The 72,089-nt window shown below is 33.4% G+C and overlaps 1 long non-coding RNA gene across 1 annotated transcript; it reads left to right on the top strand.

The window, feature by feature from the left end:
- The first annotated feature begins 9,522 nt into the window (after positions 1-9,522).
- On the top strand, positions 9,523-34,714 carry LOC111090325. The gene is made up of 3 exons (XR_005371573.1): positions 9,523-10,243; positions 33,536-33,612; positions 34,385-34,714. It is a non-coding gene; the product is annotated as an uncharacterized LOC111090325 (long non-coding RNA).
- The last annotated feature ends 37,375 nt before the right edge of the window (positions 34,715-72,089 follow it).

The following is a 72,089-nucleotide window of genomic DNA, read 5'->3' on the forward strand; positions in this document are numbered from 1 at the left end:
AGAATGAGTAAAATTTTGAAGAAATTTTTTTCTGTAATCCAAGCCAATTAGAAACTGATATGTTTCTAAAGGAGTTGAATTGGTGATTTTTTGTTTTAGGTAAAATATTGTTATGAAAAACAGAAACATTTAAACATCATTCCTTTAATGTTACCATATGCTCAAAGCACTGTGTGTGTGTGTGTGTGTGTGTGTTGTGTGTGTGTGTAGAACATTTTAATAAGTCAAGGACTTTCAATATTTTTCCCGTTTACTCTTAGTTTCATCATGGGTTAAGGTAAAGATACAAATGCCACAAGAGAATAGGAGCAATTCCTTTTATTGTTCCCCAGTCTTCACTGCTGAGCAAAGAAGTGACTCATAAAGTATTTTAGATACTGGGAAGCTAAAGAAAATTATGATGTAGTTCATAAGTAAAAATCCTATAAAGCTAGATTCAAAATATTCCTTTAGAATAGTAAAAGCAGGCAGTGATCTTCCTAAACAGGAGAATCATAGATTGGACAATGATTGAAAACTATAATATGTGCTTGTTCATTACATATCGATAGCTAAAGCTTAATAAAGCTTACTGGACATTTGCTATTTGCCAAGCACTAGGAGAGGAATCCTTTTAAACAATATTTGATTTAGTATTTATTGAAATTTCACAATTCTATTTGGTAGTTATTATCATTTACATTTAACAAAAGAGATAACCAGGACTCACAGAGACTAACTAACCTGCTTATGGTTACATTTGATTTGTTGGGAAAACAAAATTTGGACTCAGGTCTGTTTCTTACAGGCCCAGATTCTAAAGCTGACAAAACATCTGGTGAAAGTACAAAATGCCGTAAAAAAGATATCTTGGCCAAACTACTATATCAGAGAAACCAAAAGTGTTCATATTCATCATCTAAATGTCATGAGAATGTATATGGTGAAGACTGGATAATTTCAGCTCATAGGTTGTAAGGAAGACTATCTAGCATTCATTACTCTAAAGCTCTTCCTTCTTGGGCCTTTGGTTACTAGCTTTTTTTTGAATCTCCCATTTTATAACAAAATGCTGTACAATGTAGCTTTACTCACTGCTTATCTGCTTACTAGAATTAGAAAAAAAAAACATTTAGAAAAAAAGAGAAGAGAATAGAAAAGCTGACTTTAAGCAGAAGATTTTTCATTCATTCAACAAACACTTATTCAAGCTTCTACTATAACCAGTCTAAATTAAATAATTTTAGGCTTTCAAATCCACTGATTATAAAAAATTAATGTCATTTGTTTCACACACTTGATAAAGAATGGAATATATATTTATAATAAAAAACAAAACCCATATAACCATGAAGCAAAAAGATGTACAAACACTTACAAAATGTGATTATACACAAAATATTTTTGAGATGATCTGCATATAATATGGAAGTTAAAAACTTCTAGTCATTAAAAAAAAACTTCTAGTCATTTGCTACTTATTGTAAATTAGTATATTAAAAATGATATTCTCTCTTTGTTTTAAATGACTTTTAAGTCGATTTTTATCACAGTAATATTGATTATTAATTTGTCATCAAAGTTTGCTCTCCCTAAACTAACCTTTAGATAGTTCAATCTAATTATAAGTTAAGGAGTATAAAAAACAATTGGAAACACATGGATATATATTATATTAATAGCTTTTGTTATAAAAATACCTAATAATTATAGCCATAATACTTTCAAACCTATAATAATACAGTTTTTATTTAATTTGTGAACTGTTAACCATCTGATTTAGTCATTAGTCATTCTAAAACTAGAATGCACAGATACAGATTAAACCAAAAAGGTAATAACTATACATTGATTCTAGATTTCCCTAGAAAACTAGGGAACAGCAGTGTGACAGTAAAAATTATTTTATTGTATTGCTATTTTCTGAAAATTAAAAAAAAATTGTAAGGATGGAATAAAATCTAATAAATGTACCTGGGAAAATAGCTTTTGGGCAGTTATTAGCATTCAGTACCGTGTGGTTAAGAACAGTCTTTTAATATATGTAAGCAAAAATATCTTTAACCCCAAATGCACAGCAAAATTGGAGCGGTTAAATAAACCAAGCCCTAGTACAATTCTATAATAAATCATGAGACACAGGGTATGGCCCATTACAGATTTGCCCAATGACTGAATACTAGGAAAATTTTCAACAAGCAAGAAATAGTCAAATTTCAAAAGCTCCCCTTAATTTAATACCAAAAATAACAAACATATTTTTTAAAGGACATTAAACAGTTTTCCAATGTTCCAGAATACACTCACACTGCATGAATGCAGCACCTTAACAACAGCAACAACAAATACCCTGAAGTGTCTGACAACCCTATTAATTGTTTGGCCCAATGATACATTTCTAGAATGGTCCTTCGAAAATAGTCTGGAACAAAATTTATATAAGAACCAGAAAATGTTAACAGAATGCTAAGCCAGTGGTTTTGTTTTGTTTTTTTTTTTTTTTTTTGAATCTGAACCCATTTCCTGCATTAATAATTTATTTTTTTAACTGATCGATCACTCTGTCAGGAACTGAATTATGCTGTATTGTGTCTTATAGATTGCAATTAACCTACGGGTAAAAACAGGGAACATTCAAACATTAGAAACCAAATTGAAGTTAAGCCAATCCCAGATAAACTAGAAAAAAAAAAAAAAAAGACAGGAAATACCACAAAAATCCTCAGCATTCCAGGATGGCTTTGGTTTTTGTTCTTACCACATTGTACTGACACTATTTCTGATCATGGGACCTGCTCTCTTAACCTCCTCATGGGTGGGAATGATCTTATTCATTTTGATATTCTTTTGACCTAACCTTGTATCTTACACAGAGTGAACCTGCAATAAATATTTATGAAGAGGCGAACAATTTTATAACAGAACACTTGAGATCTAGCCCCATTACTCAGTGAAGGATTACATATATTTAAAACGTTATTATTGTTGTTCTTGTACCTCAGATCTGACTCTTTAATTAAATCTATTGGGATTTTTTTTATATTGGTGCACATATGTGTGTGCACTTTATCACAGCTTAATGTACAAAAGCAATCATTCAAAATACTAGGCAAAATATTTTTAAAACTTTACTTCAAATGTAAAAAGTTCCAAGGTTTTATGTATTTTTAAAATATTGAAAACTTGATATTTTATTAGATAGCTATACTTTATCAATCTGCATGGATGTTCTACTAATGATGTATATGAGAATTATGAGCAATATCACATTCATAAATTATGGTTTTTGTAATTATTGAGAAATTGGGTAATGTATAGAAATATCTGCTAATATAAAATTTAAAATACCCCTATCTTTTTAGAATTAATTGGAAATACAATATTTTAAAATTATAATTATAAATGTATTGACCTTTCCTACAATACATAAAAGTAGCCAGATATTAATTTTATACACTCTTGTATGTAAATTAGTGTTTACGTCCATTCTTGAGAAGTATAAAAAAAAATCTTCGAAAAATTATTTGCAAATTTATTTCTGGCTAAGGAGGCACTAATACAATCTATACCAATAAGAAAAATGGTGGAGTCTATAAAGCTTAAATAATTAGTTTGCCAGCAAGACAATTATTCTTCCTACCCTCCATGAAGATAATGTAGATACATATGTGTACAGATTTTTTAAAGCCAGAATATTTGAGTTTACCATGTATTCTAAACATATGCTATTGCTAAACATACAAAGTGGCTTTAGAAAAAGGTAATGGCTTTTCAGAAAAGGTTAATTATCAATCTAAGAACCAAGTTGTATTTTACTTATAGCTTTTTCTTTTTTCCCCAGAACATATAATCATATATGTTATATAAGACATTACATATGTAATATTAGAGGCACTTCCTTTTGTTTGGGTGAAAGCCTGGACTTCAATTTACTGATCCCAAATGTCTTCACTGCAGTGAAGCCCTTCTGATTCCTACTCCTTTTTGCATTTGCCTCTAGCCACTTAATACCAATGGTACTTTTTGTCATTCCAACTTACATGAAAGGAAACTAATATTCAGAAAGTTTTAGTATCTTGTCAAATATCTGAGAAATGTCAAGGCCAGTTAACGAACTCAGGGCATCTGACTCCAAAGCTGGTGCTTTTAACCAGTTGGCAGTACTGCCCACAAAAATTTCTTAGCTTCCAAGATTCACAAATTACTTGATTGAGCATATTAATTTATCGGAAGGAGTGAGTCGATCAGAAACCACTATGCCCTGCTATGGAAATGCAGAGAAAAGAAAACCCAGAGGTAAATTTTGGCAGTTTGTATCCATTTGGGGGAACGTTAGTCTGGTCAGCAAATGTTTCAGATAATTTCATCCTGATGACTTAAACAGTGAATTAATTTTACTCTCCTAGTTCTAATCCTATGGTCATTATACATTTTGAGTATTATCTGTATACTTGCCTACTGAGAGAAACTGCAGTAGACACCGAATCTTCTGGTACTGAAGACAGTTATATTTGTCATCTGTTAATAAGTGTGCATTTTGAGTTTAAGCATCAAGGTCATAAGATAATGTGAATTTAATACTGAGTAATGGATTCCCTCTAGGTGTTATAATAAAGTCAGGTTTCTTAGCTTGCAAGGCTGAAGCCCATACCTTGGACTAAGGTAAATTCATTCATGAAATCCAAATAGTATTTTGTGAGAAAACTAGAGAGGCACTCAATCATTTTTTTTACCCTAAGTAGGTACAACATACACAGACATGCACTAGCACATCAAACATGGAAAGAATATAAGGAGGTTTGGGGTTTTTTTCTATGTAAATTTTTTAATTGTAGCAATTTACAAAGCCTAGGGCCTTGGTATCTGGTCTATAATCAATGTTAATAATCAAATGTCTGTTTGCAGAATGATCCAAATAACAAAAGACATACTGTTGCTATTAATTATTTAAATTCTTTTCAAAGCCTCTAAATTAATTATCTTAACATGAAAATATATATTAGTCTTTTACTTTTAGCTGGGAAAATCAGATTTCTAGTGAAAAGTGATTTAAATGTAATGTTATTATGTTTGATAAGTCTATACAGTTTGCCAACAAGGCATAGTTGAAAGCAAGTTTAATTTCTTGTTAGTGTTATCAATAAGCAGCTGACAGTGCTCCTCATCACTCTCAATACGTTATTGGGGCAGAAGTTTTTAATCACCGACCATTATATTTAAGATCAGAAAAACTGATTTTCTTAACAAAATAAGAAAAAAAAAAGAGTCTGAATTCAAGTTGAACAGGACCCAGGACCCATTGAAGATTACCTTAAGCAAAGAAACATTTAGCAAAATTGCCTTCATAATTTTAGGGCATTTTGTAAAGCTTTCTAGTTCCATTTACTCCTAGGCTTCAAAATTTTAAAGTAGGTTATAATTAGAAAATTTATGCATTAAATTGCCTTTCCAGTTAAATATAATCATTACTAATTACTTCCCTACTCTGCTCCTTTATTTTATTTTATTATTTTATTTTATTTTATTTTATTTATTTATTTAAATTTTATATTTTGGACCTTCAGTTCATGTTTTCTATATTGACAGCTTTTGATTATGTGGCACTTTGACTATATGGGTTATACATCAAATTTGGACTACTTGCACATTTGAAGCTTCTTTATTTTTTTGAATAAACTCTGTGGTTTATTAGATCTATAAAACCTAGAAAAAATTATTTAAGTACAGAAAAGATATTGAAATTTCAGCTTATGAAAGTGAATATATCTAAAGAAAAATCCTAGAATCTGCAATGTTAAACACTGAAAAAATGTCTAGTTATTTAATTTGAAACTTCATGTGTTTTCCACATTTTTAAAAAATAATTATTTATTTACTTATTTACTTGAGAGAGAGAGCATGCACCCATGGGTAGAAAAGGTGGGAGTGGGAGGGTGGGAGAAGGTAGAGATGAGGAAGGAGAGAGAGAGAATATGTACTGAGTATGGAGCCCAACATGGAGCTTGATCCCAACACCAGATCATAACCTGAGCCAGAACCAAGACTCAGAGGCTTAACCCATGAGCCATCCACCTGCCCCTCCACCAACAATTTGAAAGAAGTATCTTTTCCCTCCCACCTATAAGTAGCCTAGTGATATATAATGTCAAACCACTTATATATTGAGTAGCTTTTAGTAAACTATGTCTAAGCAGAACTAATTCACAGCTGCTCAACTTTTCTATAGAAATCTAAGTGTAGGCATGGTGATACTTTCCCTATGCATCCAAAGAATCTGGTTTTTGTTTTTGTTGTTGTTGTTGTTCTTGTTCTTATTGTTATTTTAATAATGATTCAGAAAAATGTGCTGGTACCTTTTATTTCCCTCACAGTGTATCTCACTCAAATTAATATACTTTATCAACTTATTTGATTCAATAGGCAGTCAGAGCTCATATGCCAGTCTATAAACTGATAATTTACTAGTTGATTAAATATAAATGTTATTGTTGTTTTATGTAAAGAACTAGCACAAAACTCTTATCTCTGCTTTTGGGGCTTTTATTTTTTGAATTTTGGTTTATGAATTTCAGAGACAGCCATTTCTCTCCATTTACATTTATACAAATTGTGTGTTGTTGGCATAAGGTGTGTTAAGCTAGAAAAAAATGAAAGGAGCCCAAGAGAGTATGGGGAATGTCCCATCCTTTTATCTTCACAACAAATCCCTTTACAACTAATAGTTTTGTGAAACTGTAGAATAGGCTAGCTTATATATTTTTTTAAATTGCAATTTTAAAACATCTAGTTAAATATGTATTGAAAGGATTGAAAGGAATAAAAATCATGGATAAATGATAAATGGACAATGCATGTTGTGTGTCTGCATGCATGTGTGTGTGCATGAAATAGAAGAAAAAATAGAGAAAGATTGAAAAGAAGATGTTTTTTGAAAGAATAGAATATTACAGATAATAATAACAATATTATAAATGAAGAGAAAAAATGTGAAGGTAGAATATATCCTTGTTTAGGGTCTAATTATTCAAATATTCTGGATATGGAGTAGAGAAAGAAACCAACTCACATTTCATATTTTCAAATTTTGCTTGAATCTCATTAAAAGAATAATTTTTAGTGTTATAGGATAAAAGTGTAGCCATTAAAATATAGATACGAAAAATATTTTTTCTCTGTTTCCATTACTGATTTAAACTTCTTCATGAGTGCCAGTTTCTACTACTGGAGTTAAGATAGAAGAGAGTGAGGAAAGGTGAAGAACCTATGCTTTAAATTAAAGTTATTTCAGTTTTCTAGGTTAACAGACTTCTATGAGATCAGGAATATTCAGCTCATTCACAATCCAACTTCATATCAAAGCTATTTCTTGTGATGGTGTGTGGGCTCCATCAAGGGGAGCTTAAGTGGCCATATAGAGTTTAAGATAGAGGGCTTGTTATGTACATGTTGATCTTTATTGTATCCTTTTGCTCCTTTCTGGCCCACTGTGATTATGCGAGTGCTTTGCTTTCTTTGTGCATGTCATATTGGCAATGAAATACCATACTTCACTCTTCATGAATTGTAAATTGTGATTTCAGCACAGCCAGGCAGTGCAATTACACATGCTACTGACACACACCCAACATGGCTCTCACAGATCTTTGGAGTCCCAGATAATATTCCTGATCCACCTAAGGATGTCCTACACAGCAAGCTCTGTGATAGGGTTATCTCATGTGGGGCATCAGAAGTCCAGTGGAAGCTATGTACAGTCTCATCTTACTAATTTCTATTCTTGTGGGTACCTACAAAAACTGGATTTCTTCAAGATTACACAGTTGTTCAGTGGGATTGAGAATGGAATCTTTATACTTTCCTGTCTAAACATGTCAATAACATTTCTAATATGTTTTGGCAACCCATACCAATCAGAGGGGCTCTCTGCAAGGCATTTTGCTACCAAAGATCCAAAAAAGAGATAGGAAAAGTATTACTGGTTTTCAGCTGTTTCCTCAATATAGATGGGATTTCAATAGTCTTTCTTCCTCTTCCAGTTCTGACCCCAAGATGAAAATCAAGGAAAAAAAAAAAAACAACACTTTTTGTGGGATCAAGTTCTAAATTTTATTTATCTAACACTTAGAAATATAGTTAACATATAGGCAAAAGAAAATGCTTGGTTTTGGCCAGGCTAGTTGAGTTAGTACATATAGTCATGCACTACTAAAGAGGAGGTCGTTAAATAATATGAATCTGTGGGCATTTTAAAACTCAAGCCATTTGGTCTTTTTTTTTTTAAGGATTAAAAATGTCACTTTAAGAGAATTAAGAGATTTTATCCACAATTTCCCAATGAATATAGATAAAAAGTAAGATATCCATTAGACCAAATGGGACGCTTTCTTGTCATTCTATATGTGCATAGCCTTTGACCATAACTTCTTAGTTAGTAATCTGTAAGATGTGTGAGGTTTCCTCTTTGGTAATTAGGTCACTGACCTGATTACATAATGCAGATAGAATCACTCTTAATATAAAATGTGTTGGAATTTGATGAAATAAAGCTCTGAATTTAAGAAATATATATGTTTTATTTTTTATTTTTAAGATATGTAGAAATTAATATATATATTATTTTAATTTCTAAGAACCTTAGCATCTGATTTTCTCTTGCTAACTTTTCTTACACTCTTGAGCCCTCCTCCCAGAACTGGTAGAAGTCTTTACCTTTTTTCTGTTCCCCAGAAATTTGTTACACTTCTTTTCACCATACATTATCATTGAAAAAACAGTTAATAGGGGACAATACATATCAATTATTTCAAATGAGAAATCAAACATTAATTTGAACATGTTCAACTGTGTCACTGAATAGTTCCACCACATAGGGTTTGTCCAGAGAGTTTAGTGACATAAGAAAAAACAGTTATGAATTCTAAAACGCTGTTAAATTTTCTGTGGAGGAGAGTAAATAAGGAAACTAAGCTATATTTCTTTTCAGGAGGAAAGAACATGTAGAAACGAGCAGATAAAATTATAGAGAGAACGTGCTTACAAATCCAACCGTTAATTTTTTTCCATCATAGCCATTGTGAGGTGAGCCATAAGTCTGCCTCCTGTATTTCTCTCCATTCTAAATGGTTCATAGGGATACCCATAAAAGTAATCATGTCCTTCATTGTAAGAGACAACTTTAAAATACATGTCTAGATGTTCCATATTTGTATAGATCTTCAAATATGAATTTTATTTTGTTTTAATTATTAAAACATCAGCTTATCTCCTTTCCTATCTTTGCATCTAGTGTTTTTATTTACTTATAACTATGTTTCTATCTGATTTCAATATGCAGTTGAAGTAAAAAAGATTTATTATGCAGAATTTTTATGTGAAACTGTTTAAACAGGCTTTGCCTTCAGGAACTTCATACTATAGTGGGAGAGAACAAGTATTAATAGGTACATTCTATATAACAATATAAATGGAACAAGAGTGGAACATTCTAGATGAGTAGAAAATTCTAGATTCCATAAGAGTATCAAGAAAAGCATTTAACCCAATCTGTGGAAGTGAAGAATATAGTCCAAAGGGCTGGTGTTAGAGCAGAGTTTAGAAGGGTGGTTAACATTTTCCCCTTACATATAACTCAGAAAGACCTTCCAGGAGGAGGGAATACTAAAAGTAAAAGCATTTATCTTTGGCAGCCCATTACTAGAGCATGAAGGATTGGATATTCAGTGGTCTGTGGAAGGCAGGACAGTTATGCACGATCAATTAGGTTATAAAAGATTTTGTATGGCACGTAAAAGAGCCACTTGGACTTCCTCTATTAGGCAATGAGGAGGAATCTTTGACATATTTTAAGACCAACCATGTGTTTAAATGTTTTTCTCTGATTACAGTAGGAAGGGTAGATTTGAAATGGATCAATCAAGGAATTGTCTGAAGTACACAATTATTGATTTCGTGTGTCAACTTGGCTAGGTCACAATATCCAGATATTTAGTCAAACATTGTTCTGAATGTTGTTGAAGATTTTTTTTAGATGAGTTTGCTATTTAAATTGGTAGGCTTTACATAAAGCAGATTACTCTTCATAGTGGTGGTGGGCCTCATCCAGTCATTTAAAGGCCTTGAGGGAAAAATAGACCAATTTCCCCAAAGTAGAGGGAATTCTGTCAGAGACAGCCTTCGGACTTGGGCTGCAACACCAAGTCCTCCTGAAGTGTCTAGCCTGGTGGCTACCTGGAAGATTTTGTACCTGCCCTGCCTCCACAATTAGGTGAGCCAGGTCCTCTCTCTTTCTATACATATACATTGTATTGGTTCTCTTCCTCTGGAGACTCTGACAAATAAAAAGTAGTATAAATGAGACCATTGTAAATATCCTCCATAAAATTAGGAGATTGACAGGATTCTGTAAGCAATTAGTGAGTCTATCCAGCAGTTGTCATTTTATATTAATCTGGAACTCAGAGGTGTCAGGTAGAGGTCCTTTGTTGTTGTTGTTTTTGTTGCTTTGATTTCAGAACAGAGGTGAACTCATTGATGAGATCACCCAGGAAAAACATGTAGAATGAGAGAGTGGAAAGGTGAACATAGAACCCTGAGACAAAATTCAGGAAGCCTGACAGGAAGGGGGACTATGAAGTAAATTATAAAGAACACAGAATACAATGAAAGAAAACCGGAAGGAAATGTTACAGGTGTAATGCACAATGCTTTTCTTTTCATTAAAAAAAAAAAGATTGTATTTATTTATTAGAGAGAGGGAGAGAGAGAGAGAGAGAGAGAGAGAGCACAAGCAAGGGGGGAGAGGGACAAGCAGACTCCCGACTAGGCAGAGAGCCTGAAATGGGGCTGGATCCCAGGATCCTGAGATCACAACTTGACCCCAAATCAGAGGCTTAACTGACTGAGCCACCCAGGCACTCATGTACAATGCTTTTCATTCAAAGCCTGGCAACTAGAACTGTGACATACTTTAACATAGGAAAATTTTAAATGACTAAACGTTTTTTATTGCTAGTAAAATAACTTTTTCCCCTCTGCTGAAATTCTTGCAATTTTATTTTTTCTTTAACTTTTTCCCCTCTGCTGAAATTCTTGCAATTTTATTTTTTCTTTAAATTTGTAAATTGTTATCAGACTGTGTCTTAATGTTGATTTCCTTTCATGAGACCACCACTACTATGAAAAATCTTCATAGCTGACTATTATCAACCTGCTATAAACTTCTATCTGCCTTTTATCTCTTTACCCTGCTTCTTACTTGAAAACTGTATTATTTGTAGGCTGGGTATCAGTTACATTATGTCTTATCCCTTTCATCTTTATCATCTTTATATATATATTCCCCATTACCTCTTGGATATTTGGAGTTCTTTACATGTTTGTTCTCTGTCTCATTGATTTCATTTTTCTACCAATATATATATCTATATTATCTTGATATTTCCAATGTGCCTATATGTTCTTTTTTTTATGTTCTTTTTTAATTCAATTACTGATCTTATTCTTATTCATCTTATTTGTTAGAAACTTCCTTTTGATTTTTTGAGAATAGTAACAATGTGTAATATATCTGTCTGTTTTATAACATAATTATATTATTTCATTAAAAGAATTCCTATCCTAACAGGTAGGAAAATATTCTTCCCTTGTAAAATAGGATTTTGCCTACCACATGTTGAGCTTCTGGGTTCCTCTTATCCATGAACAAAGAGGTATCTAGAGATGTCTAGCCTGCTCTTGGTTGCCTTTTGTGCTCGTTTAGTTACCATTAACTTCATGTGTCCTCAGTGATGCCAAAACACTAAGTACTGTCAATGTCTTCTGCTAGATATTGGAGATATGCTTGCTCTTCTTCCTAGCACTATAGCCCTCATGTATATACATCGTGTAATGTAGAGATTATTTTGCCTCTCCATTTGGTCCTCACCAGGAAACAGAGCATTACTGGAAAAATTCAGTAGTCTATAGCAAGGAAAAAAGATAAAACAGTTTTATTTATTAATACCTTTTTAGGATATAATGGCACAAAAACAAATTAAAATTTTGTAGATATACTTTAACTCCAAAATTGTCTATCCTGCATCAATATTTGGCCTTAAAAGTATAAAGGTGAATTGCCTATCCTGTTAGAGTAATGTGGCTGTTTATAAATAGGTTCTGTTTCCTGAGTTAGGACAAATAGGAAGTAGAATGAAGATTCTAATAAACCTACTTGGTATTTCTGGCACATAGTTGTAAAATCTCTTTCATTATCTTTATTAATTAAGAAAATTACAGAAACTTTTCCAGGGTTTTTGTTATGTGATTTATTTACCTTCTTATTGGCTGTTACTTTGGATTCTTTATTTGATAATTTTCATGAGGTTTTTTTTTTTTTTTTTTTTTTTTAAGAAAATCTGTTCATTGTTTCTTCTCTGTGCTAAGGCTGTTTTTCTCATTTAATCAACAAAACATCCAAAGAGTTATCTATTAATATCCTTATTTTACAAATAAAGAAAATGATACTGACACACAGAGGTTAAGTAACTTGTTCAAAATCTTTCAACTAGAAAAGGGAAGAACCAGTGTTTTAAAACAAAACTTAAATCTAAGAATTGAGTTCCTATACATTATGCTGACTGGTTTTGCTTTAACATGTCTATTCTGCTTGTAGATTTTATCTTAAAACATTTGATATATGCATTACAATCATTCTAGATATGATTAAAACAAAATTATAATTTAAGAAAGCTTTCATTTCTTGCTCCCAATCCTATATTCACTTTGATTAATCACTGATTTCAGACTTGCTATATTCAAATTCCTGGAAATTTAATCCAATATTCCTTCTCATCTTTTATTTGACTATCAAAATTGGTATACATATAATTGCAGTCTGGACATTCATAGCACTCTTCCTATCTCAGCTGAATTCTTAAAACATACTGTACCCTTTACTAAAGCAATTGCTTAACAATGGGGTCAACATGGAGTCTAGGTCATTATCTTATAAATATAATTAAAAATAGATAGCTAATATGCCAGCTACAAAGTATTGTGTAGTTAGACCGAATCTGCATTTCTAGTTATTTTGATGTCAATTAACATTAATTTCCCAAGGACATATTAAGGTTTGATCATGGCACATACTCATTAGCAAAAACTGAGAAATCACAGAATATATTTATCCATTTTAAGTACGAATATACTTAGCTAAGTTGCAAAGCCAAAATAATGTATAAAAATATGCAAGTATGGCAAATATTTTTCTAATCAGTTATTTTTTTAATATATATTAGAAATCAGTACTTAAAATGGTATCAATCCCCAACTTTTTCTTGTGATTAACCCTTATTTATATACTTCCATTTTTCTACAAAATTCCATGTCCCCAAATATTTCCCAATATACTTTTGTTTTAAAAATATTTTGTTTGTTTATTTATTTATTTAGAAAGATTGCATGCAGGGGGTGAGGCAGAAGGAGAAGGATAGAGAGAATCCCAAGTGGACTCCATGCTGAGGATGGAGCCTCAATGAGGCTCAATCCCAAGACCCTGAGATCATGACCTGAGCCAAAATCAAGAGTCAGGTGCTTAATCAACTGAGCCACCCATGCGCCCCCCTTAACATACTTTTTGAGTAATTTGTTACTAATCTTCTCCAAAATCTCTGGTCTCAAAGTATTCCCTGTTTTTATGTCATGTGCATTTTTCTTTCCCTGCTTTTCAGGGAATGCTTTTCAGCCAGTCTGAGAGGTTACTTCGCCTATTCCCAGATGTACTTATTTGGCAAATAGGAGTTCTGTTTATCTCTAATGAAAACTGTCCATTTATGTTCAGTCTTCAAATGTTATATTAACCATAAATAGATATATATCCAATCTAAGTAAATATATTTATATTGTTTTCCACCTATACATCATAATGATAATTTTGATATATTCATCACTAAGCTTATTAAAAATTTGAACTAGACAAATTCTCTATTATGTTTCTAGAGAACTATATCCTTCAGCAATTTCTTTAGGATTTTAAAAGTATGATTCTTTATAAGAAGTGAATGTTGCACTCCTGTAAGCAAGGTTAAATTGTTCAAGCACACTATCTTAAGGAAAAACATATTGTAAGTAGAAATAAATCCTTAGCTTAATCACTGAGATGAAAATAATAAAGTCTGAGTCAAGTAGAATTTTCCAGAATATTTTTGTGGGAAATAAGAATGTTCTTACATCAAAAATAATGTGTAGTGTCAATTAATAAATTAAGCTATAAATTAATTAGACAAAGAAAAAGGATATTTCATATTTGATTTTCAAAACGTCTTACATTTCAAATGTAATTTCATGAGGTCTAGGAAATATGGTAGTGTCATCATAAATTCAACTTTTCCATTAATTTTACAGATTTATTTTAGAAAACATCTCATAAATAATTTTAATGTGGTTCTTCTAAAGAAAAATTTGAAAATTATTAATGAATATTTTAGATTTATGAAATCTCCAGTTAAGATAGTTGGTTATTAATATTTTATACCAAAAAGTTCACTTTCTATAATATTGTTTCAATTGATTTCAAGTGAATTTCCCAGACTCTTATTCACTGGATTCATTTTTGCTATACATTATAGATTTACTGAAGTAAATCTGATGTAGGAATGAGTTAGGGGCAGACAGGGCTAGGCAGGGAAAGATAAGGGAAAGGCCCAGAATCAGGCTACCAGGAATTCGTGGGCTCCTGTAAACCCCAAGGACACTGAAAGGCCCCAGGGTCAGATTCCTACCCATACCAAGAAAACAGAGATAAGACAGTGAAAACAGAAAAAAATAAACCTGGATCCCTAGCTCCAAAATGTTAGGGAGTATCCTCCTTTAATGGCTACTAAATAATCACAGAAATATGTCATTAAGGGGTTATCAATAGTCCCTGCTCAAACCAAGATGCCACAAGAATATCAAGGACATGGGCTACCTGACTAGGGTCACAGAAATCTCAGATATAGAGAAATATTATGGAGGAGATATTAACCAGAGAGAAAGAAACACCTTGTTTGGGCTCATTATATTCATAAAAACATCTGGTTTGTTACTATGATAGTTACAAGTCCACTATGTTTGTTCTAAATATAGACATATTTACAAATCCACTCTGATATTGACAAGAAATTTACTAAGTTCCCTGGTCAGTTTTCTGTAAAAGATAGACCATAAAAGCCCTCAGTGGCAACCCTGTCCAGTACCCTCTCACTTCTGAGAGCTTTCTCTGTATCTCTGCTTAATAAACTTCTATTGCTTTGCTCACTCTCTGTTGTCTGTAAGATTCATTCTTCAAATGCATGAGGCAAGAACCAAGCTCTCCCATATCATATCCATGGATAGGCATGTACTAAAATGAAAGTGAATTTCAAAAATAGAATTGTATGAAGCTAGAAGCTACAGAAAGTAAACAGCTTTAAAAATTAACCATATCAAAAATAATAATGAGTACTTTCTATTCCCAATTTTGCTAATTTAATGAGATTTTTTACATTCAAAATTTATTTGACTCAATTTATTAACACTCAACTTTAACTGAGGGTTAAATTCTATTCAAGTTCTAGTTTGCATAAAATAAGCATAAAATGCAATGAAATTCAAAAAACATTGAAGGCACCTAGAATTTAGACTATACACATTATATACTGCCCTTCCCTTCCTTTGTCCCAAGCACAAATACTGGCCATTTAGTCCCTGTGTTTTATTTGAGAAACTAAATAAGAATAAAAGGTCAGGAGAGGTCCTGATGGCTGACAGTGTTAAATTCTGCTTGCAGTTTCAGAATTTAGACTTAGGTCACTGGTTAGAAAACAGCAAGATTGCTTAAAATACTTGATTTAACAATAAATTAAAATTAAGATTTTTTTTTCTATTGTGTATGTGTTTGTTTACATATGTGAATGTGACTGTGAGCACACACTGCTTTTGTACTACCAAAGGCTCTCACAATTGTGCTGGAATTCAAGGCTAAATGAGTTGCAATTAGAAATTTATAATTTTCTACCCAAATTATAAATTTTCTACCCAATACAAAACCATCAGAGTTCTCGTGAGTGTTCTGAAAAATAACATCCCCAATACCTTAAAGAAGTGATGCAAAGAGTCATAGATATAAATTTTAGATTGAAAATTTCTATATCTGTTCATGATTTTTTATAAAATATGTTTTATAAAACAAAGCTTATGAACAAATATTTATAAAATGAATTAAAAAAAAGAATTAAGGCAACATGACTTGGATGAAACTTCCAGTTAGATATCCACATGACTTTAACTCTGGGAAACGAACTAGGGGTGGTAGAAGGGGAGGAGGGCGGGGGGTGGGAGTGAATGGGTGATGGGCACTGGGGGTTATTCTGTATGTTAGTAAATTGAACACCAATAAAAAATTAAAAAAAAAAATAAAAAATAAAATAAAATAAAAATAAAAATTTTCTTTTCACTTGATGGTGTCCTTTAAAGCACAACAGTTTTTAATGCTGACAAAGTCCAATTTATATAATTTTTCTTTTGTCACTTATTCTTTTGGCACCATATCTAAGAAATAAAATGTATTGGTATAGATAGGAAACAAAAATAAAAGCAAAAACCTTTCCAAAAAAAAAAAAAAGATATCCACATGACTTATATAACTTTTTGGGGAATCTAGAGTAAAATAATAATCAGAAACCTCAAAGCATGAGCAGGTAAGATATTTAGTTGATCCTAAAGAAGAGTGTCAATTGCCTTTGGTGGAAAGTTGCTACAATGCAGTTATTTTTTTCTAGAAACAAAAAGAGCAAAATGAGTATTCACATATTGGCTATAGGAAAAACAATAGAAATAATCTGAATCACAAGTCAACTACTTTCAGTAGCACATACAATTTACAAAATTAGAACAATATTGTTATAGCTTACTGTATCTCAAAGTAGACCTCTCCATGTATGGACCTGTATCACAAAGACTTCTAAAGAATAGAGAATTCAGCCAATTACACTACATAGTTTCAAAAACAATCATATAAATTGTTGTATTTAATTGATTTAAAAATATTAATGCCCTTATAATAACTCAACTCATAATTCAGTGAAGAAATCAAGGGAATGTATTTATTCTTAATTACAGATATGACTAAGGAAGACATTCTTTACTGGATGAAGGAAGGCCGGAGCTCTCAAGTATAGGAATTTGGTTTTGCTTGATTTCTTTAATGTCTTTATATGTGTGTATATATAGATATAAATACACATACATAATACATACATACACTATACATACACACATATATACATATATACATATATATATATATATATAATGTTAATAGACCTTATTTTTACAGAAATTTTAGGTTCACAGTAACATTTTAAGACATCATTATCACCCAAGCCTATGGCTGTTTGATTTTCTGATTGGTGGAATTCTGTAAGGCATTAGCAGTTTTTCTCTGCCTTCAATCTCAGTATTTCTCCAGTGTGTGTGGGAAGGGCACTTAAAAAGTTTGAATGAATGAGTATGGAATTACTCAAGTTCTAGGAGAATTAACAGGAAATTTCATAAACCTTGAGGTAAATGGGGCAGCCTGGTAACTCAAGTGGTTTAGTGCCGCCTTCAGCCCAGGGCGTGATACTGGAGACCGGGGATGGAGTCCCACCTCAGCCTCCTTGCATGGAGCCTGCTTCTTTCTCTGCCTGTGTTTCTGCCTCTCTCTGTCTCTCTGTGTATCTCTCATAAATAGTTAAAATCTTAAAAAAAAATAAATAAATAAATAAATAAAAAACTGAGGTAAATGATCCTCAGGAAGAATTCTTATCCACACTTTTAATAAAATAGGCCACAGCTATTTATTTTAGCAATCCAAATAAAAGTGTTAGCTAATGAGTAACTTATTAACTTTCACTAATTTTACTTAAAATCACAATTAGAAAACTATTTCTATGTAATAGCATATTGCATTGCTACTTTAAACAGAGTCTTTGGAAGAACTGAATGTATGTTGTTTGGCCTTACGAAGTCAGCTATATCATGCCAAACACAGATAAATTCCAATAGGAATATTGATTGGGTAAAATACATCAGAAAAGTAAGTGGAGGAGGTTGTCTATATACTCGTTGTGGCAGACCTGCATAGGTTTTGCTATTTTATAAGGCTTATACATTTACTTTGTGTTTAAGCAAAAGTAAAGAATATTCACACACAAAAAATAATCAAGTCATTTTAATGAAACTTTAACTGAGGGGACATCTGAGTGGCTCAGTTAAGCCGCTGCCTTCAGCTCAGGTGGTGATCCTGGGTTCCTGGGATGGAGCCCCTGCCCTGAGCTCCCCGCTCAGCTGGGAGTCTGCTTCTCCCTCTCCCTCTGACCTTTTCTTCCACTCGCTTGTGTTCTCTCACTCTTTGTCTCTCTCATTTGCTCTCATGCACACACTCTCTCTCAAATAAATAAAACTTAGGAAGGAAGGAAGGAAGGAAGGAAGGAAGGAAGGAAGGAAGGAAGGAAGGAAGAAGGAAAGAAGGAAAGAAGGAAAGAAGGAAAGGAGGAAAGAAGGAAAGAAGGAAGAAATTGTCAAATGAGAACACAATGCTCCATTTAAAAATATTCATATATATCACGGTAGGTGCAGGAATCAGACTTGGTTAGTTAGTACTTCCTTTCTTGACTTTCAGAGTCAAGTACTTTCTTCATTAAGAAAAACGTAACCAGGGGAGTCAAGTTTGGCTCTTTTCCGCCCAGTGGTAAAGTAGAGATCATAAGTCTCTAGTTACTCAGTTTATCCTATTTCCTAGGACTAAATTCACATTAATATATATATAAAAAAAACCACTTAGGAGGAAAATTAAAATATTTCCTGATCTAATATTCAAGGATTCATAACTAAAGATTAGATTCCCATATAGGTTTTTCTAGGTCAGTAAGATTTTTCTGACACACTTGATGTTATTTTTAGTGGACAAACATCAGAACAAGAAAGTGTTGCAAATCTAGGACCAAATGTGTCTTTTGTAAAATAAAGATTGATCTTGTCAGGTTTCAAAGTTACATTTACTTCTAAAAAAAAAAATAAAATTAAGTTTGTTGGCTTTGAAAATTGAATACTTATTTCCGCATTTTCTTACATAAAACAGAACACTTGGCATAGAATTATATTTAAGTACTCATCATGTGTTATTGCATAAGATTTTAAAAACATTTGGGTTTTCATTGATAACCCATATTTTTGTATTTAATTCCAGAAAAGAAAATAATCAAAGCCATACTTGTCACATAACATTGTTGATCACAAAGTGTATTACAGAATGATACCTAACCGAGGCCCTCATCACATGTCCTTAATTCAGTTCTAGGTCAGATCAAGTTCAAACCAGTTGGAATAAGGTGTTTCAAGGTTACTGGTTCATTCTAGCTCTACTGCTAGAATGGAGAGTGCCTAACGATGTCTCCATCGGAAATAATTCTGGTTGTTATTTGCCCGTGTTATGATGCCACACAGATGGTGGTTCACATGCCACACAGAATACATAGTGAATTCACTGTGCTTCACATAGATTTCCACTGATTATAAAATACATACTCATTGAATAAAGATTACAGAAAAGAGTACAAAAAAAAAAACTTGTAAGAGCACTACTGATAATTACCATTTACTATTTTGCTTTTTACTATATTTTCTTATGTAATTCTTTTTAGAGACTTGACATAATATTGTATATATTATTTAAAAGTTCTTTTCACTTGAAGCTGTATGATACAGATTTATTCAAAATCATTAATATAATTTAAAATAATTTAATAATTAATATTAATACATAAATTTATTATTATAGATTTAACTTCCCCTTTTATTTAGATCTTCATGTTGCTGCATACAAAAAGAAGACATACTTCTTTGACTATAATTTTTCTCCACATTTCTGAATTTTGGGGGGTATACACTGTATGTCAAATTACTCTGAAGATCTGGAATCTAAAAAATGATACAAATTTCAAGTTATTCCTCAGAAAGGAAAACATTTTTACTGGAATGAATTTTAAAGGAAAACATTCCTCAGAAAGGACATTTTTACTGTCAAATATGGTTATATAATCAATTTATATTGGAATTACTTTTTTTTTTCTTAAGAGAGAAAGAGAGGTGGGGGGAAGAGGCAGAGAGGGTGGGACAGAGAGAATCTTAAGCAGGCATCACACTCAGCCTGGAGCCCAATGTGAGGCTTGGTCTCACAACCCTCAGGTCATGACCTGAACTGAAATAAAGAGTCAGATGCTTAGCCAACTGTGCATGTAACAGACTACTTTTTATTTGCACAGATGACAGAAAAAGTTATAGAAAGTACCATTATTCTGTAGTTTTGTTATAATTAATTACTATGAATATAATGAATCAAAAGAAAAATATAGCAACAGAATATGTTAACAGACATTAAACTAATAACCTTAACCCATTCTAAAATTAAGGAAGAAATTTTCAATTTCATGGCCCTATAAAAATGTATGAGGACTTAACACTTATTATTGTCATATAGTAGAATATTGCCTACACAGAAAATTTTTCTTCTGGCTAGAATGGCTTGTGAATAATATCAATGGTAGAATGATTCTTGAGTGGGTGGAAACATTTTGATCTGCTGTGTTAGATAAACAAATACTCAAATATTAACTCAGTTACTTTTTAGTTACCTGAAGTTGGGTAAGATTTTCTATTTAAAAACAGAGGTAATAGTATGTATCTCATAGGAATATCATATTATTTAAGACAAAAGATATACAACACCTTGCTGCTGCATGAATACTTTTTCCCTTTTCCTACTTTACTAACACCAATTTTCATTGGGTACCTAGACAGTAATGTACTTTAAATAAATTTATAAGAGCTTTTCTAGAAAATTGAGTATTTTATTTTATTTTCAGCTTACTAACTAGAGCTTCTAGAGAAGTATAAAATTAATATTGCTTTTAAGTCATCAATCAGAAATGAAGCATATTAGAAAGTAACTTAAGTAACTTAAAAACAGATTTCAATTTACAAAATTGTAATTTACCATGAGCTTTAGAATAAAATTTATAACTACAATGAAGATAAACTCATTTTAAATATTGTTTAAGTAACTTGTATTGCTTTTTAATGTCTTGTTTTGGAGACTAATGAACGCTGAAAATAAATACTTCTGGTAATGCAGACACATATCATGCATATTTAGGTCATATTTGTATTTAACTTTTATACTTCCCTCTTCTAAAATTAGTATCATGAGATAAACGTGGTCAGTTTATATGAAACTTTTAGCAAATGCACAGTGTTTCTGCAATTTAGTTTAATAAATCCCTAGATCAAAAAGGAATAAAGGAGTTATCAGTGGTAAAAGGCGCTTCATGTATTTCAAATCTCTTAAATCCAGAAATATACAAAAATTGTGGATGGCAAAAATATGTGAATTGCAAGAAAACAGTTATTTTACTTTCTAATGACATCATTCAATTACATAATTTATAAGACATGTTGAAGTACACTTGAACACACTTGGAGATATTTTATGCACCATTACTCACACTTTGGGAAGAATGCAAATGGCTACCTAGATAATAGTCATCACTGGATATAAATAACTTCCAATTATTTGCAAGGGCACTTGTGGTGAATTTCCACAAGTATTTAAAACTAAGTATTAAACTATTTATTTAGCAAACTAAATGTGTTGTATTAGTGCTATTAATCTATTATGTAGTATTAACATATATTTGATCTAGGGATTTTACAAACTAGCAAATAGAAGGTATATGGTGATATTATTTAAATTAATAAACCCATATGAATGCCTACCTAATAAGATCAATTTTATGAAAATAATATTTTCTTTACTTGGAACAACAAACATGACATTCAAGTATGCTTTTGAAAAGAAAATGTTTACTTTTTTTTTACAAAGTAGCAAAATAGTAAAACATTACCCTTTCTTAAGAAAATTACTGTTACTTCAGTTTTACTTAAAATAATCTATAAATTTATCACTAAAATAATCAAATTACATAAGACAAACTATATGCTATTATATGTGAGAATAAGCACACATGTGAAACATATTACCCTAAGTTCAATTTGACCCAACATATTTTATATTCTTGCTGTTGAGTTACCCACGTGGGTCAGTGATTTTATTTTTCTGTACTTCCATTTTCTCTATAGGCACTGAACTGAAGTCCTTTTCAGCTATCACAGAGAATTTATGAAACATATAAATTAACAACTTTGTACTGTCTTAACTTTTTTATTCAATAACTAACTTTCTTAATTCTTTGTTTTCCCCTCCAAAATATCTAGTATTCTAGCATACTTCACTTTGCATGTGATAGATATGATTTATGATTTAGGTTATGTCACTGTTTCTGTAGTTTGTTTCAGTAAAAAGACTTACTTGGTACTTGTTTGAACTAGGGTAAAAATGACTAAATTTTTCTTTATAAAGTCAAGGAAAGAAAATGTACTGCTGGGCTAAGACTAAGCATGAAAGATTCCATCTGAGAGGGACAATTTGTCAGAAAATTATGAAGAGGTACAAACAGAGGGATATAATGGAAACAGTCTTGCAACATTAACTATATCATTCACTCTCATCAATTCTGTAATAAATCTACACACCACACTGAGGGGCGGTGCAAACCGGATGGTTCTCCAGCAGGCAGGCTCCTACTGCTGGCACTCTCTCCCTCAGGATGACTATGGTGCCACAGAAGGTAGTGCCCCATCTTGGCTTGGGGTGGGCACCATGATTCATGCACAGAGGAATTAATTAGGAAAATGGCAATGGCAGCCCAGAAAGATGGACAAGAGCTGTGATCCTAAATCATCTTCAGAGTGGTCTCTTCATGGCCAAGTACTTAACTCCTCAGCAAAATACAGTTGAACCAGAGCAAAGATTGGAACACAGGCATAAAACTGCCTTTATGAAAACCATTGTCTCTTTTATAAAGATGCCATTAATAAGCACCATTGCTGTCCAGAAATTAACCCTAATGCTCGCTCTGCCAAAATCAAAAGTACAGTCATGTTCAGAACTTACAGAGGAGTGTTCACTGTTTTAATTACTGACTATGAGAGATTAGGTATGTTTCCCCACTAAATTAATAAAAGCTTAGAGAATTGAGGTATCTTTTGTCCAACAAATTCAAAATGTAATTAAAAAGCAGTGATGTCATAGTTATATATTTAATAGTGTTGTATGAATGCACTGAGGTAGACAGGGAGGTAAATCATTTAATGAGGAATACTGAACTAATTTAATTTTAATTTAATTTTGATAACATTAATGCAATGAAAGGTAGTGAAAAGAATGTGGACTTTAAAATTGTAGAACCCATGCTTCTAACCTTGCTCATTAATGTGACCTTGGGAAGTTTATTTAATTTCCCCAGTTTCTGAGTCTTTTACTGTCAAAGGGGATAATATTTACTTTGCAGTGTTGTGAAATTCATTAAGGACAGGTCTATATAGCACATAATCTTGTTGAATACAAACTACATATTAAATAAATACGGGCTCCCAGACATCTTAAACTTCACCATGCAAAGATTATATCCTAAGATTATAATTTGGGATGTGATAAAATATTCAGAATACATTATCTCAAACAGATAACAATTTAAAACTCTGAACATCAAAGAAACTCAGAATATTTAGGATTAAGAACACACATCCCTTTCTATCATCTAGTTAATTATATTTTTTCCAAATTGTTCAAAAAGATTAGTGCTCTCTGGTAAATGAGCTCCTTCTTTCAGACAGGCCAGTAGGGTCACTTTTAGGTAATACAAGTTTAAAAAAAAAAAAGGCTTATGGTCACCAAAATAATTATGATGTTTGACAGCTAAAGGGTTCCTCTTAGAAATTTTAAATATACTTTTTTATATCTCATCACTAAATTATAATTTCAAAAGAAATATTTATGATTTTGATCATTCTAAGGAAATGCGTCATTTTCTATGATAAAATGTATCAAGTAAAATAATTTTAATTGTTAACATCAAAATAATGCTTGTCATACACATCTCTATTGGTCAACACCACTGACCATTTTACAGATGGAAATACTAGAGTTAGAAGGCTCAGGAAGTCGCAGCAGTGATGGGGCCTGAATGTGAACCAGTGTGGCACAAAAGCTCATGCTCCCAGCCTTTATGCATATCATTAGCATAAATAAGACTATAAACACCATCATTTATTTACCATTTATTTATTAATACACATGAATTCAAGATCCTTTTATCTTTCTAGGACAGTTTTATATTTTAATATTTAAATAATGTTTTTAAAGATTTTATTTATTTGAGAGAGAGAGAGCATGAGCAGTATGGGGAATGAGCAGAGTGAAAGGGACAAGCAGACTCAGCGTTGAGTGCAGAGCCTAATGTGGGTCTTGATCTTATAACCTTGAGACAGTGACCTGAGCCAAAATCAAGAGTAGAACACTTAACTGACTGCGCCACCCAGGTGCCCCTTACAGTTTTAGACTTGACTTGAACAGAATCAAGTTAATTCACATGATATCTGGAATAACTGTGAAGTTGGAGCCACATAAAATGAGTAAGGGTATATAACTGCAAACCATGGGAGACTTGTATCTACCAGGCATATCTGAAGAACTGTCATTATTTTCATTGTTTTGATGCCTATAATAATCTAATAAAAAAAAACTTGTATCCATTTGACAGAGTAAGAAACTACATCATAGTTTAAATAACTTGCTAAAGGCAACATAGCTAATGAGGTCAAAAGCAAGATCTGGACCCAAAGAGTAAGAAACTACATCATAGTTTAAATAACTGGCTAAAGGCAACATAGCTAATGAGGTCAAAAGCAAGATCTGGACCCAAAGTTCATTCTTTCAATCACTACGTGATTGCTGATGAGAGGTATCTAGCAGTACCAGCACCAAGGAGATCTATTTGACATCAATTTTCATGGGAAAATATGTCACTAGCAGGCAGTAGAAACTCAAGGTTTTTTTCCCCTGGTATTATAACACCTTTGAATAAAAAATAGTTCATTTTATGGTCTTCTATTGTTGAATATACAAAATCATATGTGGGTTTTGAGAGGAATGAATGTCCACTAGAAAGAACTTAAGGTTCAGTTTTTAATTTAATTTTTTACTTTTTTGTTTTATTTTGTTTTTTTTTTTTAAGATTTTATTTATTAATTCATGACAGACTCACAGAGAGAGAGAGAGAGAGGTAGAGACACAAGCAGAGGAAGAAGCAGGCTCCATGAAGGAAGCCTGATGTGGGACTTGATCCCAGGTTTCCAGGATCACACCCTGGGCTGAAGGCGGCGCTAAACCACTGGGCCACCGGGGCTGCCATTTAATTAATTGTTTTTAATAATAAATTTATTTTTTATTGGTGTTCATTTGCCAACATACAGAATAACACCCAGTGCTCATCCTGTCAAGTGCCCCTGAATCCATGTTTTATAACAATTCTGTGAGAAATACAAATGACAAAACTCATACCCCTACTTTTGCCCTTGTGGGCTACTTGAATAAAAGTATTTCCTTTTTCTACTTTCTGCTGTTACTGATCCCTTTCCTCTTTCTTTCACGAACTGGAATTATATTAAAATCACTGGATGTTTATTTTGTTTGTTGTGCTTATGACTTTTTTTTTAATCAAAGCAAATTCAGAAAATCACAAATACCCTCTAGACATGAGATCAAATTAGATCAACAAATGTCTAGAAAATCTTAATATTCCACTGACTTCAACTGTTATATGAAGAGGCATTTGGGAAAGTTATGTGTGATTATGGTGAGCAGGCTTAGGCTTCTCAGCAGCAGGTGCCCTCCCAAAAGATGCTGGAAGTCAGGAAACACAGTGTTTTTCTCTCATGCCTGAAGATCTGATTACTTTTTATAGAAGGATTGTAAACAACTGATGGCACAAAAGTTCTGGGATTTGGTAGTCATTTACAAGTAATTGTCAGCTTATGGCATCTCTTAATTATCAACAGATATTGCCTCAAAAGATGAAGTAGGATAGTATAGAAAAAGAATATTTTTACATAAAAATCTAAGGGGAGCTTTTTTTTTCCCCATGAAAAAAGAAAAGACTGGGATTTTACTGTAGTCATTACCGAGGGTATCAGAGCTAGTAATTGGAGCTTCAAAGGACTATACTTTCGCTGAAAAACCATCTTACTTAAGAGCTCTAGGATTCTGGGAAAAAATGTGCTCTGCTTGTCTTCCTGTCATGGGAAGCTGGTCACGAGAGGCTGAAAGATGTGAAAGGACTTGAGGGATGCCACTCTCTTAATGGGGGAGGGTGAGATTTCAGCTAAAAACAAAAGCCTGCAAGGTAAAAATGGAAACCAACTGGAATCTGAAGCAGTTTTACAGAGAGAACAAGCAGAAACATTAAGACATTAAATTTGAGGCTCCCTCTACTGAAAGTGAAACTAGATTTTTTAAATTTACAAAAAGGCAATCAAAAATAATGTATCACCACCTAGTATGTTCCTGGGCATGTCACTAAGATAAATAGGACAATAAAACCAGCTCTGCTCCTTGAGGTATTCGCCCATTAATGGAACTGAAGTGGGGAAACTGAAGTGACTCCATTGTAGAAAAGCTCTGTCTCTACTGTTTTTATGCTAGGCTCCATTTACTCCTGTCCCATAATTTGCCTCTGATAAGCCAAAGAAGTCACGTTCCCACCTCAAGGGGGGAAGCAAAAAAGTGAATCATTCCCTGAGTTTTGTCCTAGGCCCCAAACACCTGATAATACCTAAGAAGAGCCAGGTCCCAAACATGTTTCAGGACATTAGCTTCAAACAAACCTCAGCTGATGCCAACTGGGATCAATACGCCCACTTTCGGTAATTTATGAAATAACACCTATTCACTGAAGTTGATTGGCCCCTACTGTGCATTCCTAGAGGAACAGATATCTTAGACCCTTTCCTAATATAAACCTTTAGCCCCAAGCAATGACGAGTCTCATTCTTCTCTCCTCCAGACTCTCAGACACTCCATCTGCTATTCTCTACCTGTCCCTCACACTATTCTCTCTTTTCATATTCTCCACCTCACATTTGATTTCTATCTGGTGTGAAGCCAATGAGCCTCTTGGCTCATCCTGTGGGACCCTTCCCTGGGTCCTTGGACCCAGTCTGCCTGCATCAGGACTGGGGGAAAATTGGTGGAAGATAAGAATCTGTATCTAAATGAACCATAATTATGTATCTAATGCAACATAGTAAGTACTACCACAGAGATAAGACATATGAATAAAAATAGATACAGGAATAAATCTGTCAGAAAGGAACATCTAAACAAACCAATAAAAAGGATCTTTATCAATTAACTGGGTGTCAGATTTGTAGCTTAAGAAGTATCAATTTAGCAATTCTCTGTTAAGAGATAAAGTGAACAAAAGAAACCTTTACAGGTTGCTGGAGGTAATATAAATTGATTCAATCACTTTATGATTATAGTTCTTTATAGATAGAGTTAGGAATTTATTTTTCCAGCTAGATGATGAGGAAACTGGTGCTCATTTTATTGTTTATTATTATTATTGCTATTATTATTACTGATTCAAATATATATTACATGGAAATCCTTTTGTAGGATAAAATATTTCATAATAAATAACTTAAAGTGTTAATAATGGCAATTCTCTGTACTACTAATATGGGTAATCAAGATTGGGCCTTCATTCCTAAAATATGTTACAGCTTAAATGCAGGGTCTGCTAAGAATATTAAACTTGAGGGATCCCTGGGTGGCGCAGCGGTTTGGCTCCTGTCTTTGGCCCAGGGCGCGATCCTGGAGACCCGGGATTGAATCCCACATCGGGCTCCTGGTGCATGGAGCCTGCTTCTCCCTCTGCCTGTGTCTCTGCCTCTCTGTGTCTCTCTCTCTCTCTGTGACTATCATAAATCAATAAAAATTAAAAAAAATTTAAAGAATATTAAACTTGATGTGTTGAACACAAACTGCTTTATCAATGCAGAAGTTAATAAATACCAATGCACAGCCCATGGAACCCTATCATGTGCTTATGAGAACATAAACACCAATAGAGAGACAGGATAACTGGTAGTCTTTTTATCAATTCTTCGAGCTCAAGGCAGGTCTTTGGAAGGGCACAAATCACAGTGAATGAAGAGTTTACCTAGTTTTCAATACAGACATGTTAAAGTTGGATTTTTTTTTCCACAAATACATTTTAAGAGCTAATTATCTGTCAGGCACTGTCCTCTGGCTTGAGGATACAGCAATGGAATAAGGTTCAAAAATGCTGAGCCCTGTGGAACTTTTATTCTATCTGTGGGGAAGAAAACCAGACAATAAACAAAGTCCTATAAAGCGAAATAATCTGTGATAAACATGCTAAGAAAAAAAGCAATGAAACATCAACAAAATATGGTTATTTCCTTTAAGCTTCCCACATAACCAGCATATGACCATAGATTTGAAAAACAAATAAAATGCATTTGGTATAGGGGCACAGCTTTGATAAATATAAAAACTGGCTATATACGTAGAGATGGAAAAAGTTTATTCCAACCTAATGGTCCCATTAAAGAGTGAAATGAAAATGACTGTGGAGTAAAAAGTTTGATGATGGACACACTGACACATAACAGCATACCGCAAATGTACTTTATCCATCTTAGGTAAATCAATAATGGCTATAGATAATATGCACTGGGTTAATGATGAAGATAAAGAAAAAGAATAGTCACACGAGTGAGATGGGAATATGTGATACTTCATTTACCAAGGTATTAGAGCACAAGATTGAAGACTTAGCAAATGTATATTATTTCATATTTCCCCAAAATTATCTTATAAAATTTACAACATTAAAAAACATTAGAAAGCAGAAAATGAATATAGTGATACATATGCTCTCTCTTAACTTTAGAAACGTACACCAAAAGAAAAGAAAATATGATAAAATATATCGATGATGTTCTGGCCAACAGCAATAAACAGAAAGAGATCTTTAAAAAGCCGATAGTCTTGCAAACATATAATGATAATAATGTAATATAGATAATATTTGAAATGAAGAAAGGTGAATGGCTGCTAAGGAAGCCAAAGCTGATGCATAAGAATAATAAAGATATAGAAGAGTTATCTATATAGAATATACATCCTTGATGTGAATATGTGTATAAGTGTATGTGTATGTATATTGTATGTATATTTGAATATGTATATATGCATGTGTGTTTTGTGTATGTATGTATATATGTGTGTATTGTGTATTAGAACAAACTAGTCTTAATAAAACGATAAATTCATGTCAGTTTGAAAGAATGCACCTAGCATCCCATGACTGGAATTATATACAGAGAGAATGCAATAAAATTGCAAGATACTAAACAAGAATACAACTATCTAGTGATTTAATGCAATGGTTTGCTTATCCAAATGAGGGTTTAAGCCGGCGTTAAGTGACCAAATTAACGCACGGCGTTAAGTGTTATAGAGTGACCCCTAATAGTATGTGGATGGCTGAACTAAAGATTTCCCAGTTCCTTTTTAATCCTAAAAGACTATCATATTCAATCCTACTTCTTTTGGGATCTCCTTTCAGCTAACATTCATCCCAACAATCACACAAGTCTCTAAGAATTGTGTTTTCCAATTTATTCAATTGATCAATTGTTTCAATTAGTACCCATATCTCGGTATTCATGGCTTCTCAGTTTCAATATTCATGACGTTCATCCCCCTCTTTGCTTAATAAATGGCATTTATTTTTCCATCCTTTTTTTGCTGCCTAGTTAGCATAGCTAATCAAATGAAGTTGCAGTTGATACTACCAACATTTACTTGGTACTCTTGTGATTAAAATGAATATTATATTAATTTTCAGTGTCCAAATGTAAAATTAACTTACTTAGGATGAGCTTTTGAACCAAAGAAGCATATCATGTTAGCAGAATGCCTAGATTCGACAGATCTGCTAGACTAGTCCATTTACACTGAATCATATAGCTATTATGCCAATTAGCCACCACCAACATGAACAACAACACAAACACGTAATTGGGTTATACTGATCTTGAGAGAATGAAACTTCACAATCTCTTTCTTCAGTTCATTCCTACATTAATCAACTCTCGTAGACAAGAAATTGTGGTATATATCTATCCTAAGCCTTTCACCCTGTAGTATAAACTAATTTCCTTTTTCTTGATTCTCTGCACCTGGGTATCTCAATAGCTGTGTGATTTTATTTTCCACAAAATAAGAAACAGAATAAGGTCATATCAACCACACAGATCATGTATAACACTAGTCATAATGATGGACTTCAAGAAGCATCATAAACCCAGGTTGGCAGCTACCCTGGCTAAAAACACAGTATTTTGATAATAGTAACATGCCGAGTTTGCTGAAATAAAAGATGCTAACAAACACACATTTCCATGGACTGGATAGAAACTGTTATGATGAAAGAGAAATACATTTTGGGTAAATCAATAATACTCCCCAAACAATTTGTACATCATTTACTGCTTCTTATGATAGTATGGCAAATGGTTTCTGTTCACTCTAGAGATAGATGCAATTATAATGCACCAGTGAAAACATAAAATTGATTTTTTACTGTTCTAATGTAAGAGGATTACAAATTATTTCACAATTTTCAAATTCATACAATCTAATCTGGTGTGTAGTACTCAGAACTGCTAAACTCAGCAACTATTTAACTAATTCAGATTTTCTCTGAACAATTATGAATTACTGCACTGAGATGGAGAGTATATTACCTTACAAAGAGTATTTTAACACAATAATTACTTCATCTTTCCATTTATTTCACTTACATACAAATAGCTTACGTGGCTAAAGAATAACCTCCTATTTGTTGATTATTAAAAAGCAACATTGTGGTTTTACAAATTAAATAAATAAATAAACACCAAGACTCCTATGTAAATGAACTCCTTTTCATTATCCCCAGGAATATGTTGACATTTACATTTTGGCCAGCTGAGGTTCAAATTAGATAGCTCCATAGGTGACAGAAACCCTGAGGCCTGCATGGATCCTGAGGACAAAGGTGATTGTTTCAATTATTTCTTTTGGCTGGCTTATCCAGCCATGACCTCAGCATGAGGCAAGGTATTGGGAGCTTGATGCATGCAGCCATGTAATTATGCATTTAAGTTTATTTTCTTAATTAATTTAAATATGTTTGAGAAACTTACAGGGCTTGAATCTGAAAATTTCCATGGCCTGGTCACTGGATAGAATCAAGGCTCCTGAAGTGAGAGAGTAGATCACAACTTTTGTGAGCTTTAGAAAGATGCTCTTTGGTAGAGGTAATCAAATACTTGAAATTTAAAATCTTGGAGAAAATTATACTCTTTGTTTCAAAGTGACTTTTGTATGTTTTGTTTTGTTAAGAAAAATGAGGTTGAAAAAGTTGCTGTCAACAACTGCTAATTTGGCTGACAGTCAAAAACATATAAAAGAATCTCCAGCCTCTAAAATGTGATAAATGAATCATTAATGAAGCCCAGACACTAGTAAGAGAAGACAGGAGCAGAGCTCAGAACTAAAAGACTAGGAGTAAAATTAGTATAATCTCTTTCAAAATATTCTCAATGAGTGGGGGATGGGGACACTGAGCCAACACTTAAGACAAAGAAATAGTTCAGATATATTACCAGAGCATCTCTTAAAGCAAAAATTTGTCTAGTAGCACCCAACTCCACCTCTAGCCACCACACACAGGCTCTTAGGCCTTGATCAGTGACCCTGAACACAGATCCATTGCTAGGATATAGTCATTTTCTTTAATCCTGGAATACTGAGTTCTGCTCAACTTTTCTTTGCCTTTCATTTCTTTTCTGATGAATACTCTTCAAAATTTGCACTGTGTCAGAGAAATGGAACCCTTGCTCAGCTCATTTTCTCCATGAGCATATGTTCTTCTATCATGCTTTGCTCTGTTACAGTTTTTCCTCTCAGGAAGGTTAGGCCACCTGCTCTCCCAGAATCCTTCTGCACACAACCACAGTGCCCTAACACAATGGACAGATGCTGGGCTCATTTTCCTTTTTGAGACTCTGTTTCAAGTTAGAATTACATGTTAGTGAACTCGGAAAGAAACCATCCTTGCTAAATCAATACACAGCAGAGTTTAAAAACAACAACAACAAAAAGAAGCAACCCGATATACAAAGATCAGTGAAGTTAAATATCTAGCTTTACACTTGCCCCTGAGGATGCAGAGTTCTAAAGAATAATAGCAGTCTGGTCAGCAAGTGTAAGATACCTGCTTGAATGTGAAGATACCTTAGGTCTTTAAGCAAAGGCAGAGGAGAGTAAATTTAAGAATTTAGCTAGAAAATACAAAGGGAGCTACTAACTTTGCTGAAGCAGCTAATTTTTCCAGATAAGCCAGGCTCATATGTTTATTGTACACATTCAATAAATTAAAGCAAAATTTATCAATGAGTAATTATTTTGCTATTAAATTAGTATTTTTCATGAAAGAGTGATTTAATTTCTGGTGTATCTTATATTTACCATGTCTGTGCTCCAAAAGAATGAGATCACCACCTGGTGACAATTACAGACATTGGTCTATGTGGTCCATGAAAAATTTCAGGGTTTAGATGTAATCATGCAGTATGTTACACAGAAACCATAGAGAGAGAGGCAAATACTCTATGTAAAGTAATTTAAAATCACTTGTGATGTCTAATATTAATTTTAACATAAAATATCATCTCTAAAAATATAGACCCCTTTCCTAGATTACCAGGTTTAGCAAGCAATAGTTTGCATTTATAGGTTAAAAGGTTTCTAACTGCTAATGAATCAGTATCCTGTACTATCTCATGATCTCAATTCCCCACATTTAAAGGATAAGTAGTAATATCATATGTGTGTCATGAACACATAGTGAATGCAGTCTTAAAATAATAAATCACAGTCTTTGGAATTTCAATACATATACCTGTAAAGATTAAGATAAATAACTTTCACTTAAAAATAAAAATAACAGTGCTATATCGTCTTTGAACCAAAAGCAGTAGATATAAAGTCATGGTGGTACTTACCACAGTGAAATTCATCACTTTCAATATCCATATTGTCATGGCTAAGTTAACTATCATGGTAACCAACAGCAGAAGGACAAAGAAGTATAAGCACCTCTTTCGCCATCCATAAATCCCCACCGGGTAAAGTTGTGCATTCTCAGCCCTTGGCAGGTTGTTCTGTTGTGTTGCCAGTATATATTGTTCTCGTGTCATCTGAAAAAAAAAAGAAAGAAAGAAAGAAAAGAAGCATTCAAAACTAAAACGAATGATTTTTTTTTAAATCAAAAGGCACAACATATCTACAAATAATGGGCAGTGAGTATTCAAATGAACTATTTCTGTGCAATTAAAATTAATTAAATAAGATTAAAATCTTACAAAACCCCTCACACCACATCATCAGTGCTGCTTTTTAGAGCTGTTTAACTGTGATACTTCTAAGATGTATATTATTTTCAGTCATTTGCCCAGTTCTAATAATAGCTATTTCTTTCAGGAGACTCTGAGGATGATCCAGTATACTCCCAGGTGTCTATAAACTAAAATTCTATGCATATCCCAGCTACTTTTGGAGTAAGTGTCACCTGTTCTTTGGAGTAGACAGAGACCAATTTTATTAAAAGACATTTCTGTACCTTTATCTAAAAATACAGGATATTAGTGCTCAGGGCATATGTTTTAATAAAATGAAAGTGTATTTGAAAGAACCTCTGGGAAGAAAATACACTTTTACTTAGAATTATATAGATCTAGATATTTAATTAATACTTTTACTTAGAACTTTGTTGGTTATTTATTTTAGTTTTATTTCACGGAGTTCTCACAATAGAATTGATCTCTAAAAAAAAGACACTGTACTGTATTATCCTGTTACACAAATATTATATAACATATTGATATACACAGAAATCAGTTTTGGAAAAGAGGTGGTAGTATTTCTTGGTAATATATAAATTCAGGTTCAAAGTTAATTCTTTTAAAAAGCAAATATATTATCTGCCAGATACAACCAAGAAATATGGTCAAGAAAAGTAAAGAGTATGTACTAGGCATACAGTCTTTAGAATAACTTATTCATTACCTGAAGGATAAAAAAAAATTAATTGTTATAAAATATAATTTTCTCCAATGCAATACTTTTTTTTAGTTTAGTGTATTTTTTCCTCTTTAGGATTCATCAGATTTCTCTTATTACGCATGTCAAACAAATAAGACAACAGAAATAATGCTGCATAAATATACCAAAATAAAAACAACATCAATGAAGAATTAAAATTACCTGTCAGCTAATATAAAATACAGGCATATCTCATTTTATTGTGTTTCACTTTATTGTGCATTGCAGATACTGCATTACAGACAAATTGAAGATTTTTGGCAACCCTGAGGCAAGGAAGTCTATTTGTGCCATTTTTTTCCAACAGTATTTGTTCATCTGTATTTCTTTGTCACATTTAGTTATTCTCACAATATTTCAAACTTTTTCATTAATATTATATCTGCCATGGTAATCTGTGATTAGTAGATCTTTGGTGTTACTAATAACTGTTTTGGTGCACCACTGAAATTAGGCTGATTAAAAACCCTGCAATGACTTGTGATGAGCATCAGCTATTGTATGGAATTGTTGAATTCTTATATTTATTGTACACCTGAAACTAATTTTACATTCTATGTAAACTGGAATTTAAATAAAAACTTAACAAATGAAAAATCCTGCAATGGCTTCTGTGTTCAAGTGAAAGGAAGGGTTGTATGTCTCATTTTAAATCAAAAGCTAGAAATGATTAAGCTTAGTAAGAAAGGCTTATCTTCTTGGGCCAAACAGCCAAGATGTGAATGCAAAGAAACAGTTCTTGAAGGAAATTAAAAGTGCTACTCCAGCAAACAGATGAAGTGATAAGAAAGAAAAACAGCCTTATCATTGATATGGAGAAAGTCTTAGTGGTCTGGATTTTTTAAAAAAAGAAAAATCAAAGCAGCCACAACATTCCCTTAAACAAAACCCTAATCCAGAGCAAGGCCCTAACTCTTCAATTCTCTGGAGGCTGAGAGGTGAGGAAGCTGCAGAAGAAAATTTGGAAGCTAGCAGAGGTTGGGTCATGAGGGTTTTTTTCCCCTTGCACAAATGTTTGTTTTATTTAAGTGCAATTAATTAACATATAATGTATTATTGATTTCAGAAGTAGAGGTCAGTAATTAATCAATCTTATATAACACCCAGTGCTCATTACATCATGTGCCCTCCTTAAAGTCCATCACCCAGTTACCCCAGCCCCCCAGCCCCCACCCCTCAAGCAGCCTTCAATTTGTTTCCTATGATTAAGAGTCTTTTTGGTTTGTCTCCCTCTCTGATTTCATGAGGTTCATTTTTTTTTAATGAGGTTTAAATAAAAAGCCATTTCCAAAACATAAAAGTGCAAGGTGAAGCAGCAAGTGCTGATGTAGAAGCTGCATCAATGAAGCAAATTATTTAGAAGACCCAACTATGGTAATTCAGGAAGGTGGCTACACTCAACAACAGATTTTCAATGTAGATGAAATAGCCTTGTGTTGGAAAAAGACACGTCTAGGACTTTCATATCTAGAAGGGAGAAATCAAAGCCTGGCTTCAAAGCTTCAAAGTACAGGCTGACTCTTGCTAGAGGCTAATGCATCTGGTGACTTTAAGTTGAAGTTAATGTTCATTTATCAATCCAAAAATCCTAGAGCCCTAAAGAATTATGTTAAACCTATTCTGCATACGCTCTATAAATGGAACAACAAAGCGAAAATGATAGCATATATGTTTACAACATGACTAGTGACTATTTTAAGTCCACTAATGAGAACCACTACTCACAAAAAGATTAATTTCAAAATATTACTTCTGATTGCCAAAGCACTTGGTCAGCCAAGTGCTCTGATGGAGATGTACAACCAGATTAATGTAATGTTTTTATGATGTTGCTAACACAACATCCATTCTGGAGCCCATGAATAGATGAGTAATTCTGACTTCTAAGACATATTATTTAAGAAATACATCTCATAATGCTATCATAGATAGTGATTCTTTTGATGGATCTGGGCAAAATAAATTGAAATCCCAGAAAGATTCACCATTCTAGACACCACTAAGAACATTCATTATTCCTGGGAAGAAGTCAACATATCAGCAAGAATAGGAGCTTGGATGAAGTTGATTTCAACCCTCATGGACAACTTTCAGGTGTTCATGAGTTCAGTGGAGGAAGTAACTGCAGAAGTGGTGGAAACAGCAAAGGAACTAGAACAAAAAGCCTAGAGATGTGACAAAATTGTTGCAATCTCATGATCAAACTCCAACAGATGAAGGGTTGCATCTCATGGATGAGCAAAGAAAGTGATTTTTTGAGATGAAATCTATTCCTGGTGAAGAGGTAGTGAAGATTATTGTAATGACAAAAAAGGGTTTAGAATATTCCATAAACTTAGTTGATAAAGTGGCAGCAGGGTTTGTGAGAACTGACTTCAATTTTGAAAGAAGTTTTACGGTGGGTAAAACACTATCAAATAGCACTACACACTACAGAGAAATCATTTGTAAAAGAAGAGTCAACTGATGCAAAAAACTTCACTGTCGTCTTGTTTTAAGAAATTGCCACTGCCACCCTAGTCTTCAGTAACCACGATCATGATCAATCAGCAGCCATCAACATAAGGCAAGATCCTTCACTAGCAAAAAGATTATATAACTCACTGTAAATCAGATGATATTTAGCATATTTTAGCAATAAAGTATTTTTAATTAAGGTATGCAAATTGTTCCTTTATACATAATTTTAATACAGACTTAATAGACTACAGTATAGTATAAACATAACTTTTATATGCACTGGGAAACCGAAAAACATATATGACTCACTTTATCAAAATATTTGCTTTATTGTGGTGGTCTGAAATGGAACTTGCCATATCTCTGAGGGATGCCTATATATGTTATATAAAATATATAACTTAAGTGTAAGTTGTATTTATTGAGCCAATCCTACTCTAAATAAAATGTGGAATGGTAAATGCAAATATCCACAATTCTTTTGGCTTTTCCCCAATTTGTTTTAATTTTAAAGCTGTAACTTTAAATTATTTTAATGCAGTTAAATATTTTAATTTTGCGAAGAGTATTATGCTCCATGTAATAAAAGTCTTTGTATGTATTAAATCAGAATTTTAAATGAATTAGAAGTACTAATAGTACTGGATGTACAAGAGAAAATTCTTTCATGATATAAAGAATTACCTGTTTGCTTAATGTCATTTTTATTAAGGTTAATAGTTCACATTTCCTTGAAACTAGCTTCAATCTTTAGTCCTGAATGGGATTCCTATCTCAAGGGGAGATGTACAACATATCAACTGCTGTGTAATATGTGATAACTGATGACTGCATGCCATGAGAATTTTGCCTGAGGATTTTGGTGGAGATTTTATAATTCTAAAACTGGTTATTATTATAAAGTAGAAAATATATTATATGAGGAAGATCAAAGGAACTCTAGGGACTACCACCATCAAAGAGAAGATTAAGGAAGGGCATAAGAAAAGGAAGCAGATGGATGTAGGAGGAGAGCAGGAGAGAGCAGAAGTCTGGCTATGCCTGACTGGCAAGTAGGAGACTTGGCTATGCCTGACTGGCAAGTAGGAGACTTTCCCTTGTATAGCTCCTCTGTGAAAAGGCACAAATGCTGTGACTACTTATATCATGCATTGTCTTTCATCTCACATTAAAGCAAAGTTCTTCAGAATATTCTATTTCTACTAATTCTACTTAGACATGAAGGTGAGATTACTGTGTCTTAGAAAAAAAAAAGAACTTAAGTCTCTAAAATAAAACCAACACAAGTTACAAAGAAAATGGTCTTTTGAGCAATAAGATTTTTTTTGTAAAGCAATAGAAATTCTGTACATATACCAAATGCCACTAATGATTTTGTAAAGTAAATGGCATAACAAAAGGGTGAGAGAAAAGGCTGTCTAGAAGACACACAAAAATGTTGTTTAATGAAAGCTATTTTCATCACCTTAAGAAAGTCAATGGTGTTTTCTTAAAGATGAGCTTAACATTATTACTTTATATACCTTCCTCATCACAACATATTTTAGAGTATCCAAAGTGCAAAAAAGACAAGGGTAGAGTTTTCTTTAAATTTTTTTTCTTAAATCTTACAGACCTGTTTTGTTCCCATTTTTAAAAAATATTTAAATTCCATTTATTTGACATATAGTGCATTATCAGTTTCAGGAGTAGAATTTAGAGATTCATCTCTTGTATATAATATTCAATGATCATTCCATCAAGTGCCCCACTTAATGCCCATCACCCAGTTACCCTATCCTCCTACCCACCTCCTCTCCAGCAATCCTGTTTGCTTTCTATAGTTAAGAGTCTCTTATGGTTTGTCGCCCTCTCTGTTTCCATCTTATTTTATTTTTCCTTCCCTTTCCTTGTGTTCATCAGTTTTGTTTCTTAAATTCCACATGAGTCAAATCATATGATATTTATCTTTCTCTTACTGACTTATTTCATTTAGCATGATACACTCTAGTTCCATCCATCATTGGAAATGGCAGGATTTCATTCATTTTGATGGTTGAGTAATATTCCACTGTATATGTATGTTACATCTTCTTTAGCCATTCATCTTTCAATGGATGGGCCCTTTCCATATTTGACTATATCGTGGACATTGCTTCTATAAACAGTGTGGTGCAGGTGCCCCTTTGGATCACCACATTTGTATCTTTGGGATAAATACCTAGTAGTGCAATTGCTGAGTCATAAGATAGCTCTATTTTCAACTTTTTGAGGAACTTCCATACTGTTTTCCAGAGTGGCTGTACCAGCTTGCATTCCCACCAACAGTGTAAGAAGGTTCCCTTTTCTCTCCATCCTTGCCAACATCTGCTGTTTCCTAGGTTATTCATTTTAGCCATTCTGACTGCTGTAAATTGGTATCTCATTGTGGTTTTGATTTGTATTTCTCTGATGCCAAGTGATGTTGAACATTTTTTCATGTGTCTGCTGGCTATTTGTATGTCTTCTTTAGAGAAATGTCTGTTCATGTCTTCTGCCAGTTTCTTGACTGGATTTTTAAATTTTTGGGGTTGGTGTTTTATAAAATTACAAAACATTTAAGTAGCCATTGCAGTGCAGTAGTAGTACTAGCAAAGAAGTGTGACAATGTACTCTAAGAGATTAACCAAACTCTTATAGAATTGAAACTTTTACAACTTTTGCCTAAAATGTTAACTGTTGATCCATTTTCAAGTATTAAAAATATTCTGAAATATCTTGGTTCCCTAGGCATTTTGAGAATTCTGTAAATAAAAGAGAAAATATCACTAAATAATATTGTCATTCTAAAGGAATCTACCTAACACATGTACGCTTGCAGAGAAACTTATTTTCTCAGATCAGCAAAATAGATTTACTAAAAGGGAGAGAGATGATCATGATTTCTTGAGAGAAAACATCACCACACTGAGCTGTCACTCTGGTTTAGAGTCCTATTATATAATCTCAGCATCCTACTTCTCAATACTTTCTTTGCAATTCTTTTGGTTTTCAAGGTTCAATACACTCACTCCTCCTGGCTACTTAATAAAGTAATTAGAACCTTCCTCATCTTGGTTTTGCCATTCCACTTCATACTATATTTCATGTCTACAAAGCATTTTTTAGAATCAAATAACTTATAATATCCAGCATTTTTAGGTAAGACCAAAGAAGTCTTCAGCCTTTTTGGATCAAGACAGCTATCAGCATTCACATTAAGGTAAATGCATTTACTTGTATTTGTGTGTAATTCAGGGAAGGGCTTTTCAAAGTTGGACTTTGTACTTTCTTTACAAAGAAACATACTTTAAAAATCTTGATAATGTGAATAAAATGTCCATCATAATTTTATGAGGTTAAATGAAAGATGCATGGGCAAATAGACATTGTGAGTTTTTCCATACTTGTCTCCAAAGGTGTGGAAAATCTGGTCTTCAGAAGGGGTTATTTTTTTTTGGGGGGGGGGGGGGGTTATTTTGTTAAGTAAATTTAATAACATAACATTAAAAACTAGAATACAATGAATTAATCCAGAATGACCTAAACATGGTTCATCACTAATAATCTAGCCCCAGGGAATTCTAGTGAAGTCCACTGAGTTGGATGGAATATGAGAGAAATTAACTAGAATAGCAGAGACCATTTGCTATTATTTCATTGCCTCACAGAAGGGAATAGCCACAAGAGAAACACAATAATATAATAGATATGTGACATAAGTAATAGAATATTAAATAGTGATAGATGCTATGAAGATAATAGGTATGGAGATATAATGGGAGAGACTCCTTTGAAAGTGGTAGAAAGAGAGGGGGTAAAAAGAGAATGCCTCAAAAAGGAAGTGACTCGACATAAAACTTAAATGATGATCTTCTAGGAAGAGAGTTAAAAAGATCTTGGAGTATCTTAAGGCCTAATTACAGTGGGCTGAAAAGAAAACTGAAAACAGAGAAGTGAAGTAAGTACAAGCTATTATTCAAGGGTAAAGAAAAGCAAAGAGATGGGACTTTTGATGAGAGTCTGGAGTTTGCTGTTGGAGTATTAATCAGAGGACAGTGCAAGTTTACATCCAGGATAAGAGCTAGAGAATGGGAAAGAAATGAGGACACTTAATATGGGGTGAGTAATTGAGGTGATGAAGCTGGGATCCAGAGATGAGCTGTGCATTCTCAAGAGGTGGCAGTCATCAAACTAGTAACAATGACAAAAGATAAGCCAAGCAGCTGCTCTCTACAAAGTGGGGATGACATAGACAGGTTATAATTATCACAATCCAACAAGACCAGCTTTTGGTCTTATTACACTAGTATTCTGACTCACATCAGCATATGCAAAACTGAAAGCAGCTGTGCTGTGGTTCAAGTCTGCAGGTAGTTGGCATGGAGACATGTGGCACCAAGATTCACTATCTTCTTTCATAGAACACTTCTTCAGAAGCTCCATGACCACAAACCTCCTCCATCTGGATTTCAATGTGTGGGACCTAGAATGTATGCATGAAAGAGCCATCTTCCCTTTCCTGAGCCCAATAGCCTTTGCCCTCTCTCAGTAAGGTTTTATTATTTATTTTCTAAAATTAGGAGTGGAAATAGGAGGGCATCTGTGAATATAACTAGACATGGCATCTTTCTAGATAGACAGGAAAGGCTAAAGAAAATTTGACCTCTCCTAATATTTATGAGAACAGAGGAAGAAAAGATGTTAAAGGAGAGTACAATGCATAAGGTAATTGTTCTAAATTGTAGTTGTTTAAAAAATAAAAGCTACTAGTGTAATACCCCATTTTATGTCTTGTAAGAGAGAAATACTGTCTGAAAGAATGACCAACTGACGCAACTATATCTTCATCGTCATACAAGGGAGGGAGTTTGAAGAACTTAAAAATGGGAGTAAGAACTGAGAAAGAGGAGGTGAATTGTTGGACATAGCTTTTTAAAATCTGAGTTTTACCAAATATAAAAAAAAGGCCTCTCAAACTTTGCACAAATGCTTGAGTACATTTGAAAGTTAGTTCAAGTCCCGGTATTGAACACTTCCTATCTCCAGTTTATATTTTGCCACTGAATTGTCGATTTGCTGATACAGCCATAAATTAGAGAACCCCACTTTATATTGGAAGTGATATATCTGATACAACTGTGTTTTGAATATCATATTTTACAACTTTATAATACTACTCACATGAACACTGGATATAATGTAGAGATGTAAGCACAAAAACTGGAAGGGAGTAGCAAAGTATTTACTTATTTCCCTTGCTAACTTGATTCCTTAACAAAATATAAATTGAGCATCTAATTTCTGCTCAGACCTATCTCCTGTGTCCCCTGTTATGTGAAATATAAATATAAAACATACACCTCCAAAAATTTTTAAAAAATATATGTCTACAAGAAACTAAGCTAGATAATTTGGGAAATTGCTTTTAATTTCTGATTCTGGACCTAGTATGTGGTATACGCAAGTACCAGTATGCAACAGCCTTGTAACCATAAAAATTGAATCTTGGTTCCAAAATGTCTTAACCTGCTCAATGGGAGTAGCTTATTTCTAGGAGAAGTGGTAAATCATGTTGATGTCACTTTTCTTTAAGTGTTGATCATGTTCGATTTAACATTATAGTTGTTATTCATTCAGACAAGGAATGGAGCACAATCAACTAAATGCAGTCCCAGATTTATGTGCCAAATTGCAATCCCAGCCTGGCCATTCTATTCTGTGAGTTCTAGGCTAAGTCATTTAGCCTTTCTCTGCCCCAGTTTCCTGAGCTCTCAAATGAATATTACATTGACTTATATAAGAGCAATATAGGAGCAGGAAAGTAGGATGTAAAAGTGCCCTTTTCATTTTAAATGGTGAAAATACTCATTTTAAAACTTTAACTTTGTTTCCTACCTCTTAGCTAGTGGTCACCTACTCAAGGGCTATATGAGTATTTATATTAGAATTAATTTTAAAAGACATCATTGAAATCTTATTTTAAAAACAAAATGTTTGAAGTGTTCAAATCATATGGTGTGAACTTTACAAAGCAGAAAGGCATTTTATTTTCTGTTCCCAGAAAATGAGTCTCTAAACAGTTACTAATGTTGAGAGAGACTGAAAACAATACAGTAAAGTCCACTTACCATGGCATTTTATACTTCTTTCTAACTATAACACTTAATTCTCAAAGGCATATTCCAACATGGTGGTAGTTAAAATTTGCTATTTTAGAAAAATATCTATTTGGAATGGATTTTTTTTCCAGTTGGTTTATAGAAAAGGTTGTAGTCAGTTTTTATAGCCTGGAAAAGAAGCAGCCCAGCAACTGAATTTCAAGAATGATGAAAGATATCTGAGTCAAATGGGCTGCCTCTTGAGATAGGAAATAGAAGAAGATTTTAGCCAAACCTGACAGAAAAAAAGAAACTTGAATAGTCATTAAAAGAGAAACACATTCCCAAATGAGTAAAAGTTCTATAAAACTGTGGACATTTAAACAGAGATTTTTCAGTCACCCAATAGTCATTCTTAGCTTCTTTTACATACTTTATGCATCCTAAAATTATGCACTTTTACATAGGAAATACATCTTCAGTACTTAATTGGATGAAAAGTCAATCAGTTTGGGGCATTTATTTAAGCATAGACTCAGATTTAAGTTCCTAACGTCAAAGGAACTCAATTCTTAGAGCCCTTCATGTGATATTAATAACAATAACAATAATAAAACCTGTCCATTAAAGCAACTGTGAAATAGGCTAAGAAGCCTTTTGCCTACTCAGAGATATATCAACACGAAGAGATAAAACGACATAGACAGTCATGAGCACCACTGACACTAAGATTGAAAGCATGAGGGGCCGTTGGCAAGCACTGCGACACATACACAGCAGGAGCAAAAGGAAAATCTTTAAGGACAAACAAATTTGCCATAAACACAGCTGGAGAGTTTAACTGGGCAAGTGGAAAGCCCACACTATTTAAATCAATAAGGATCTACAGGAAAACATGTTTAAAGAAAAGTAAGATAAAAAAAATATATAAAAAAAAGAAAAAATAAAAAAATAAAAAAAAGAAAAGTAAGAATCAAAGAAAGACTAAGAGTTATTGGCTTGTATTTTAACAGCAAATAGAAAAAGTTAATGAGAACAAGGGAGATACAGTATAGTTTCATGGTCTTGATAATTGATTGGAAAGCACCACTCTTTATGAAAAATCTTGGAAACAAATTTCAAAATACTCTATTGAAAGTCTTTATTATTCCATTTTGACAACTCTAGTTACATTTTATCAGATTAAAGGATATAGAGTATACTCAAATTTGTTTTGGTGTAAAATTTTCAATTTTTTTTTTTAAAGAGTTTGGTAGTTTTTTTCTTTCTTTCTTTCTTTCTTTCTTTCTTTCTTTCTTTCTTTCTTTCTTTCTTTCTTTCTTTCTGATCATCACAGAGAGAGAGGCAGAGACACAGGCAGAGGGAGAAGCAGGCTCCATGCACCGGGAGCCCGACGTGGGATTCCATCCCGGGTCTCCAGGATCGCGCCCTGGGCCAAAGGCAGGCACCAAACCGCTGCGCCACCCAGGGATCCCCAAATTTTCAAATTTGTAATGAACTCTTCAGAAAGGTGTTCTGCTTGGAGTTTTCTCACTTTGGGAGGTAAGGAAAAGAAGAGATTCACTAAAACTATGTTTTATTTTAGAGTATTCTGCTTTAAATAAACCAAATATAGATGACCTAAAGATCAATATAATCTAACCAAAACAAGTTTGTTTTTTATTTCTAGCACAACTAAATGTTGATTACCTAAACAAAGACAAAGCAGTTGAGCCAAAAATTAGATTGTTTAGGTTTTAAAAAGGAACATAAAAGGTAAGGCCAATTTATGATATAAGAAGTTGGAGGGAGAGAGAAATGAAGACTAGTCCAACATCTGATGACATGAAGGAGGGACACAAAGAGAAGTCTGAAAAGTCATCAAGTGTTGCCAGTATAAGGTGCTGGAGAGTTGCCCTACTGAGGCCTGCCCCTGATCTTAGGCCTCTCTGCCTGCTGAGTCTTAGGAGGGGCCATATAGGAGAATAGGCCAGAAAAAGAGATGAATGCTTCACCCATCATTACTCACACTAACCTTGGAATGGGCACATGTATATCATGAATAAGTATTAACCTGCCTTTCCACCATAGGTGGAAAATGGGAAAAGAGAACTGGTAATTTTGCTTTACATATTACAAATCAGCCTTTTTCCAGTACTAGTGTTAAGAAACTGAGTATGAATATTGACTAGCTGTTGTTACTTGAGGAATCTTGTAGATATATTATATATATCTTGATTATATATATAATATTTTTTGTGTTTTTATATAAAATTTTTTATATTTATATATTTTATGTATATAATAATTATATATATAATCACTCTCTTTTCTGTTGTTTTGTGGTTGTTTCTTGTCTTAGCTTATGAAATACGAGAATATGCCACCCCAAAATGGGCCACTTTGACATATTATTTTTAACTGTAGACACTTGAAAATGGCAAACGCAGGGAGAGTTCTCTGAACAACCTGTATCTGTCTAAAGAGACATTCTCCAAAAGAAACTTCTTTGTCATGTGTGCCATCCCCAGGAGTTTTATGAACCAGAGAAGATTGACTGTTGTCACAGGAGAGAATAGAAATCAACAGCACAGCCAGACACACTTTGTCATAAACTATCACCTCCTATCTATTCTTCTAAGGGTTCATTCATCTTTCCTAAAAATAATTTCCTCTCTTCTGAGAGGCCTGTATTCCACTCCACTTAAGATGGTATTTAAGACTGAATTCTAAGCCACTTTGTTGGGTTACTCATTTTTTCCTGAGTATTTCCCACATAATGTATGAGGTATACATGTTAATAAACTTCTGTGCTTTTTTTCCTGTTAATATTTTTTTTTTTTTTACAGGATCCTTAGTCAAGAACTCGTAGGTAGAGGGAAAAATATTCTCCTTAACACTCACAATAAGATTATAAAGTCCTTTGCTTAATTTTTTTTATATCACCATAGCATCAAATATAGTTAGCGATACTATAAATGACACAAAAAGATTAGTAGGCATTTTTATTGAATACCTACTCCATGCTAGGCATTTTCCTGGTGGTTTTACTGTTTATTCAGCTAAAACTGAACTGATTTTTTACCTTAACTCAGAAGGGGGGAGCAATTTGGGGGTCATAATGGTACCTTTTAGTATATTACTGTTACATCCATGAGTTTTATTAAAAAATTCAATAAATATCAGTTAACTCTATGGTTGGATGAATATATGTAGAAAGTATGAAATTCAGACAACTGGAAACGTACTTAGGGAATGCAGTGAGAGTGAGTGGAATTATATTTAATTCAAAATAATATTATACGATCCTTAATATGTATTTTTTTTCCCACTTGTGAATTGGAAGAGCTGTAGCTGTTTCATCTCCTTTATTGGACTCAATGACATCTTTTGACTGGTGGTGGGGGCTTTCTGAAACAACAGTCCTCAAGAACAGATCTCTAGTTCTAATGCCATCACTGTGCCTCCTATTCTATTGATAGTGGCACAATATTTTATGTCCTTATAGTTAAAAAAATAATAAAAATCTTATTGATACTTAAATCCTATGTCTCTTTTGGGGGACATGTAGTTCCACCATTATAGCTTATGTTTTTTACATATATCTGTATCAGTTCTCATGGTCAGCATTTATCATGTCATGACAAGATTATTTTAAAGGTTTCCAGCTTCTGCCTTAAATCTTGCGTCTACTGATTAATTTCAAGGAACGTGTTCCCATAGCGTAATTATTGTATTTATTTATATATCAAACAAAAGTTATTTTAACACTTTCTACATACAAGGCATCTTTCTAGAAGCTATCCATGCTTCAGGGAAGACAAACAAAAATCCCTGCCTTCATGGGATTTACTTTCTGAAACTGGACACAAAGAACAAGCAAAAATAAATGAAACAGTAAGTAAGAAGCTAAACAATGCAAGGAAGGAGGATAATAAAAATGTGTGTTTTCATTTGGACAGGGTGGCCTGTTAAAGCCTCACTGGAAACACAAGTTTTGAGTAATGTCCTGAAGGACACGATGGGGGAATTTATGCATCCATGAGGCAACAGGCAACAGAGAGAGAGGAAAGAACTTGACCATCATATTCTGGGTCTAGCAGAGAGGGAGGACCACAGAGATCTAATGAAGTGAATTCAAAGAAATAGGAGAGGCAGTGTTCCACAGAGCAGTGGAAAGTGTGTTTTCTACCCAAAACAATGTGTTTTTCCAACCAAGCATTCTGTAAGAATGTCATATAAAATAGAAGAGTGCCCCTCCCTCTTATTTCCCTCTCCCTGATTCATCTGGGAGATGAATCTCTCCACTTAGTAGTAAATTAAATACTTATCTGTTAATTTCCTGTTAGAAATTCCACTAGAAAAGAAGCTATATAAGGGCAGGGATTTTGATCTATTTATTGTTACAACTTCCTGAAGTAGAAAAATAGGTGTGTAAAATGATTTTTGAATAAACAAATAATTTGTAGCCACCATTTGTCCAATAATACTGTCAGGCAGGCAGCAGGTTTTCAAAAATATATATTTTTTAAGATTTTATTTGTTTGTTTATTTATATTTATTTATTATTTATTTATTTATTCATGACAGACAGACAGAGAGAGAGGCAGAGACACAGGCAGAGGGAGAGGAAGAGAAGCAGGCTACATGCAAGGAGCCTGACGTGGGACTCGATCCCGGGTCTCCAGGATCACACCCCAGGCTGCAGGTGGTGCCAAACTGCTGGGCACTGGGGCTGCCCTCAAAAATATCTTAATAAATGAGTTTGTTCTTTCTTTATTTCTGAGGTGTATGTTCTTCAATAAGATCAGAGAATGACATTCATGAAGTTTTAAATTTTAACGGTGTTCTGACCATATGCTATTTGTCACTCTATACAGGTATTTGAGTCACTTCCTTATCTAAAAATTGGCAATAAACTGACCTACCTTTGAAATATATGGAAAAATTAAACAATGCAATGTGCAGTAACTACCAAAAATATAAATACATATTGATTCTTAGAGCTTTTCTTTCTTTATCCCACCATATGCCTGTGAATATATTTTCGATGAAAAAAATTACATACTTTTAGAATTGATGAAGAAAATTGATAGTTTTGCTTTTACTGATTTTTTAAATTAATTCAGTTATGTGCTGGAAAATGGACAGCTACATAATTTGGAAACATAGCTAAATACTCAATTGTTTGTTGATAATAAATGAAATAATAGTAATTTTTATGTCTAAGAGCTATCTTCTTAAACCTACTTATGTGTCTTAGCTGTTTTCATGAGCTTTTAAAAGTTGGGTTTATGTATACAATGGAATATTACTCGGCCATTAGAAACGACAAGTACCCACCATTTGCTTCAACGTGGATGGAACTGGAGGGTATTATGCTGAGTGAAGTAAGTCAATCGGAGAAGGACAAACAGTGTATGTTCTCATTCATTTGGGGAATATAAATAATAGTGAAAGGGAATATAAGGGAAGGGAGAAGAAATGTGTGGGAAATATCAGAAAGGGAGACAGAACATAAAGACTCTTAACTCTGGGAAACGAACTAGGGGTGGTGGAAGGGGAGGAGGGCGGGGGATGGGGGTGAGTGGGTGACGGGCACTGAGGGGGGCACTTGGCGGGATGAGCACTGGGTGTTATTCTGTATGTTGGCAAATTGAACACCAATAAAAAATTAATAATTTATTAAAAAAATAATAAAACAATAAAAGTTGGTTTTTTTCTTCATTTTTACTTAGTGATTTGGAACTGAAAAAAAATCCCAATTGGTTAATATATTTGATATGAGTAGAAGTGAAAAGAAGTCATCAGAGTATGGTTCCCTATGCAGAAACAAAATAATTTTACAAAGATTAAAGGAAAGAAATGAAATGTTTCCCTCACATAGTGAGACTGATCCTTATTTTCACAGGTAGAAAAGAAAGTGGTCTAAAAGATTATTTATTGTATTAATTTTGCTATATCCAAACACAGAAATCATAGTTTCCAATGAAGGATTACAAAAAAAAAAAAATGCTACATCAAAATATGCCACTTTGATATCTTGACACATCGAGTTTAGGCAGTTGAAATTCAGCAAATGAAGGAGGAGGCTTTCTCTGAACTCCCTTTATTTGCCAAAAGACAACCTCCAAAAGAAACTCCCTTGTCCTAAATCCTCTCCGTGGGAGTGTCGTCTACCAGGAAGGGCCGACACCTCTAACATCTAAGGAGGACAGAAGTTGATACCACACCCAGATACATGTTGATACCATACCCATAAACTATTACACTTCACTGTTACACCTCCCATTTGTTCTTCTAAGGGCTCATCCATCTTTCCTAAAAATAATTTCCTCTCCCCTAAGAGGCCTTCATTCCGCTCCCTTTTTCCTATTAAATTGGCATTTAAGTCTGCATTCTAAGCCATCAGTTTGAGTTACTCACTTTTCCCTGGTTATCTCCTATGTATAAGTGAATAGTACATGTTAATAAACTTCTTCCTGTTGAGTTTTGTTGTTCTTAAACTGTCCTTTATTACAGGGGCCTCAGCCAAGGACTCAAAAGGTAGATGGAAAATTATTTTTTCCTCTCCTATATTTATGAATACCTGTCCATGGGGCAGGAAATCAAGTGGCTGCACAGAGCTCACTGTTACGTTCCTATCCTTGTGTATCCTCTGTGTAACAACCAAAGTATTTTCTCCAAAGTTTGCAGACTTGATTACAGGTTCCCAATGTGTAAACTGTTTACTGATTGCATTTTATAAAATTGTTTTCTTAAAATTGCATATTCTCCAGAGATCTGGAGAGCTATATTCCTGACCACGATACATAATTCAGACCTCAACCTGATGATCTGAAAAGGCCTGGCTATATTATAAATTGGTGGCCTTTTCAAATTGCATTTAAGTGGTTTAAAAACACCTATTTTACAATCAAGAAACAGTGTAGGGGCGCCTGGTTAAGCGGCTGCCTTCAGCTGAGGTCATGATTGCAGAGACCTGGGATGGAGCCCCACATTGGGCCTCCTGCTCGGCAGAGACCCTGCTTCTCCTCATCCCACTCCCCCTACCTATTCTCTCTCTCTCTCTCTCTCTCTTGCTGTCAAATGAATAAATAAATAAAATCTTAGGGATGCCTGGGTGACTCAGCTGTTGAGCATCTGCCTTCAGCCCAGAGCATGATCCTGGACTCCCGGGATCGAGTCCCACATCGGGCTCCCTGCAATGGAGCCTGCTTCTCCCTCTGCCTGTGTCTCTGCCTCTCTCTCACTGTGTCTCTCATGAATAAATGAATAATAAAAAAATAATAAAGTGAATAAATAAATAAAATCTTAAAAAAAAGAAAGAAACAGTACAGATTGGGAGTTTAACTAGATGGAATATAAAACAAAATTGTTTAAAAGCATGTACATTCCTAATTCTTAGAATAACTGAATATATTAATAGCCAATGTGATATTTGATATTTTCCTTGTTTATTCACTTACTTATTTAATTACTGTACTAGAAAAGGTAGGTTAGAATGGATAAGAAAAGAAGTAATAATATAAATCACCTAATTATTTAAAGCACCTTAAAATTTTTATTTGAATGAGTGAAATTCTGCATATCAAAATCCATTTGAAAAGTTATACAGATTTAATGATAAACTACAAAGTGCTTATTCACTAGATTACTTCCATGATACAGTACAAAGATGAAATGATTGCATGTTTTAGTGCCATTTGTAGACTTTTGCATTTTAACAGTACTTTGTGTTCCCTACCAGATGCATTTATGCCCAGTTTATGTTTGGTTATACTCTTAAACTAAAAGGCTAAGTGATCCTATTTAATCTGAAAATGAAACAAAATTAAGTAATTGGTTTTTATTCATACTTACAAAATTACTTCCTATAACAAAATGAAAAAATATTCTTTTTCGGTTAAAAAGAGAATTGTACATTTTAACACTATGATCCTTCAATCAAGGAGAAGAAAGGAAATTAATACTAACAGCAAAGGACAGCATAGAGATTATCATGTGCCAGACACAAGCTCCCAGTTAATTCATCTAATCCTAAATGCAAACCAGAGAAGAAAGCTGTTCTTATCTTTTTTTTTTTTACAAGATATGGAAAATGAGGCCCACAAAAGTTATGAAATTTCTCCAAGAGCTAATAGGGGCAAGAGTTGGTAAGGACAAGAAATATAAAGAAGCTTTTCTGATCCTTAAGTTCATTTTCTCACCCATACCCTACACTGTCTATGAGCCAAGCCCTGAGTCAACCTTTTGCATGGGTTACCCTGTTTATTCATCAACACAACTAACTCTATAAAAGTGAATCTTATGGGTCCCATTTTAATAATTAGTAATCTGAAGTACTAAAAAGTCAACATATTCAAATAAGTAAAACACTGATTTCTGGATTCAGGTTTATGGATTGATATGGCATTTTTGTTGATTTTTTTTCCTTAACTACATCACACTACTTCCCCAACAAATATAACAAATATCTACTGAATATAACATGCAAAACATTTTATTTGTAATATCTATTACTACTTCCCCAACAAATATAACAAATATCTACTGAATATTACATGCAAAACATTTTATTTACAATATCTATTACATGCAAAACATTTTACATGCAAAACATTTTATTTTTTATTTATTTTTTAAAGATTCACTTCTGTATTTTAGAGAGGAAAAGTACATACATGAGCAGCAGGGAAGAGCAGAGGAGAGGGAGAGGAAGAGAACAGACTTCCCACGGAGTCTGGAGCAGGACTAGGGGCTCAGTCTCAGGACCCTGAGACTATCACCTGAGCCAAAGTCAAGAGTAGGACACTTAACCAACTGAGGCCTCCCAGGCACCCTCAGAACATTTTAAATACCTTTAAATATACACTATACTGTCTTTAGTATCCATAAACCAATAAAAAATGAATATAATCCATGCTTCTCCTAATGTGAGATTTACTACTGGTGGTAAGGAAACTATCTTAAGTGGTAAGTGTAGTCACTTCAGATAGTAAAGAAGCATGGCATTATTTGATTCACATAAAGAGAAATCTATTCTTGTTTATATTTGCTTCCAAGCTTTCTACACACATCACAAGAAAAGTCTTTTTTATGTTGGTAGGCACATTACTAGTTTCTAGCCACATTTCAAAAAAAAAAAAAAAAAGGCAATTAGAGAAGTTTTCAGCTAAACCGTGTCTCTCCAGTTGGGATGTAATCATTTTGTTTTTGTTGTTGTTGCTATTGTATTTACCTTTTCTGTTTACCTTATGGCAGGTGAAAATGGACATATCTTTCCTGTTGTCTTTTGGCAAGTGAGACTTGTCTCCAATTTACTGTACCAGTTTAATTTTTTTCAAAAAAAATAGGTTTAAGTGGAAATAGTGAGTCTATTTAAAACATAATACTCAACACACAGCCTCGGTGTTTATGAATATGGGAAAGTCATGAAGCTTGTAGGAAGTGATTTATGTTTGAAAAACACCATAAGTAAGAAAAAGGAGAGTTTTTTTCACTAGGTTCCCGAGTGTATTCTCTTGAACTGTAAGAAATGAGCAGACACTGAATGCCTATAAGGAAATTTATATGGAGGAGACATGCATACACTGTAGGACAGAGGAGGGAGATGCTTAGTTCTTGAAGCTCCAGGGAGCTATTGGATCTTATAGCAGCAGCCCAAGAACTTTTGCTATGTTCCACGTAAGAGATGCTCCAGGAACTTGATGGAGGGAAAGTCATTCTCTAATAGGATATCAAGTACTTTGCAGAAGTATTTGATGAAGACTTTATATAACCTTTAAGATTTTAAGAAATGAAAAAATTGCCAGAATGGTGGATTTCGGGCAAAGAAAAAGCAGAGATCAAAAATGCAAAACTTGGGATCCCTGGTTGGCTCAGTGGTTTAGCACCTGCCTTTGGCCCAGGATGTGATCCTGGAGATCGAGTCCCACATCAGGCTTCCTGCATGGCGCCTGCTTCTCTCACTGCCTGTGTCTCTGCCCACCCCCCTCCTCTCTCTGTCTCTCATGAATAAACAAATAAAATATTTTTAAAAATGCAAGACTTATAAAGTGTTTCTGAAGGAACTTGAGCAGCAGAGAAGAGATATGAAAATAACTTAAGAACCAACATATCAGAAACATTACAAGAAATGAAACTAGATGAAGGGTTCCCCGGGTGGCTCAGTGGTTTAGCGCCTGCCTTCAGCCCAGGGAGTGATTCTGGAGTTCCGGGATCGAGTCCCACATCGGGCTCCCTGCATGGAGCCTGCTTCTCCCTCTGCCTGTGTCTCTGCCTCTGTGTGTGTGTGTGTGTGTGTCTCTCATGAATAAATAAAATCTTTGAAAAAAATTATCATAGAAACTAGATGAAATTATTTATTTTTTCTTTTTAAAAATGTTTTATTTAAATTCAATTTGCCAAATAAATAAATAAATAAATTCAATTTGCCAACATATAGTATAACACCCAGTGCTCATTCCATCAAGTGTCCTCCTTAGTGGATAAAATTATTTAAATATAAAAGAAGACAGTATGCAGTTATATTTATAAAAAATAACTTTTTTCAGAATATGATAGCACCCTCACCATGGCACTGAGTTATTTTTCTAATTTTGATTGCAATAAGCTTGTTTTATTTTTCAAGTGGAGATAAATTCATATTGATGAATGAAGAGGAGAGAATAACATTTTTTCAAAGAGTAAGAGCAGTGTTTACCATACCAGATATCAACATTTATTATAAGGTTATATTCAACCTGGGTAGTGCTGGTTCAAGGGCAGTAAAACAGACGACTGAAATATGATAGCAATTCCAGGAATATACCCACATGTGCCGTTAACTTGAAGTTACTGAGGATAACAAGTGTGTGGAAAATATGGTTTTCTCATAGCTCTCAAAAATAGGTATTCTCAAAAACTGCTAGTGGGAGTATGAATTGGTATCTCACTTTGGAAGACAATTATGAAAATATCTGTTAAGCTGAAGATGCACATGCTCTTTCCCTTATATATGCCATACAAATCCCAGAACTTATAAGGAATAAAACATTTTCATAGGATACTCCTATAATACTAAAATATTTTAAAAATCTCATAAATGTCCATTAATAGAGAAGTGTATATTGAAAGATAGAATAACAGACCAATTAAAATGAATTGAAGTAAGAGTGCCTGGGTGGCTGACTTGGTTAAGCATCTGCCATCGGCTCAGGTCATGATCTCAGGGTTCTGGGATTGAGTCCCTCATTGGGATCCCTACTTAGTAAGGATACAGCTTCTCCCTCTCCCTCTGCTGCTCCCTCTGCTTCTGCTTCCTTGCTCTCTCTCTCCCTCAAATAAATACATAAAGTACACATGTATTTATACACACAAGTTATGTTCACATGCATAATCAGCCAAAATATAAAAATCTTCCAAAGAAGCATATAAACCTATTTCATGAGTTATAAGCTTTCTCCTCTCCATGTGTGACATAATATTTGTGCTCCAGAAACTTTCTTTTAAATGATACTGATGAAAATCTGCCTAGGTTTGTTTTAAGTCATATATAGCCATGTATTGAAAATGTATAGACAAAAAGTGAAAAACAGGGTGAAAAAAGAAAAAAAGATGAGAGTTCAAATTTGTTACTATTGATCCCATGAGAAAGTCTATTCTGAGCTGAGTCTTCTGAAAGGAAAAGAAAACTGAAATTTGTAATCAAGAACAAGGAAGACCCAGGGACTGTATAACAAGTGGAGCTGTGTAGTTTAGTGAGGGAATGTGTAATAAGACGTAAGGATAAAGTGGCTGAGGTCATTTTTAGGAATGGGATGTTTATTATTCATCTATACATATGGAAAATGGCAAAACTGAACTTGAATTAAATTCTTCTTAGAAACTTAATTGTCCCTGAGATATATTCCAGCAGGTATCCTCCTGGAAACAGTTACCTGAAGACACTTATTTAAAACCATAGGCATGCTTTCATGCGCCTGTGCTTTACAATCTTATTTAATTTAATAGATTACAGAGCAATAGGACACAGATCAGTGAAATTTCCTTGGATAGAATCCAACTTTAGTGGAAGAAGTTTTGTGTTCTAAACATGAGCAGATGCATACACCAAGAGCATGGTGGCTTTTTAATATGTAATTCATCATTCCCTAATTTTGAGTTTGCTGATACAAATAAGAGAGCGATGCAGTCCTCTCAATGTAAGAAGGAGATGTGAAGGATGGGAAATGATGAATCATTCATTCTCATTAGATTATCCATGAGAGGGATCCCTGGGTGGCGCAGCGGTTTGGCGCCTGCCTTTGGCCCAGGGCGCGATCCTGGAGACCCGGGATCGAATCCCACATCGGGCTCCGGTGCATGGAGCCTGCTTCTCCCTCTGCCTGTGTCTCTGCCTCTCTCTCTCTCTCTGTGACTATCATGAATAAATAAATAAAATCTTTAAAAAAAAAAAAAAAAAAAAAAAAAGATTATCCATGAGAGCATTCATTTAAAGAAGCATCACCATAAAAGCACACCATGAAACTAAGTAGCAAGGATTAATATGCTTCAGACTTAACCATATTAAAAATCACAAGTAATGCTTAAAAAATAAAGCTTCAAATATAAATGGTATACATATTTCTTAAGATTTCCAATTGCCAAAAGAAATATTTAAATGAGAACTGGAGAGGCATCTGACATCTGACTGGCTCAGTTGGTTGAGCTTCTGCCTTTTGGCTCAGGTCATAGGATAGAGCCCTGCAATGCAATGGGCTCCCTGCTCAGCAGGGAGTCTGCTTCTCCCTCTGCCCCTCCTCCCACTTGTTTTTTTTTCTCTCTCTCTCAAATAAATAAGTAAAATCTTAAAAAATATAAATGAGGACTGGATTACTAAATTACTACTAAAATCCTGTAAACCATGCTAAGTATAATTGAGAAATGGTCATTCATTGAACAAATAAGCCTATTGTGTTTTACGAACTTAGTAGTCACTCAATAAACATAGATAAATTCACTAAAAACAACTTATCACAATTTTTCTATTCTCATATATAAATATATGTATATATCATGTACATTAAAATTAGAAATAAAATAAACATACCACTTTTAATAATAAGTTGGAATGATATTCAACTTTCCAATCTGCTTAAAGTAATACAAAATGGTTTTACCCGAATTTCAGGAATTGGGTAAAATTCTACATATCCTTTCTAGTGAAATAAGCCATGTTTTACTGAATGATCATATTCTGTTTACTTATTTATTTCCAGGACCAAATTGTACCTGACCCATGTCAATATTTAACATATACTGAATAAATGAGGAAATGAACTAAAAATGTAATTTAAAAAAAGTCAATTTTGGGCCGCCCTGGTAGCCTAGCAGTTTAGCGCCGCCTGCAGCCCGGGGCGTGATCCTGGAGACCACGGATCGAGTCCCACGTCAGGCTCCTACAGGGAGCCTACTTCTCTCCCTCTCTCCCTCTGCCTGTGCCTCTGCCTCTCTCTCTCTGTCATGAATAAATAAATAAAATCTTTTAAAAAAAGTCAGTTTTGCTGAGGTACAAGTGAAATATAAAATTATAAGATCTTGAGTGTTCATCATAGTGATTTGATTTACATTTTCTCCCATTTGGTTGATTATACATCCACACATCCATCACCTCCTCTCTGTGTATGTGTGTGTATGTTTTTGGTGGTTTGTGTGTGTGTGTGTGTGTGTGTGTGTGTGTGTATGAGAGAGAGAGAGAGAGCATTTAAGTTGTACAATCTTGCAAATTTCAACTATACAGTATAGTGTTATCAAATATACTCACCACATTATACATTAGGTCCTCGGATCTTATTCATTTTATAGCTAAAAATTTGTATTATTTTACAAACCTCTCCCTATTTCACCCCATTCTCAGTCAATGGCAACAACTTTTCTATTTCTATGAGTTAATAATTTTTACTTTTCTGTTCCTATTTTCAGCAAATGACCTTGAGATGTACTGTTTTAAGTAAACTATACAGCATATAAGGGGACTGGGAAATTATGACCAATTTTCACAATCCTTTCATACCACTCCACCTTGAACACTGATACCTATTTTATTAAATTTGAGTAGAATTGGGAGAAGCAATATACATTTTTGAAAATACACATGCAAATTTGGTAATAGAGAGATAGCAAGGGATTGATGACATAACTAATGAACTAATGTGTGGTGACAGCCAGGTATGAAGTTTGACGGAGTCACCACCTGTGAGAATTCTTTCCCCAGCCACACTTAGGCTTCTGCAGTGCACCTCAGGGAGGTAGGGAGTATTTGGGTGCTCACCAGTTATCAGCAGACCAGACTGCCCCAGGGCAATGCTCTGCTCAACCTCATCCCTTTGCCAGTGACCCCCCCCAGGTTTGGGCCCTAGCTAAAATATAGTATTACATTTTCTCTAACCATGTCACTAAAGAACAAAATGGAATTATTTTTCCAAAATTTCAGTGCAAAAAGTAATTATATATAATCATTATTACTCTATTCAAAAATAGATGAAGAGACTGAGGTTTTTAAAAGTGAATATAATTTAACTGGAGTTAAAATTAATATGTATAACCATTAAAATGGTTGATGAATTCTCTGAGACATTGAGGTCCATTTTAGTAAATTCAACAATGAATAAGGAGGTAGATAATTATAATTTTAGGAAATTTCTTCAAACAGATTTGTGAATAAAGTTGAATAAAATTTTGATTCATGAGCCCATGAAGAAAAATTGTGGTTTATAAGAGTCTAGCTATTTGTTAAGACTTTGTCTGTATTCAAACAGAATATGCAAAACTCAATCCTTACTAAATAATATTCCACTTGTGAATTTATTACTATTTAATTAATTTTTATTGTTGAACATATATTTTTACATAACCTTTTTTCTTAGTCTACCACTTGCTTTAGGATATGAAAAAGATACACTTCTCACATTTTGAAAAAGTTTTCTAGATTCAATACCAACAATTAAATGATCTTTGCCTTTATTCTTACCTCTAGCAATATCATGATTTACACATAGGAAGCTCATAGCAAATGTTTAAATAATTAATTTTGGTTTTCTCCCCAGCAATGGGAAGAGCAGGGAGGTATTTAGAAATGAGGCCAACTCATCATCTTTTATTTATATGCTATTAGCTAAAATGTCAATAACCAATGTTACCAAAGTCATCTCAAGAATAAAGTGCTTTACTAAATGAACCACCCCATCAAAATACAAAAGAACAAATGTGTTTAAATATATTTAAGCATCTAAAAAATAAAAATTTGAATGGTACATGCATATAAGTTATCAAAAGTTCATGTTCTCATTCTTCCTTTCCTGCTCCATGCTGAACCAATGATGCACACCCTATGCCCTTAACACTCTATCAGGCATTGTGTCTTGCACATTTTTTTAAAAAATGGCATAATATGAAACTCTTGCACTGGGTATATACTGCAGTAATTCGCATCTTTTTTACATCATTAAAGATAATGAAACTTAGAGGAAATCACATCAAATATGGCACTATAAGAATATGCAATTTTCTGAGAACAATGGATTTCTACCAATCATTTATTTACTACCTCCATATCCTATGTATTCATTTTTGTTCAATTGCCCCAATGTGCTCTGGTTCTGAGGTAGCTTGGTTTGTGAGGATTCTAGACAAAGGAAAAATTAGTTGAAACCTAGGAAGAGGTAAGGGACTGGCATATGGCGATATGGTAAATATGTGGATTTTTTTGTTGTAGGCACAATAATTTTGTCTCGGTATCCTTTTTACATATGTAGTTCAGATACAATTCTGCATCTAGATATATAAATAGGCTAAAAATTTCTTACATGTTTCCCTCCTCTAAACAGATGTTGTATATACTAGAGAATGGCGTGATTTAACAAGAATATTGTTTGTTCCATTGAGTACTGTGTTTGTCCACTGAAGTGATTTAAGGTACAGTTAACCATGAGTGGTTTTGAAGCACTGCAAGTCTGTCTGGATGAAAATTTGCTCATGCTTAGCCTGTTTTACTATTACCCAACAGAAAGACATAATGAAGAAAAAGTCTTGGAGAAGAATAGACCTCACAGGAAATCACATATACACAATGCTCAGTAAAGTTTGGAAAACAAAGGCAAGAGCAGCCAAAGAGAAAAATGGATAAACCACATGAAAAGAATATCCAGGGCAATAATTTTCAAAAACAGAAATCTTATCTAATATATAAAAATACATTTGAGTAGCAATACCAGAATACCTCTTAGAATTAAAGGCTAATTTTAACTCTAATTTTTCACTTATCTAAACAAGTTTTAAGAAGGCCACTTGTGGATGTTTAAAAAAAATTAAAGGAAGGGTCCTCATAACAGAAACCTTCAAAAACACTAAAAATTAATCTAGAAATAAGAAATGGTAAGCCTATTCAATGTATTAAAATCATTTTATAATAATTATCTTAATTAAAACCTTAGTGAAAATATTTAGAGGATATTGGTAGTACAGATGAGTAAATATATAAACTGGCAAATAAAATAAATGGCAAAAATAATTTTAAAATATAAAATAAATGGCATTAGAAATAAGACCATATTAGCAAAGAAAAAAGATAGGTCGTATAACTTGATTTCTCAAAAATCAAAGCTACACATATCACTATATGTTTTATAATAAAATAATACAAAGTCTAAAAGTTTGGGATATATTTCTTGGTAAGAAATTATCTTTACTGTTCAAGAAAGTGCTTTTAAAGAGCTGTAGGAGATGTTTAACACAGGAATGGTAAATTGGTTACATCACATGTGCTCATTCTGATCAATCTATAGTAACTGCCGGGAGAGATGGATGAAAGGGTTTTTCCTAGGCTTTGGGCAAGAAATGCAGTGATTGATTACAGTATAGAAGGATGACTCATTCAAGCACAATTTGTTCATTTTTAGCACCCTTTCTCTCTTTTAAAGAAGTAAATTGACCATTAACACTGTAATTTCAAAAGTAAATTCCTTTCTTGAATATCATATCCACTGTACCACACCAACACACATACTCTTGGTAACACTCACTTCTGAAACAGTAAAATTTCAAGGCTAGGAAATGAGTTATATCATTCAATTGTTACTAATTTTTTAAAGTGCTCAGTGTGCATTACTGACTGAATAAGAGTCCAAGTATGTAATAAACTTCCAACACTCACAGCATGAGGCAACAGACCCATGGGTAAAGCATAAAGTGAACTACACTAGTTTTTCTGGAGACAAAATAGAATCACTCATGTTCTGAATAATGTAGCTTCCCAGTCCTAATAGCTGCACCAAGAGTTTCTATTCTTCATTAAAGACAAAGAGCAAAAGCACTTCCTACAACTCTCTAAACTGTCAATTATGCCAAGACACTCTGTAAAGGGATGAAGATATTAAGAAACATATAAAGGAAAATTAGTGAACAAATAGCAAAGCTAGAACATACTACTTCCAAAAACAGAAAATCCTTCAGTTAGTCTGATTTTGCTTTTCATATATTATTACAAAAGTAGTGTGTACATATATATTTCCATACACATAAACACATATCCATATAGAATAATATACAATCATATATTTTGAAGTCTATCATTCAGATAAAATTTTCCTGAAAATCATGAAAAATCTTTTGTGATTAATTTGTCCTTAATATTTTTCAGAGGAGAAAAATTTCAAATACTCATCTATAAACATGTCTATCATCTATATTCAGCTATCTTCTCTAGTCTCTAGCTTTCTTTCCAAATAATTTATATCCAAAATAACTATATAATAATTTTCATGCCAAAATAATTATAAATTATAATTATTGATTATTCATTATTACATTAATGAATAATATAGCTTAAGTTTTCTAGGACTTTTTTCCCTTTATTTTAACTACTTTATTTTTCCATTTTGAGGTATGCATACATATAAAATTTCCTAAATTATTTCTCTAACAGGCAAGGTATTAAATATAACAATGTTTCTATCTTTTTGAGCATGATTCTGTGAGGGATGCAAGACTATGAGATCCTGTTCTTTGTTAAGGAGTTCATGACCTATTTGAATGTAAATATTAATATGTGTTGTAGATTTAGTTCAGGTGTGGACTACAGAGCATGCCTACATTTATGTGGCAGAAGTGGGAAGAATTATTAGATGTTAGACTTGGAGAAGGAAGTGGTTCAAAACGAGCATTGAAATATATATGTGGGATTTGATTTTTATAGACTATCAGGAGGAAACATGATATGATTTACACAAGGCCAAAAGCCCAGACAACATGAAAAGTTAAGGAAGTTTGGGATAATCAAATGACCATTGTGTGGAAAGTGGGTTGAAAACTATTATGCATTTATTTTTATGATGAGGATTTGGAGGGCTTATATTTTAGGCAATATGTTTAAATTTTATGTTAAAAATAAAGAACTTAAAGACTGCTAACTCTGGGAAACGAACTAGGGGTGGTAGAAGGGGAGGAGGGCGGGGGGTGGGAGTGAATGGGTGACGGGCACTGGGGGTTATTCTGTATGTTAGTAAATTGAACACCAATAAAAAATAAATTAAAAAAAATAAAATAAAATAAAACCACAATGAGTTACCACTACAAAAAAAAAAAAAAAAAGAAACCACAGAAGGTTTTAGTTTTGTTTTTGAAAAAGTCATTTATTTAAACTAATGCAATGATGTATTCTTATTGTAGTAAATTTAATAAACTCAGAAAATACAAATATAAAAAAATAAATAAATAAAAGTACACATGTAAAGGACATCAGGAGAGGAATTTAAGCTAATGATTACATAGCTGTGATTAAGGTATTATGGACATTAACATGAAGAAAGGGAACAGGAAGACAGGTGAGAAATAGTGATATATGGAAACAAGATAATTGCAAAAGGTTAGGTTATGAAGTAAACTGATTTTAAGAAAAGAGTAAAACTGAAAATAAAAGAGGTATGGGTCCTTAGGGCCAAAACCATGGTAAATTTAATTTTTTTCATAGTACCTGGAACCAGTGTCTAGAATATACAATTCCATAATATGTAGAAAAGGAAGGGAAAGAAGCAGATAGGGAAACTGGTACCAAACACACATTCTGTGGTAGACATTGGGCTAGGCAAATTCGTGTGTAATATTCATTGCATGATAATAACTTGTAAATACTACTATACCTACTTTTACATAAAGAAACAGATTAAATAAGGTTAAAGAATTTACTTAAAGTCATTTGACAAGCAAATTTTAAGACTTAAATTAATAACCAAGTTTGCAAAATCTTAAGCCCAGGTCCTTAACACCACATTGGGCTACAGGAAATAGAAAAATTCTAAACCACTCGTGTTATAAGGTAAGAATGGTCACCGAATACATATAAATATAAAGGTCACAGAATAAATATGAAAACATTTTTAAAAGGTCAAAACTTAAGTGATCTCCTGAATTTAGATAAGTTCTACTAGTAACATTAGTTTTATTATGATAACAAGAAAAATGTTAATAAAATTTAACCTCAGTGTTTAAAGTACATTTCAAAAAAACAATCAATCATATTTTTTGTTTCTATAGTTGTTTTTCCCATCAAGTGTAAAAATTTGAGTATTTGTGTTTGTATTTACACTAATATTGAGTTCAAAACTCCACAAGTTTTGAACAAAATTTTTGAATGATTAAAATTTTAAAGTATTTAATTTACTTTTGAAGTTCTGAAAATGATGTGTTAATTCCTAGTTTCCTTGCTATTTTTTCATATTTTTATTGTAGAACTACTGTACTACTTTAATATATTAGGACTTCTGCATTATACAGATTATATCCCCCCAAAGATTGTAATATTCATAATTGTTGAGAGTTGACATGGAACGAAGAAAAAATAAACAAGTAAAAACCTTTCAGGACATTTCAGTAGTCTGTTAAGTTTTAGTTTAAACCTAAAGATTATTCTTTTATAAAAAAATACTCTCTGAACTTGAAAATATAATTGCTGTTGGAATGAATGATGGAAGATCAGTAGTTAACAAAGAAGTGCATGTTTTTTCTTGATATTTGATATTTAATGATTAATTAAAATGTTTACTGCCAGAAAATAGAAAAGCAGATTCAATGCAAAAACAAAACCAAAAACTAAAAAACTCCAAAGAAATCATACAATCGTCTATTCTGTACACTACCAAACTACAAACATTCCTAAAAGAGAACTAAAATCATGCTCAGCCAACCATGTAATAGTGAAGCAATCACAGGGTTGCTTTTATTTAATTTTTCTCAGATACAGAAAAAAATCCAGGTAAGTCCTCATAAATACAAAGTGATGTGTTTGTTCTTAAGCAAAGCGAAGCCATTCAATGAACTACCTCTGAAAATCTAAAGATTGTGATCAATATGGATGGCATAGCCTGGTGGATGACTACTATTGTATTAAAAAAATTCTGTTCATTTTTGTAATTTATTTTTAAATATTTATATTTTAAACATAATGTAGAATATTACAGCTAAATAATATATTTTTTCACATTTCCTTAGAGATCCAATTCCATCTAATGTTATCAATATAGGAGATAATGAAAAAGAGAAAATTTTGACAGGACAAATTAAATTATTTGATGATGGTGATGATCTGCTTAAATTACAAATTATACAAGGTCCTATCTTTATACCACATAGAACAAATATTGATATTTATTATTCATTTGTTAAAATTGAGAAAATTCTTAAAATTAGGTATTATCATTAAAGACTAAATCTATGCAATTTATCACTTATGTGTTGTCGAAAATGTCCTCATTTCATGTGAGACTTAAAAGATTGCTACATGATAATCAAGTTCAAATCAAACTTTAAGGGAGGGCATAAGCAAAATTTTCTTTGAAATGTCATGGCCTTGGGACTCCTGGGTGCCCCAGCGGTTAAGCGCCTGCCTTTGGCCCAGAGCGTGATCCTGGAGTCCCAGGATTAAACCCTACATCTGGCTCCCCGCGCAGAGCCTGCTTCTCCCTCTGCCTATATCTCTGCCTCTCTCACTCTCTCTCTGTGTCTCATGAATAAATAAAATCTTAAAAAAAATAAAAAATGTCATGGCCTTTAAAAAAAACAGTATTTCATTATAAAAAAGGAGAACAAGAAACAATATAGAATATTCAATGAATATGATAAAATAAAGTCATCCACATTTGCATTTGGAGCTAAAAAAACAAAAAGAATCAAAAACAAACAGAAGAGAGTCAAAAGCAATCTGGGCTCAGTTTATAAATGCAGAAGCCTTTCAAAATATCAAATAGGCTGCTCATCAGTTACACCTCAACAATCACAAGAATATGCTTTTAGATACTTAGCACTGTAAACAACTCCATTTTAAGATATGCCTACAATTTGTTTATATTTTTATTAATTTTTAACTGTGTCATTTTAATTAGCTACAGAGTGCAATTTTATAACAGCATATCTTAGATCTTGCAGCTATCAATAGAATAGATGTAAGATGTATCCAATCAATCTAGTAGGAAGTAGATCTTATATTTCACTCAACTTGTCAATTTAGTAATGTCTTAGTCACTGATTTTTAGACAATGTTGAATCCTTAGTCCACAAGTCAATAAAATTGAATTGACAAAAAAAAAATCCTTTTTTACCTACTCAAAAGAATACTAATAAAATAATCCAGGAAGTAGTTTTGCTATTTGGGATGCTAAAGATAATGCGTTATGAATAAGATTTACCAGTCAAGTCTATAGAGACTCAAAATGATATCCATTGTTCCCTTGTCAATTTAACAGACTACTTTGTGAATCGAGTCTTTCTTGGTGGCTCCTAGATTTAAATGAAGATGTTTAAAAAATTGGATGGTAATACTGTGAATTTATATACAGGATGTATGCATGTAATGTGTGTGTGTGTGTGTATATATATATTTAAATAATAAATAATGTCAAAAGACAAAATCGGATAACATTGACAAAACTAAGTTTCACCAAGACTGGCTTGGTCAATCATTCACAGGACAATCTTAAGCAAGTTGCTTGACATCTTTTAACTTCAAATTTTTTTTTCTCAAAATTTTATTTGTAAAATTGAGGAAGTATAACTAATTTCAAAACCTTAAGAAATACTATTATTGTACATAGTGCCATTATTTAAATTTAAATTTGCAGAAATAGCAGTTCTTCTAACAAAGCATAATTATAAATGTTCATAAGAAGATACTAGAGTGAAAAAATATACAGTGTAGTCTATTCTACAGGAATACACAGAAGGAAAATATATGTGGATTAATTTTGAAATAAATTACCCAATTCCCTCATTTTATATGTGTGGAGTGTGAGGCAAGGAAGAAAACTTCCACAATTTGCCTAACTGAATTTGGACCTAATAAAATTTAAAATCAGTCTATTCTTTCTTGACATTTGTGATTCCTTTCTCCCAGATGTAACAGCTATCTGACGGTTACAATGGCCATCTCATTGTTCACTGGAGTTGATACAACCTCATGTGTGTACTGTAGGAAGAACTGCCTTCCCAAATACACGAGGAGCATTCTTTGGTAAAAATGTACTGCCATACAATAAGAATTTAGTATTTGTATATTTTCTGTTGCATTCAATGAGTAGATGTGTTATGCACTCCTGGAATACAAGAAGGAGCAATATTAAATTGACTAATATCTACTAGGGCAAAGATTAATAAATAAGCAAGAATAATATAGGATGAAAAGTAATCATTTCCTTAATCTATAACAAGAGATCAAGAAAAAGTGATAAAGGTGTTAAAGTGAGAGAACAATTGCTACTGTTTTGGAAAATCAGGAAGGATTTCCTATAAGACATAAGGGATAAATTTTAATTAGTCAGGATATTGTTTTCTATGTCCCATTATGTGCACAGCACTGTAATGTGCATTATGAAAAATTACAAATACATTTTATTCAGATACATCACATTCATTCTCTAGAATAAGATTTTTTCGGGATCCCTGGGTGGCGCAGCGGTTTGGCGCCTGCCTTTGGCCCAGGGCACGATCCTGGAGACCCAGGATCGAATCCCACATCGGGCTCCCGGTGCATGGAGCCTGCTTCTCCCTCTGCCTGTGTCTCTGCCTCTCTCTCTCTCTGTGTGACTATCATAAATAAATAAAAATTAAAAAAAAAAAACAAAAAAAATAGAATAAGATTTTTTCTATTCTTACTTTCATTATTCTAGTTTTATTCTTTTTCTATTATTTTCATAATTCAAACAGTCCACCAGAGTTTGTTTTAAAGTATCTTTTTGTGAAAACGGAATACATGGCAAAACCATTAAAATCTCCATCGAGTCGTCTGTTCTCTTTGTAGAGATAATTGGATACACACACAACACATGGTGCTCCATAGAGCGCTGTTTTACTTTTCACAGATATTGTGACAAAATTATTTCCAGATTATGTAAGATTCCAAGAGATCTTTTCAAAGTTGTGTGATAGCAAATGAGAAATAGAAACTACAGAGCAAAGCCATCTGAAAAATTTCAGGCACTAAGAATGCATCCTATTTTCTTCTTCACAAATAATGACTAATAATTAAAAGAAATTAATTATCTCAATAATATCAAATAAATTCCCTATCAAAATGGAGCTTTATGGTTATGGTACCTCCCCTTTTTTTCAAACTCCTCAGAGTATTGCAAACCAGGTATACTTTCAAAATAAACATCATGTTTTACTGAAATCCCTAACTTTAATAATCTAGGCCCCCATTTAGGTAAACCACTTGATAAGTCATTATTCTATTTCATATCCTAAAGCTGACATCTAGAGCTTTTATATATTCCAGCCTACCTATTAATTGAAGTATAAAAGCTTAAATTTAAAAGTGCCAGAAATATAAATCTATAGAATATATATTCAGAATATAGAAAAGATTTATTACCTCCTAAAGGGAAACAACACACAAAACAGAATCAGAATCTATGATGCAAACATTTCAGTAATCATTTTTTATCCTTGAATTCATACTTTATGGATCTTGTAAGATGTTAGCATAAATGGATATTGATAAAGTCCATCAACATTTTTCTAAAGTGATTCAGTATGGAAGTACAGCAATGAGGAATAAAATTCAAAGTTTTAACTCAAAACATTGTTTCCTACATAATTTTAATGTTTGAAAGCTAAATAATTTAGAGAAAGCAAACTTAGGCCATTAAAAAAGTACTTTTGACATTCATGTCAACGGGGCTTAAGTCAGCATGTCTCTTCTGATACTGCAATTTGCTAGGCTTTATATTGTCAATTATAATTCCACTTTCTTGCTAAGTCGATACAATTAGATTACTACAGGGACTTCATTACAGCCACAGGGAGGACAGCAGCTGAGGTATACAATTTTCTTCCTATGATGCCAGCACTACCAAACAGTTATTGGAACAATGGTCTGCAAAGGGGCAATAAAAGCTGCTGTCTAAATATTGCTATGCCATTATATTATCTGACAAAAGATAGCCAAAACTTAAAAAAAAAAAATGTTAATGCAATAGAAGTTCTGATTATGCCATTAATCTCATTGGTAAGGTTACTATAAATCATTTTTTTCTCACTCATTTAAACATAATTCTGATTGCATATTATCTGTAGGCCTTGGATTCCTAGTGGTAAATGTGAGAGAGTTTGAATGTATGGATATCTGATATACTTCCAAATAGATGTGTAGCAATGAAGGATAATGAAATATTCTTCTTGATTAGATTGCTGTTTACTCATAACAATACCAATTGCAGAGCTGAAGTTTCATCTTATGCTGATATAATCCAGTATTATTTCTTGCCACTTCAGTTTTAAACTATATATGTTAGAATTCATATTCAGAATTTTACTTTCAATTGGCATACTAATTGATTCATTTCTTTCTTAATTATACAAGGTTTATCTCTTCTGAGTTTTATATCTATTTTCTGCCATCTGCCTTGATATAATATATTTCATGCATATTATTGAGCCTTAAAAACATGGCATATTTCACTACTTTCCTTATTCTAAAAAGCAACAGTCTATTAAAAAAACTTTCAAATGAATCAAATATTAATAGCCATGAAATTTCTCCCACTTCCCAAAACTTTTATGACTCTTACACGAAAAATTTCATTTTATGTTATAATGATATTCAACTAAATTTTACTGAGTGCTCACTGTGTGTCAGTGCTGCAATGGGCTCAGAGATTGCAAAATTATTGAGGGGAATGAAATTCTCCGTTACAGGTCCTCAGAGTTTAGCAAAACAGACAGTAGAAAACCAATGACAGTATAGGGCAGTTAAGTATCCTTCTGGGCTCCTCAGCCCAACGGTGTGAATCCATTTGTTATTATGGATTTCAGTGATCAATTTAACCCAAGAGTGAGGCCTATAATGTAAAAATCTACAGCATTTTTTGTTTGCTTGTGTCTGTTGCCTCTGGCACAGTACATTCAGATATGTACTAAATTATCTTTGCCAAGTAAATAATATCAACTAGATCTGCCCTGGTATAAGGTTAGTTGAATAATGCCCTCTCTCCCCCCAATATGTCCATGTGCCAATCCCAAGCCACCTGGGTGGCTCAGCGGTTGAGCGCCTTCCTTTGGCTCAGGGCATGATCCATCAGTCCTGGGATTGAGGCCCACATCGGGCTCCCTGCATGGAGCCTGCTTCTCCCTCTGCCTGTGTCTCTGCCCCTCTCTCTATGTGTCTCTCATGAGTAAATAAATAAAATATAAAAAAAAAAAAAAACCTGACATTTAAAAAAAAATTGTGTTGTTTAAGCCACCTTCTAAGGTTTTGGTAATACCTTACAGCAACAATAAGAAATTAATACACTTGCTTTCCAAGAAATTGCCAAAGTATAGTGTTTTCCTTTGTCCTCATATTGTATGTATCTATTTATGCTTTGGAAAGCATGGTTATCATGGTGAGAGCAGAAGTATTTTCAAAATATTGTGACGTCTTTCACACAAAAGTAAGGAAAGCTGCAGGTGACAAGATGAAAAATAAGTCATACTGTTTCTGAGAAATAATCTTCTATTAGAACCTATTACATATTGGAACCTATTGCATTTGGGGACATTTCACATGGGATTGGATTTCATCCTCATAGTCACAACCTACTCCTGTAAAAGAATAGTCTTAATGTGGATACAGGTTCCACCCAGGTGTCCCAACCACACATATTTCTTCCCTTTTCATCCTGGGAGTTTGAAATCTAAAATCAAGATGCCAGCAGTTCTTTGTTTCTGCTGGAGAGGCAAGGGTGGGAATCTGTTTCCTCATCTCTTTCAGCTTCTAAACTCAGTCTGCATCCCTTGGCTAATGGCCTTTTCCCCAAATCACACAATCACGCATTTTCTATCATATCTCATACCTCCTACTGCACAACTCTGATCCTTCTGTTTCCCTTTTATAAGGAGATTTATGATAATCTGGAATAATCTCTCCATCTCAAGATGCCTGCAAAGTCCCCTCTGCAAAGTCCATCTACCATATAAGGTAAAATATTCACAGGTTCTAGGGATTGGCACATGGACATATTGGGGGAGAGAGGGCATTATTCAACTAACCTTATACCAGGGCAGATCTAGTTGATATTATTTACTTGGCAAAGATAATTTAGTACATATCTGAATTCTTTAGTAAGACAGCAGTTTCCGACTTGAGAGCATCAGAGTCAATGGGAAATCTTTTTAAAATACAGATGACTAAACTCCACCCCCAGAATTTGGGCTGAGAGTCCAAGAATCTTCGTTTTTTTTTTTTTTTTTTTTTTTTTTTTTTTAGAATCTTCGTTTTTAATAGGTTTTTGGAGGATGTCGATTCCGCCAGTCTAAAAAACAGACCTTTAGAAATACTGATGTAGTGGGAAGAATATGAAACCTAGAAGATCTACGTTCACGTATTTGTCACTCCCTAGCTGTGCAATACCTTAACTGCAGGGCCATTTAGCCCAAACGACCTCATAAGTCAGTGGGGATGATCAAAAAAAAAAATACTTATCAAATTCCAAGTAGGTTGTAGTCTTAGAAATAAATATTGACTCCATTAATAAAAGTCAGCGGTTTATGCTTACAATTATAGTAATGTTATTTAATACTCTGGATAGTTTTATCTGAATGCAGTAAGTATTTTACTTGCCATTTTTCAAGTTCTCTGTATGCATATTGGTTGTTTTGCAAATTATAAGGAAAATATGCATGGATGTGCATATGGGTGTGCAGGAGCATATGTATTTAAACACTGTAATGATTATGTGGGCTCTAATAATTCTATGTTTACTGATTTGGGAAACAGACCCTTAATACTCTAATTTAAGCCATTTTTTTTAAATTGTGTGCCTACTCTATTAGTTACATTGTTACACTTCATCTTTGAAAACTCAATGCGTACTCAGCCTGGACAAAATAAAAGATTTATTTATCCTAATTAGTAACCTATTTCCTTATTTTAGATTTTTTATAAATAGTTATTGTATGATACTTCATCTAACTTTAACATTTTGCATTATAGAAATGGCTTTATTTGTGTCTGCTTTCCATCCTAATTTATTATCACCTGAAAATTTTATTAACATTAATAATGATGATGAATGAAACTGGGATTAGTTCCACTCTTTCATGTGTCCCACTAGGCTATTTTCTCCTGCAGAACTTCTGTCATTCATTACCCTTTATTCGAAGCCCTCCAGGCAAGATTAAATACGAGTCATTTCAAAACAGCAGCAATTTCTTTTTTTAAGAAAATATACCAGATTATTTCCTCAAAGTCAAGGTACTAAGGTATCTTGCAAGGTATCGAAACAACTATATACATATTTGTGTCTATGTGTGTAGTGTATGTGTATATACTCACACAAATGTAAATACATAATATGCATTGTACACACACACACACATACCCGCTGTACTGACAAAGAGCTCAAAAAAGAAAAGGAATTGATCCACAGATAGAACTATAATGACACAGCATGTTTGACATACGGAACAGTGGACTGAAAGCCCAGTAGCTGCTCTCAGATCCCACAGAGCTCCATCAATGAGAAGCTGGCTGGTCCTGAGCACACCCTGTTTGCAGCCTCATCTCTCTTCTATGACAGTAAGGGTATCCAAATGCTCAACTTCTGAAACCCCTTCCAACTTGAATATTCTATGATTTGGTCTTAGTAGAATGCCTTCAGGAGAAAATTAATAAGACCAATTCTTCTATAATAGCTTATGGAGAAAATGAGTGTTAATGAGCAAAAAAATTAAAATGTTCTGATAAATTTCACATTTTTAAAAATGCAACTCTGCTCTGCTAGCATAGCAGATCCCTATACTCTATATCAATCTGACTGAAGAAAAAATTTTAGTTGTCTGGTATGTAAGAAAAATTACAGACCTACTCAAAATGAATGGAATATTCATGTTCAAGAAGACACCACCCAGAAATGGGAAGCCCTTAGCCCTCCAGTTCATCAGTTTGCAGCATTAAATAATGAGAGGAATAAAACCTGCCACCTTCAGACAGATGGACTTTAAATTCTCCAGACAGGTTGTGGTCTTTATCTCATTTAGTATCTGTCATAATGATGGGTGAAAATATACTCTGCAGTATTTGTAAGCCTTTCATTTTAATGGATTGATAGCCCCAGATGCGGCCCTTTTATGCCTGGCTTCCAGCAAAATATTTTAGAGCCTCCCCAATTAGACCATGAACTCTTGGCAGAAGTGGAAAGCTTTGCATTAACCTCCTTCTGCCCAGCACATGGGACAGCACTACCATGGAAAGTATTCCACAGTAAATATGAAGGAAGGGATGAATTCATTTGTATCTAAAAATATAGGTAAAAGATAATGTTAGCATTTAATAATTTTTAAAAATTCAACCTTTCACTAGGATAATTGGCATTTTGATGTATCAAATATACATTTACTTTAATTTTTCATGAGTAGATATTTCCATATGGCTTAAATAATAATAAAAGGTTATGGAAATTTGGGGTAATAAAATGCCTTTTGTTTATTTTTTTTCTTTTCTACAAACTGAATCAGAGTTTCCTTGTACTGTAGCAACTTCAGAATCATTAAGTGATCAAGTGTAGAATATACATGATGTGCTTCAGTTAAAAATAAATAGGCTGGAAAAAAAAAAAAAGAAAAAACATCAAACTGCCATCCCACTTTTAGAAGCCCTGAAACCTAAGTCAAGGCAACAGATTGGAGATTAGGTAACAGATTCAGAACAACTAACTAATAGATGCCTAGGGAGTATCCTGGTTTCTAATATTACAACATTTTCAAAAGTAAAACTATAAGTGTCCATGACCTGCTTATAGGCATTCTCTGTTTCAACTACTTCTAGAAGAAAAGAGATTTTAAATTGAACAACTTGAAAGTACACTCTCCTAACAAACCTGACTTTATGACAGCCATCAGTTTATTTCTTA

The sequence above is a fragment of the Canis lupus genome, chromosome 16 (assembly GCF_011100685.1).
Source record: "Canis lupus familiaris isolate Mischka breed German Shepherd chromosome 16, alternate assembly UU_Cfam_GSD_1.0, whole genome shotgun sequence".
In the NCBI taxonomy this organism is placed as follows: Eukaryota; Metazoa; Chordata; class Mammalia; order Carnivora; family Canidae; genus Canis; species Canis lupus.